Source organism: Brachyhypopomus gauderio, chromosome 2, assembly GCF_052324685.1.
Source record: "Brachyhypopomus gauderio isolate BG-103 chromosome 2, BGAUD_0.2, whole genome shotgun sequence".
Classification (NCBI taxonomy): domain Eukaryota; kingdom Metazoa; phylum Chordata; class Actinopteri; order Gymnotiformes; family Hypopomidae; genus Brachyhypopomus; species Brachyhypopomus gauderio.
The window spans coordinates 7,097,976-7,154,892 of NC_135212.1; the positions used below are offsets into that span (position 1 = coordinate 7,097,976).

The 56,917-nt window shown below is 41.7% G+C and overlaps 3 protein-coding genes across 7 annotated transcripts in view; 2 read left to right on the forward strand and 1 right to left on the reverse strand.

Moving 5' to 3' along the window:
* Positions 1-9,395, forward strand: part of tshz3a (teashirt zinc finger homeobox 3a) — an 11,418-nt gene extending 2,023 nt beyond the window's left edge. For 2 of the 3 annotated variants that reach the window (XM_076985345.1, XM_076985336.1), the window contains exon 2: positions 5,528-9,395. In XM_076985345.1, coding sequence (XP_076841460.1) covers positions 5,560-8,583 — 3,024 coding nt within the window. In that variant the 5' untranslated portion in view covers positions 5,528-5,559 and the 3' untranslated portion in view covers positions 8,584-9,395. The remainder of the gene's footprint in view (positions 1-5,527) is intronic. The other variant, XM_076985325.1, reaches the window with a different exon arrangement.
* A 15,911-nt stretch (positions 9,396-25,306) lies between these two features.
* Positions 25,307-38,367, reverse strand: uri1 (URI1 prefoldin like chaperone). 3 transcript variants are annotated; one of them, XM_076985367.1, is made up of 11 exons: positions 30,936-31,319; positions 29,681-29,715; positions 29,193-29,271; positions 28,832-28,967; positions 28,292-28,383; positions 28,135-28,195; positions 27,831-28,011; positions 27,177-27,435; positions 26,859-27,043; positions 26,492-26,726; positions 25,307-26,117 (listed from the first exon to the last, which is right to left on the reverse strand). In XM_076985367.1, the coding sequence occupies exons 1-11, from the start codon at positions 31,002-31,004 to the stop codon at positions 25,935-25,937; spliced, it is 1,515 nt and encodes a 504-aa protein (XP_076841482.1). In that variant the 5' UTR covers positions 31,005-31,319; the 3' UTR covers positions 25,307-25,934. The 3 variants fall into 3 exon arrangements, 1 of the variants encoding a protein (XP_076841482.1); XR_013123033.1 differs by lacking the exons at positions 25,307-26,117; positions 26,492-26,726; positions 26,859-27,043; ... (4 more) ...; positions 28,832-28,967; positions 29,193-29,271 and adding exons at positions 32,295-37,055; positions 37,309-37,642; positions 38,211-38,367 and having other exon boundaries at positions 29,680-29,715; positions 30,936-31,998; XR_013123034.1 differs by lacking the exons at positions 25,307-26,117; positions 26,492-26,726; positions 26,859-27,043; ... (4 more) ...; positions 28,832-28,967; positions 29,193-29,271 and adding exons at positions 32,295-37,055; positions 37,309-37,642; positions 37,821-38,039 and having other exon boundaries at positions 29,680-29,715; positions 30,936-31,998.
* On the forward strand, positions 33,937-34,769 carry pdf (peptide deformylase, mitochondrial). Its single transcript, XM_076985378.1, has 2 exons — positions 33,937-34,519; positions 34,612-34,769. The coding sequence occupies exons 1-2, from the start codon at positions 33,937-33,939 to the stop codon at positions 34,767-34,769; spliced, it is 741 nt and encodes a 246-aa protein (XP_076841493.1).
* Positions 38,368-56,917: the final 18,550 nt, after the last annotated feature.

Below are 56,917 nucleotides of genomic sequence, written 5' to 3' on the forward strand. Positions count from 1 at the left end.
GAGGGGGGGCTCAACCAGACACGGCGCCCTCAGACATGCGTGAGTGAGTGACGCAGACGTGGCTTCTGATGATGGAGGTGATGACATAGAGGGAAGGTTCTAGCACCCCACCATTTTGTAATCACAAAGCGTGTCAACAAAACCAGACATGCCTGTAATCATAGCAACCAGCCCCCACAACACTGGAGACCTATTTATTTACACAGCCGCTCAGCTAAACTATTTTAAAGCCAGAATTAAAATGATATACCTGCACACGCTCGCAGTCAGACATTAACATTGATGACGACTGTTTGGGTGTGTCTAGTATTTTGTGAAAGTGTGTGCACAGTGGCTGTTCATAAAGAATCAAACAGAAGTGATTGTGTCGATTCTTAGTAGTAATGTAATAAATATTCCTCAGACGCATTCATGCAGTGTTGAGTGATGTACTAAATCGGTGCTTCACATTGAATCTGTAATGAACCTCCATAATCATCTGGCTTCCTGTGGTGATTGACGTGTGCTTTTGAGCTCTGTCACACAGGACTGACGTCTACCCTGAACAGACTCCTCCTACCTGAACAGACTCCTCCAACCTGATTAGACTCCTCCTACCTGATTAGACTCCTCCTACCTAATTAGACTCCACCTACCTCCTATCTGACTTATACTCTCACTCACCAGATGTCATTATGAAACAATGAAACAGCAATAACAGAAAAACTAAATAGAAAAACTATCACAACATCTATATATATATATATATATATATATATATATATATATATATATATATATATATATATATATATATATATATATATTGTATAACACACAATTAAACACTTATTGTCTCATATGAACTAGCCTTCTACATGTCAAATATAGAAAAGCTTAAAAGCTTCACAATTGTGGAAGCAGACGGCGATTGTCTTCATTTTGATGACAATGGAGACATCAGTCTTTTGTTTTTTTGGAGAAGAGGAATGTGCCTCCTTTCTCCAGGGAGGTGCTTTTTCGTTTGGTCTCCATTTTTAGGAAAGTGAGTCAGTGTATCCCTTCGGGGTCCAGAAACCAAACCCTACTGGAGAAGATCAGCACCATGCCAAACCGTCAATTACCCTTTCAACAGAGTCGTTAATCATGCCTCCACCCTGTACTTCTGACACTCTGACACTTGTCATCTATCACAAGCTTTCCCAGACACACAGGGCGGAGAGGAAGCGGATGAGAAGTGCTGTGTCGACCAGTCACAAAAGGACGTTGTGCAGTGAGGAGGGAGAGATGGTGAAAGAGGGGCAGTGCGGAGGTTGTTGAACAGAAAGATGGAAATGGTGCTGAGTAACGCGGTCGGTTTGGTTTAGAGTGGAGCGAAAGCGGTTCTGAAAAACAAGAAGAGAGCCCTCAGTCGGTCGTCCTGCACCGAGACACAGGAGACCCTGCAGAAAGTCAGGCCTTCATAAACTGTAGATAGGTATATATTACATGTTGATAGAATGAGAGCGCAAGTGTGTGTGTGTGTGTGTGTGTGCGTGCGTGCGTGTGCGTGTTTGTGAGAGAATGCATACTTGTGTACGTGTGTGTGTGTGTGTGTGTTCAAGCCCATAGAAGCATGTGCTCATGTCTATGCATTCCTGGCTCAGAATGACACGCATCACTCCAGCTTGGCTGGCCTCGGTGTGAACCCGCCTGTGCTCTCCCACAGCTCTGACGGATGCTCCTCTAAAGAAGGAGATTAATGAGAGGTAGGAGGCTTGCAGGGTCATTCATCACAGTGAATATTATTTAGACGGGCCATGTAAGCCTGTAACATGAGAGTTAGAGGGGCAGGGACTGAGCCTTAGATGTGTGCTCTATGATGGATGACCTTGCTTTCTCGCTGTTTGTTACTAGACACCAGCTGTCTACCGGGTGGTCATTGCAGAGTTGTTTCTGGAGCTCTGTGTTTTAGCCTAAACGAAGTCCCTGCTGACTCCGTGTCAGCGTGTGAACTCCGTTTGGAGTTTGTGTGCTCATTAACAGAGTGTTACTTGGGGCCAAGGCTCTGCTTGACAGAAGGAGAGAGAGCCTGTTCTGTTTATGTTCATTTCCCCCACTCCCCACCACTCACCTTTTCCCTGTAGAGAGGAATTATGATTGAAATCCATCTCACAGAGCTCTTTGTTGCTAGGCCATCATTTTAGCAGCTGCTGGCTTTGACTTACACAGAAACGCTGCCAGTCAGTCTTGGCAGCTAAGGCAGATCAGACACACCTTTGTCAGGGGGAAAACCAGAATCAAAGGCATGCAGAGTGATAATTAGAGATACGTCCCCCAAAAGGGCATTTTGTGACGTGGAACTTCAGTGCAGATGGAACTTAACCATGAATGGTCAGGTTGGAATATCCCTTACTGAGCTAGACAGATGTTGTGAAATAGAGCGGCAGCATGCTGTGGCTACTATCTACCAGTTGTTTTTCTTTTTCCTTTGAATTGACATGTTGTCAGTTGACACCTTGATTACAGTTTAGTTTCTCAAGGTGATGGGAGACTTGGAGATGCGTTTTGCATTTTTAGAGAATATGCACTTTGCCACATTTTTATTTCTTTTTCCACTGTAATCTCATTGTCTCAAGAGAAGAGGGGTTAAAGTTATATATGCAGCACCATGAAGCCAAGGCTCAGTGGAGGAGTTTTATATGTTACACCTGTGAAAACAGAAGCCCAAGGCGGGTATGGCGAGTGGGATTCGGACACGCCCGTCATCCAGGGAAGACTCAAAAGAGGGATCTGACGTGATACTCCACGTGGATAAATCCCTCTATTAGCATCACCTCGGGCACAAACAGTTTTCCATCTCATTCCCGGCCTGACTTATCATGCCAACTGCAGGGGTGAGAAATCTCTTTATCTTTATAGCAGAATCATATGTAAAGTGGGTCTGGCTACCACTGGAGTGAATTAAGAGTGCAGTAGTTCATTTGAGTAGATGGATTCTACATGTTTGTAGAGTGTTACCTTAACACCGGTGTGGCTGCAGTTCTGAAGTGGAGCATGTCTGTCAAATGGAACACTTCCTGTGGTGTTTCTGTCCTTGTGTGCCTTTTCTTTATTATATATACACCTGTCTGTCAGTACAACGGCAGCAATATTGTAGAGGTATCGTGCCCTCAATTTTCTGTGGGTGGAAATGAGTAGAAAGAAGGGGAGATTAGTGACTGTATTAAAATGATTTCATGCTTATTTATTATCCTAATCCTTCGTAGTGTTTCAGGGGATAAACATTTCTGTCTGCAGCAGTAATTAGCCACTACTCTGTGAATTCTTACTCTTGGGTTTAAGTGTAATGCTTTCAGGGGTCTAATGACTTGGTGTATACAACCACACATAATGGTTACATAAATCAAAAGAAGAGGATGTCTGTAAATTCTCCCTGTTCAGAGCTCATCGCACATGTCATATTTTATTAACTAAATAAATTAACTTGGTTGTCAATCAAGCCTATGAGAATAATTGCTTATGGTAGTTGCCTCTTGAGATGTATTACGGTTTGGTTGAGGTTGCATTTAAGATCATAACAGACCCTTGTTCTTATTGCATTATTTAGTAATTTTGAAGATTTTTCAACAGAATTTTTTTTTCTTTTACAAAAACTTACAAAGTCAAAAAAGTCTACCTTTGATATCATGCAAGGAAGAATAAGCAAAAAATGCAAAGAATATTTATTAAAAATGTCTAATTGTATTCCGTGTTGTTTTTGAGTTTTGGGTGGTTGTTTTCGATCAAGGTAAAAAATAAATAAAATTGTGGGATGAAATACATTTGTTGGAGAAAGAAGCAATTTGCTGTTTCGAGTCCTCTGGATGTCACTGTAATTGTCTTTGGGGTATGAGCAGGCAGGAAAATGATGATGTCGTTGTATTTACACCTGGTTCACCCACTATATGCGCGGTGCTGGAATCCATGCCAAGGCAGGCAGTTCAAATGACATCTTTTGATCAGGGCTGTCGGAAATGATCAGAGAAGATTGGCAGGTAATGGATACCTAGTGACAATCCAAATCTAGAGGGGGAATAAGAGTGGCCTGCACCTGCCAGTTATCCTTTATGGCTGTGCTTCTGTGGGCCTCCTGGCTGACATCTAGTGAGGCACTAAATGGGAGAAGTGCAGCTTGGCTAGATTGTGTATTATCATGTGGAACGAGGGGGCTATTTGTGCTTTAACACTCCCTGTCCTGTTAGATCTTGTGTGTACAATCGGGACATGAAAGAGAGAGGGATTACGGGGACGTTTTGACACATTTGAATTGGCCGCACATTAGAACCAAAATGTCTGGCACGCCTAACGCTTTCCAATAGAAAACAATCTGACGTAGGCAACTTGACCACAGCTGTGCATGCAAATCGACACTTGGATGGAGGGGACGGATAAGGGCGAGTTTGGAGAGGCTTCCAAAGGAGCATTTATCCCATGTACAGAGTCAAAGTGGCAGTGTTGTAGGGGACAGGTTGTCAGGCGGGAGGACCATCAGTCCCAGGGGACATTTGGTTGATGGGGGCTCCGGAGCCGAGGGCAGTATGCAGCCTGAGGGAGGCCAGCCGCGTCCTCTTAGATCCGTCATGTGGAGGTGCTCGGCCAGACACCTCTCTCCTCATGCGTCACCTGTCCAAGGTGAATAGGCGTCAAGAGAGATTCAAAGTGATGGATGACTTATGCATTGCTGTCCCATGTCTTTCCTTGTAACCTCTCAATACATCTGCCCACGTTTTCCTTTCCAGTCTTTTCACCTGGGCGCAGGTGTGTTGGACTGCAGACATGTGATGTAGAATGAATGAAAACAGCCTCATGTGTTTTACAAAATCTCTTTTCCCCTTTAAAAAACCAAGATGTTTAATGTGATAGATTATTCCATAATTACGTTATTCTCTGTGCATAGGCAGTCATCATAAACACGTAGTACGGCTTTGTATAGTTTGATTCAATGATTCTTTGAATTGTTCAGAAATTGACTCCACTTAATAACAAATACAAGCTTTAGAGAACACTGAATAGGTATTAGGTATAATTGACAAGAACAGTCACAACTATAATACAATGTGAGTAGTTCAGACAAAAACAGCGAATCAGTCATTTTCATATAGTTTTCCAGCCCTTCTTCATTCTGCATGTGAAAGAATGCCCAGTCCATCCTTCAGAAATGGTGGAATTATAATATAACTGAAGAATATAACGATTGAGAAAACTGTCTTTTGTTATTTTTCAGTGAATATTAAATGAATACATTCATTACTATTAATCAATAGAGTCCTTGCAACATATGTGACATGATGCTGACTGAACATGGTGATGTCTGTATGACGTCAACAATGCATAATGGCACCGTCTATCAGCCCAGCCCTAATTAGGATGTGACTATTACATTAACGTTTAAATGATGATTGTGAAGCAGTTAGAAGTATTCCCTCAGCATTCTCTACATATTAACTGCATAAAGACATTACAAAAACTGTGCTTAAAAATGTGGTTATGTGAACTTCTCTGACGTTGTTCTTTTTCCATCTTTTAGCCTATGATCCAGAGGATGTTAAAGAGACTGCTATGCAAAACCATGACATGGAAAGAGAATGCACAACAACCAAGAAAAAAACATCCATTAATGACGATTACTTCAGGAGGGATGACGTCTTCCAAAACTCAAAGAACAAGCAGTGCTCCTCTACTGAGTTTCCTGAGACTGGCAGCGAATCACACACTTGTGAGCTGAATGAACAAACACCAGACCAAAGCACTTCAGACAAAAATAAAGATGAACCTACAGAAGGCCAATCTGCTACCTTAGCATTTGGCTCAGATAGCCTGCAACAGATAAAGGCCATTTCTAAAAGTTTGCTTTCAAACACTTATTGGTCCTCACTGAGTTTGAATCCTCAGTCATGTGTGGAGAAGACCTCTGAGAACAGTGGCAGGAGTAGCAGTAGTAGTCCTGGCAACAGTAGCAGTCCTGGAGACAGTTGCTATGACTGGCACCAGTCTGCAATTGCAAAAACATTGCAGCAGGTTTCTGAAAAACCCCACCCAGCAATAGAGCCAAATCTTTTTAGCAGTGTTCAGCTTTACCGCCAAAGCACTAGACTCTACGGGTCCATTTTCACCGGCGCAAGCAAGTTCCACTGCAAAAGTTGTAGTGCGTCTTATGACACTTTGGTTGATCTTACAGTTCACATGAACGATACGGGCCACTATCGCGATAACAACCAAGAGAAAGCAGGACGAGGAACGAAGAACTGGTCCAAGCCTCGCAAACGCTCCCTGCTGGAAATGGAGGGTAAGGAGGACGCTCAGAAGGTCCTGCGCTGCATGTACTGTGGACACTCTTTTGAGTCCTTGCAGGATCTCAGCGTTCACATGATCAAGACCAAACACTACCAAAAGGTGCCTCTGAAAGAACCCGGGACAACCATTGCTGCTGCTAAGGTTATTTCCTCCTTTAGGAAGAGAGTACCTGTACAAGTACAGTTCAGTAAACTTAATGCCGTAGATCAGAAAAAACCCTCTAAAGGCACTCAGGTAAAGGGTAATTTTCCTCAGATTTCTGGTATTACCAAAAGGGACAGTCTCCCAGACCAAAATGTTGTGGCCAAGTCTCATATTTTGAGATGTATGGAGTGTGGAAGCTCCTGTGAGTCTTTACAACACTTGACGGCCCACATTATGTTGACAGGTCACATTGTCAGAGCCAAACATTCTCTTCAAATAGCAGGTGAATGTACAACTAAAGCAATTGATGAGAAGGCCCAAACAGATACTGATGGTCCATGTAAACCCAATGGAGCTATAGAGTTACCATTAATCCCTTCTTCAATTCAGATCAGTACTAAGAAAGAAATTCAAGAGGTCTCACTGAAAGAGCAAATTTGCAGAGAACCAACAAATAAAAATAAAAATGACGCAGAGGAGAGATTCAATATATCTTCAAAATTTGATTACCTTACTGAGGACGATCTAGAGGAGAGTCCGAGAGTAAACCTTAACATCCTTAAGTCACTGGAAAAGACCGTTACTTCTGCCATTACAAAAGCACAGAAAGGTACTCCGAGCTGGGGGGGATACACGAGCATTCATGCGGCCTACCAGATAGGAAACAACACAAAGTCCTTCCTCTACAATTCAGGACATGTTTCCTCTTCAAAAGAAGTGGCACCTGGTATAGAAATTCAGTCCTCAGATCAAATGTTAATCTCTCCAAATCCTCCGCTGCGAGCTCCTTCACCCAGAGGGAACCTGTCTACAGTGGAGGCCATGGTTAAGAAAGTGACAGAGGAGGAGGAGGAGATGCAGGATACTGATGAGCAAGTTTCCCTTCGGAGGCCATTGATAAACTCTTCCTCAGCAAGTGCTGATATGAAGTCATCAACATCCAGTTCCCCCAGTTTAGAGAGATATGTAGCATTAGTTAGCAGAGATATCAAGGATACTGCTAATGGCAAAAACATAACTGTGAAGGGTTCAAAAAAACGCACTGAACATTTCACAAAGGCCTCAACATCTGCTTTAGCATTGTATGACAATAATGTTGCGATTACTGCCCACACAGAACCAAAACAAAGCTTTGTCAGTCCTATAAATGCCCTCCAGTCAGTAATGAATCTTCATCTAGGAGAAGTGGCTAAACCCGTGAAGCCGGTCCAGGACCCAATGAGCATGCTCATGAAGATGAGCAACAGCATCAGAGAGAGTGCCGCTGGGATGTCTCCTCCTCCAGACTCAGGACCAGAGCCATCGCAACCAGATTTCCATCACACTGACAAAGACCAACCAATAGATTTATCGAAAGGCAAAAAAGGGCGGTGTTTTGCCTCTCCATCTCACCAACCACAAGGAAAGGTGTTAAACTCTTCTGTGCTTGGTACGACTAGGACTGATTTAACGGATACAATAATGTGCCATCCAGTCAGTCCAACATTTGAGAGTGCCCTCTCGGATATATCAGACATGTTACGGAATTTGTCAGACCCTCTCGGAGCCAATGTCCAAGAGGTCCGATGTCCAAAGTCCAAACCAGAAGCACCTTCCTATAATGTTGAGCGCTCAGAGGTTGATGGTGTCCGTACTCCCAATGAGGGAGATGACGCATCTATGGTGCACAAGCGCAAAGGTAGGCAGTCTCACTGGAACCCCCAGCACCTGCTGATCCTGCAGGCCCAGTTCACATCCTGCCTAAGGCAGATATCGGATGGAAAGTACGTTATATCAGACTTGAGCCCTCAGGAGAGGATGGTCATTTCTCGTGTCACTGGGCTTTCAATGACGACCATCAGCCACTGGCTAGCCAATGTTAAATATCAGCTGAGGCGGACGGGCAGAACCAAGTTTCTCAAAAATGTCGACTCGGGCCAAGCTGTTTTCTTCTGTAGTGAATGTGCCGTGCAAATGCAGTCACGTTCTACGTACCTCTGCCACCTCGAGACACATCTTGGGTTTAGAATGCGGGACTTGGCAAAGCTGTCTTACAAAAACCTTAATAAGAAGATTGTGAGGGATTCAAAAATTTTAGCCCAAAAAACTGTCCTGTCTCCGTCCTCACCTGGAGCAGATCCTGAACAGGTGAAGTCAGCACAGTAACATTAGTTCTGAGATCCACCACTGACTGTGCATGACAGAATGCATTTCATGTAGTCAGTAGTTTATAAAAACTGAAATATATGAAATATCTGTGTAATTTACACAGGATGCGTATTGTAGTTTGATTTTTTTTAAATATATCTCATTAATATAATAATCTGCTAAGATTCTCTCTGACAATGCCTCTTTATGATGAGATATTTCACTCTGCTTCCATTAACATTATTAGAGTATTCTCAAAATATGTGACATATTGTCTTAAAATAATGTAAGTTCTTTTTTTGTATTAATCTCTAATTGCTTTTCTTGGCATTGATGGGGTTACACAGTTAAGTTAGGTATGTACATTTGTACAGGGCAACTTTCACCGCTTTAAAAGTCGTCAAATGTGTCAGAATTGTATTTATTTATTTAATGGAGTGTTTTGTCTGTTGCTAAACTTGTTGTTGTCTGTCATTGTTTTGCAGTCTTCAGAAGGGCTGTGTAGGGCAATACAGTTTTTAGAGACATTCGCAAGACCTTTGCTGTTGATGTTTTTGATTTTGCAGTACAAAGGTTCTACAATCTGTCAGTAGTTTATAAGCTTATCATTATATTATAAGCTTATTATTATATTAAATTATAAACTTATTTCCCATGGTGGTGTATCTGCATCTGTATATCCATAACTGAATATGGTTTACCACATTTGTATCCAATATTCATAAAGAAAAACATTCATAATTTCCTTTATCTGATTTTTTGCAGACTGTAAATCCACTAAACAGCATGAAAATTATTTCTATAATGTAAAATGCAAAAAATGGTTAATTTTAGTAAAGTTGCTGTAACAAAACGTATGCATTTTTACTTTTTTCTATTATTTTTTTCTGATATCATAAAAATATTTTTAAGTTTAAAGCATGATTATTTGTATCAGTGTGGTTTCATATAAACCTGCTCCTCTACAGAGAGATAAATGCAGAAATGCATAATCATTATTTTTAGGTCAGCATGTTATGCATATTATTTTACATTATGCATAATTCAATATGCATGCAGTTTTTCTGCAGGAAGGTTTTTTTTGCACATAAGATTGACTTAGGTTTGAATAAAGATACAGATTTAAGAACTGCATGTTATTTAACTGCAATTTAAAGACTCAAGGCATTAGAATGTGAGTAATTTAGGATCAGATTAATTGAGATTGTGGTAGAGCATTCTGCTGTGTGATACAGATTTGTTTGAGATCAAGCATTTATTCACTCAAAAATATAATTTCTGAATATTGAATTAAAACATAAAGAAATTTATAAGTACTAGGTAATAATGCCAGTGTATCATTTTGATGAGAATAATAATTATCTTAATTATTAGTCATTATTACAACACCTCTGTCTCATTTATGGCATTTTGTCAATACAAGAATTAGATACAATTGGACAATATTTCAAAATGAGCTGCAACATAGCACCCTTAGTAAGAATAGATGCTCTAGCCAACCAAATATCTATAGTCTTTTTGAATACTGTAGCTCATGTCTACAATCGCTTATGTCACTTAAATTGAACTATTTATTGTTCTTTTCTATTGATTATAAAAGGTTCATTCATATAGATGAACATATATATCATTCTATAGATGCAGTCATGCTTCTACACTTGTGGAAGAGAGGTGCTGTCAGACTGTTCCATCACTCTAATGAATATTTCCTAAATTGGCTTGTATATTTGATGAGTTTAGATGTCAATATAATTTGAGAGTGTGCACTGATGACAGGGACTCTGATTAGTGAGAAGCAAGCTGGGTTTGACAGTGTGATTAGCTTCAGTCTGATCAGACCAGTTTAAACAAGAATTCTGACAAAGATGCAAATCAAAAAGTTTTAGTAGAAAGAAATTATAGAAACAGAACAAATGCTGAAATGTCATATAGATCCTACATTTATGGTTGATGGCTTCTGTCATTTCCTACCATGACGTTTCTGATGAAGAATGGATGATGTTGTACTAACGTCTCCTTCTCTGTGCCTCCTGACATCTCCCATACATGCTGTTGTTTGTCTTTATTGTACATATCAGTATGAACAAGCAAAATGTTCAGTTTCACATCAGCAGTCATTCATGTCCAGTTGGTAATGATTTAAGGCTGGAGATTTGTAGACATCAAGATACATTTGCAGGGACAAAAAATGCCTAAGTTAAAGACTTCATAGACTTTAAAGCCTCTCAATGGACTTCCCTTTATCAAAAACATTGCACAAACTTTACACTAGAACAAAGTTAAAATAGATGGATCATCTATTCCCACTATTTGAAATCACGTTCTCGCTCTCCTCTGGGGTCAGTACACATTTTGGCCCGAGTTGAAATGGCGTGCCGTTGTGTGGTGTCTGTGGAGAGGCGGAGGGACGGGGAGGAAGAGGAGGAGGAGGAAGAGGAGACAGCGTGTCTGCTGAGCTGTACCAGGGCCAGCCGGTACAGAGTCACTCTCACACCCTGCATGGGTCCATTTGCTCACTCACAAGTCATTTTTGAGCATCTTTGTAATGATTTCCTGAGCCTAGAGGACCTCTTCATGTGGTCGAGAGCAAGGCAAGCTGTCAGAGCAAGCTGTCTCACATATTGTTCACTGTGGTACATTGCAAGGCGTTTCCTGTATGTGCAAGCTGTGCTGGAACTGGGATCAGTTGGACCAGTTAAGGATTCATAAATGCCTTTGGTGCTTCAGCTGTGAATAAAACACACCAGTGGAGGGGTTCAAGGAAACCAAACCAACACAACATAAAGCAAGAGCTCAACTGTAAGTGCACAGGGCACCGAGGCACAGGGTAATGCCCACATGGGGCCCCGGGGCACAGGGATTACGCTCACACAACTACTCCTCTGTTCACTGCCTTTTACCAGGAGAGCTGCCAGGAACATTAGAGCCCAATATATGACAGTTGTGCTAAAGACACTCATTACAGGGTATGGCTGCATGTGTCGCTAATTTAATGCTTGATGACACGAGCAATTAGAGGGAACTGCACTCTCCAATAGCATGTCAAACACTGTATATGAATCCATTATGTTCTGCCTTCTGAAACATGTAGCACTTTAAGCCATATCTCCAAACTGAGAAAACGGTGATTGTGTGAAAATCACGTGTGTGTGCTGTATTTAGCTTTCAGCGTGAGTATCCCATGACAATACCCCTGTGAAAAGCAGTGTGAGCTAGAAAAGAGGGAATGATGTCGTTGGGTGGTTGTAGTAGTAGGCCTACTTATCACTTTAGAATAGGTGTCGCTTCAGGATAAGTGCACTTACGATTGTGCTCTACCTAGTGGGTTGACAAACATTTTACAGTCCATTACAGGTTGAATCTCACCACTCCCACCACCACTACCATTCACCAACAACCAACCATTCTCAGGTAGTTCTCAGTGATCTACTTACAAACGTCCTCATTGAACTCATTGTGCTCTTCTGCTATTAAAGCACTGTGTGGAGATGAAGACGGTGAGAGAGGTTGTGGGGTTGTGGTGTTGGGATGCTGAGGTGTTGTGGTGTTGGGGTGCTGAGGTGTTGGGGTGTTGTGGTGTTGGGGTGCTGAGGTGTTGGGGTGTTGTGGTGTTGGGGTGCGGAGGTGTTGGGGTGTTGTGGTGCTGATGTGTTGTAGTGCTGTGGTGTTGTGGTGCTGATGTGTTGTGGTGCTGTGGTGTTGAGGTGTTGTGGTGTTGGGATGTTGTGGTGCTGAGATGTTGTGGTGTTGTGTGCTGTGGTGTTGTGGTGCTGATGTGTTGTGGTGTTGGGATGTTGTCGTGCTGAGATGTTGTGGTGTTGTGGTGCTGATGTGTTGTGGTGTTGGGATGTTGTGGTGCTGAGATGTTGTGGTGTTGTGTGCTGTGGTGTTGTGGTGCTGATGTGTTGTGGTGTTGGGATGTTGTGGTGCTGAGATGTTGTGGTGTTGTGGTGCTGATGTGTTGTGGTGTTGTGTGCTGAGGTGCTGTGGTGTTGTGGTGCTAAGGTGTTGTGGTGTTGGGGTGTTGTGGTGTTGGGATGTTATGGTGCTGAGGTGTTGTGGTGTTGGGATGTTATGGTGCTGTGGTGCTGTGGTGTTGGGGTGCTGAGGTGTTGTGGTGTTGGGGTGCTGAGGTGTTGTGGTGATGGAATGTTGTGGTTTTGTGGTGTTGTGGCGCTGTGGTGTTGGGGTGTTGTGGTGCTGAGGTGTTGTGGTGATGGAATGTTGTGGTTTTGTGGTGTTGGGGTGCTGTGGTGTTGGGGTGCTGTGGTGTTGGGGTGTTGTGGTGTTGGGGTGCTGTGGTGTTGGGGTGTTGTGGTGTTGGCGTTCAGGCATGCCCAGCTGCACTCATTCACACGCCACGACTTTTGACACTGTAGAGTAGGAGGATGATCTGACAAGACATGTACTCCTGTTCTATCAGCACTCATGCAGTGGGCCATCAGTCTCATAACTGTCCTCCGCTTGTCTCTGCCTGTCCTCTGACCGTGTGCACAGGAGCTTTTAAATGCGACATCTCAGATATACCTGCGCCGCACGCTGCTCCCGACCTCCTGGGCTGTTCTGTTCATCTGCAGCTGACAGGGGACACAATTCAGTATGACACTCCTGTTGGAGCCGCCCATCTGCCTCTTCCTGTGTCACTTATTCCTGCGCCAACATTTTAGGAGTTGAAATGCAGCATTCTGACGATCACAGAGCAAACGTCTGTTCACCTGTCAGCTGATTACACATCACTAGTGGAGGACAGAGGTGGCAAACGCGAACAAACCCAGTATGCAGGCAGCCTACACACACACACAAGCAGTTTGCTTACAAGCTTGAAAATGGATCACTATTGAACATTCAACTATTAAAGCCAAGATATCATATTTTACATCATTAAAACACATGTACATTATGTTGCCTAAATAAATTAAACATTTGTATTGTTTTAATTGCTTATCTAAATATTTTAATGTCAAGATTTAATGGAAGAAAACTCAAAACGAATGTACACATGAAAACAAAACAATCCTGTTGACAAGTGACATCATTAACTAACCACATAAACATGGTTCCCAACACAAAACAGGTTTTTAAAAGGAAGAAAATGGAAGAAGAAGAATAGGGGGGACATTATTTCAGTGAGAGAAATAACAGCGAATCGCAGCTGCAAACTGGAGGTTTGGAGGGACAGGAACTTGAGAGTGTCCATGTCCAGGTGTACTGGAGAGTTCAGCTGACCATGTGTGCAAAGAATGACTGAAGGATTTCAGTTGTTGGACTGTCTGGTAGACAGTAGACAATACTAGGCACATCAGTGCATCAGCAAAGACTTTTGTTAAAGAGGGGAAACAACAACTTATATACCATACTTTTATGTGAATTATCTGTATACACTACCTGTATCAGTAAACCACTATTTCAAAAGTTGCATTATTGGTATTCTGTTCTGTTGTGTCTGTAACATACAAATAGATACATCAAAATAAAAGTCTGCGGTCTCACTGACTCAGACTGCCCAGGACATGCCTTCAAAGTGTCAGGTCTTGACTGAAGAATAACTGTGAAATGTTTTGATGACGGTCCCTTAAAATGTTCACATGTCAAAGAGGTGTGGAATCTTGTCTAATCTGTGAACATCAGAGTGCTGGCAGCGTGGCATGTTTCCTTAGATAAAAATGTCCTAGTAATGTCAGCTGCTGTGAGACAGCGATGTCATCTGGTGACACATCTGTGCTGGGTCTAACGTGAGGTTCACAAAGGGACAGCAACAACTGGGCTGAGTTGAAAGTAAACTGGAAATCAGATTTAAAAATACCATCATGGATGAACAATGACCACTTTAAAATCTGTACAGAATCAGTCAATCATCAGTGTTAGCTCTGTTGGAAAAACAAACTCATGAAGAGCTTGATGATTAGTTGATGAGACACAGGTGTGTTAGAGGATGGAAAACTAGACAGTGCTCTGTCCCCATGTCAAGGAGCAAAGAGACACTGTTTGTTTGAATTTCTGTGTGTCTCTAATGGTCTCCCGCTCCCTCTCTCTCTCCCCCTCCCTCTTTCTCTCTATCTCTTTCCCTCCCTCTCTCTCTCCCTCAGTCCCCCTCTCTGTCCCTCAATCTGCTTTCTCTCTCTCTCTCTCTCTCTCTCTCTGTCTCTCTTTCCTTCACTCCCCCTTCTCTATTTATCAAAAGACAGACACTCTATTCTTGGCTTATCTCCCCACTTTAAGGAAGGAGCAGTGGGATGTGTTCATTACCCTGTTGGATGTGCAGGTTGGTCTTGATCACTGACATCCTGTCTGTTGTTGGATGTGCAGGTTGGTCTTGATCACTGACATCCTGTCTGTTGTTGGAAGTGGTCCACCACACTGCTTTTCCACAAACATCCATGAAAATCTTTGTTGTTTTTTAACATCTTCCGATCTGCTCTGCCTTTTCATATTCCGTTCAGTATACTAAGTTATATTCAGTAATATTCAGAAATATTCAGTAATATTCAGTTATATTAAGAAATATATAAGTTCATCATTCCTATTGATCACCCATGAAGACTTTTCTAAGTTCATCAAAAAGACCTTTCCTTAAATAACGTAGTTGTCAGTTATTATATCTGCTAAAACTGAGTGATCTTGGATGCCATTCCCTGCTCCCTGACTGCACTTGTGTCCCTGAGACAGACAGCACCAACATTTTTGTAGTCTGCTCTGGAAAAGAGTCTCTGCTAAATCCTGTGAATTTAAAATCTCCTCATCTGAATTATCTGTGAATGTAAAATCTCCTCATCTGAATTATCTGTGAATGTAAAATCTCCTCATCTGAATTATATGTGAATGTAAAATCTCCCCATCTGAATTATCTGTGAATGTAAAATCTCCTCATCTGAATTATATGTGAATGTAAAATCTCCTCATCTGAATTATCTGTGAATGTAAAATCTCCCCATCTGAATTATCTGTGAATGTAAAATCTCCTCATCTGAATTATATGTGAATGTAAAATCTCCTCATCTGAATTATCTGTGAATGTAAAATCTCCCCATCTGAATTATCTGTGAATGTAAAATCTCCTCATCTGAATTATCTGTGAATTCCAGTGCTTCCTCTTCTTCATTTCCTTTGAGCATTACTTTGGTTCTATTAATAATCTAGTTATAATCCATTAATAATCTCTGATGTGCTAAGCATACTGTCAAGTCCTCTTCTTGCACAAGAACTTACATGATCTCACTGTGTGTTTTGCCACAAACCTTAAATCTTTAATTTCTTGACATATTCTAAACCTGCCTGTCATTTATATTTAACCCTCTGGAAGACTTCACTCATTTGCTTTTTTGCTTTGTGATCTGGTAGAACCATGTGTGTTCAGAGCCATGTGTGTTCAGAGCCATGTGTGTTCAGAGCCATGTGTGTTCAGAACCATGTGTGTTCAGAGCCATGTGTGTTCAGAACCATGTGTGTTCAGAACTGTGTGTTCAGAACCATGTGTGTTCAGAACCATGTGTGTTCAGAACTGTGTGTTCAGAACCATGTGTGTTCAGAACTGTGTTCAGAACCATGTGTGTTCAGAGCCATGTGTGTTCAGAACTGAGTGTTCAAAACCATGTGTGTTATAATAAATATACGATACCCATACATACAAAATACATACTATATATATATATATATATATATATATACACATATATAATACAGGTACAAATACAGTTGTGTTAGTGAGATGTAGTAGTACATTGAAGTTGTTCATATAATACGGTAGTGTAGAGTACATGACAGAGGCGCAGTACCATTCTGGGTTGTTTGGAATGTCCTCACTTGTGCCTGTAGTCTTATGAGGTTTCCACAGAACGTAAATCTCCTGGGCTGGTGATCATGGGTTTTATGTTTTTAAATTCCAGCCCTCCATCCAGCCCTGCTCACATCAATCACGGCCAGTGCAGCCACAATAGCAGCTATTGACAGGTGTGACGGCACTTTGATTAGGCAGTCAGGCCTGAAGCCGGTGCCGGCAGTAGAAGCTCGTCATCTGTCAGGCGGGAGCTGAGCTGTGCTCAGATGACAGCAGACGCAAACACGACGCGGGCAGGCAGGGAACAGAGATGGGAATCAGAAAATCATTCAGCTCTTCTCTGCATTGCAGTGTCCTAAACTCACGATAATGAGGGAACAGAACGGAACTGCACAGAATGCAATTAGCAAACCGAATCGTCTCCCCATTTGAAAGCCCTCTCAACGTTTTTAAATGCACATAGTAAAAGACTTCAACTTGTGCTTTTCTTTCCTTAAGAGTTCAGCCAAAGGTGCAGGACAGCAGGCTTGTTTTCAGTGTAAAGTTCAATCATTTATCATTTGGGCCACAGCAGAATCCCATTCTGTCTCAGCTTTGCATAACAGAAGGCTGTGTTTGGTTCTGACTCTAGTTCTACCTACTAACTGACAAGTCCCTGTTGATCTAACAGGTTTACTGGGTTCTTTGAGCACGTGTTCTTTGATGTTTGCAGGTCCTAATCCATATAATGAGTTATTGACAAGCAGTGACACTTAATAATATGTCTTGTTGCAAACTGGAATTTTGGAGTAAGGACGTGAGAGTTCTGGAGTAAGGACGTGAGAATTCTAGAATAAGGATGTGAGAATTCTAGAGTAAGGACGTGAGAGTTCTGGAGTAAGGATGTGAGAATTCTGCTCACTTCTCTTTGTTCTGGTTAGTGTTCTTGCAGCAACATTCTGAATCAGCAACAGTGTTTCTAATGGTCCATTTGTGAAGGTTGGTAAGGAGATCATGAGCAATCCAATCTGCTGGAAATTAAGACATGGAAAATGAAAGCTTTAAATTTAGCAGTATTTTATTGACTTATTTTTTTAATGGAGGAAGGCTAATTTTTATTGCATAAACATGGCCACTAAAGCTAAGATCTGACCCTGAAATCATGCGGGGCTATTCAGGTCCTTGGATTTGGTGTAAGGACCAAGTTGGTGTAAGGACCAAGAATTTAGCTATGCTCTGTTGTTCCTTGTATAATTGAAAGGAAGAGGACCATTATGGACAGTCCTACCAGTGTTGATGTCTTTCTTAAATCAACATCATGACCACCAGCATCACAGGCAGCAGTAATGGTTCTGTTGCACTGGTGCTGAAGTTTTAAATCAATATTTAGTTGACTGTGGCCTGGAATCCTTACAAGAGCTGTTGTGTCAGTGATGTGGCCAAGAAACAGGCAATCAAAATGGCCATTTGCATTTAAAATGTTGACTTGTGTGAACATCTTTTTCAATAGTCTTACCTATAAAAGGAGCATTTATGTTAGGCTGGTTTATGGTTTAGGGCTTCTAGCAATTCCAGTTGTTCTTTTTAAAGAGGATCTCATCTCAGTAACTGCACTTTTCGGTGATTTGGTGGTAAAGTGAACCATTTACTGTTTGTTCATTGTTAATTAGAAGCGTATTTACAATGCCAGCGTGCATGGAGGGAAGGAGCAGCTGGATGTCTTTAAAGGTTGATTTATCCAGGGTTGATTTATCCAGGGTTGGTTTATCCTGGGTTTGTTTCTCCAGGGTTTATTTCTCCAGGGTTTGTTTCTCCAGGGTTTATTTCTCCAGGGTTTATTTCTCCAGGGTTTGTTTCTCCAGGGTTGATTTATCCAGGATGGTTTCGCCAGGGTTGGTTTCTCCAGGGTTGATTTATCCAGGGTTGGTTTCTCCAGGGTTGGTTTATCCAGGGTTGGTTTCTCAAGGATTGATCTATCCAGGGTTGGTTTATCCAGGGTTGGTTTCTCTAGGGTTGGTTTATCCAGGGTTGGTTTCTCCAGGGTTGGTTTATCTAGGGTTGATTTATCCAGGGTTGGTTTATCCGGGGTTGGTTTCTCCAGGGTTGGTTTATCTAGGGTTGGTTTATCCAGGGTTGGTTTATCCAGGGTTGGTTTATCTAGGGTTGATTTATCCAGGGTTGGTTTATCCGGGATTGGTTTCTCCAGGGTTGATTTCTCAAGGGCTTTCTTCTGTTTGGTTTGACTTCAGGTGTGTTCCACCCATCCCATTCATTCCGTAGGTTGATTTCATTGTTTCTGAAGTGTTCGAAAATTTAGGATCTTGTTATTTTTGTTTGTGTTTTATGTCTCTCTTAAAATGTCTCACATCTAGGACACTAGAATAAACACATTTAGGACACTAGAACATTCATGTGTTGAATATACTTTGGTCTGTACTGAATACAGCATTTCCCCACAACAGACTGCATAGTTTGTGACAGGATATCTATTACACGTATGAGAGTTGTATACATTAACTTATTTGATGATTATGAGTTCATTTAACACTAAACAGCAGCCATTACACACACTTGAACATTTGAGATCATACCTTCAAGAATTGAAAACAACAGTAACACCCAATGCGTATCTCCATTGTGGTCCTCTTTACAGAAAACACACAGACAAAACGAACAACCAAAGACAATATAGCAAAATAGCAGGATGCAGATCCAGATGGCAGATGACAGGCTGGCTGTCCTGATCATATTGGTACTCTCAAAACATAATTAAATCTGTGTTTCACTTGCTTACATATCTTTTAAAACCAGGTTTAAATATTCTTTTTTTCATTGACTATTCAAATTCAAAGGTGTGGGGTATAGAAACACATTCTTTAAAAAATATGTAAACACAGAGAGTCCTAATCATGCCAGTCATGGTCATAATAGCTGATGCCATCTTGTGTAGTTGTAGAAGTGTAGCTGAAGAATCCACTGAAAGAGGAATCTACTGTGGATGGATACATATGGAACATAGAAACACTCATCCAGTCACTGAACCTTCATGACATTGAATCTGTGGGAAAATTCATGCAGATAATTCATACTGACAGCACTAATACAAGGTAAGAAAAAACAGGATGTATATCCATTCTGCCAAATTATACAAAAGTAAATATAGGAAATAGTTGCACTACACATAGTACGTATGGTGAGCATATATCATTATGCCATAAAGTAAAGACATTTACTAAAACGTCTAAAATCAGACCAAAAATCTGAAAAGCACGGCCTGCTCACTTTCCATTGCTGGAATCAAGTAGGAGTGAACTGGAAGAGTGAAGAAAAACAGGAGAAAAGTTACCACGCCCGGTAAAGCAAGGAGAGGCTTTGGCAGACACATCTCATGCAGGGTGACAGCTCTGTCAATAGCCCCAGGATGGCAGGCTTGATTGACAGCAAACAGGTGGTGGCTGAATGGAGTTGTCAGGCCAACTGTCAATCAGCGGCGTTGCTGGGAAACCAAGGGTGGCAGCACAACTGTCCAAGGTGATCTGTTGTTTTCTGAGTTAAAAACATGCATACCAAAACTCTGTCTTGTAGTAGCAAACATCAGTTGGAAACATTAATATATACATTACATAATATATAATATATACACACATATATTTATTTATTTATTTATTTCAGACAGAGGTGCTTTTGAATTTCTATGTGGAACCAGTTTATATTATATAAAAACACAGATGTTTAAATCATAAAATCCATTTCATGGGATTGTAAAGTTTCCAGAGTGTACGTAGATCAGCTCTCTGAGTTTTCTAACTCCATTGCTGCCATAGCAACAATTGGCAATGCAAACAGATATGTCATTAATGTAAAAACCATTAGCATTAAAATACCTTGCCACTGGAAATGGCATATCCTTAATTCTGATGGATTATGGGAGTATGCCAACCCAGTTAATGTGTGCTTTGTGGACTACTTAGGGAAAAATACATATGACATGACCAAGTTGTTTGTTTATATATATATATATATATATATATATATATATATATATATATATATATACTGCTCAAAAAAATAAAGGGAACACTCAAATACCACATCATAGATCTGAATGAATTAAATATTCTCGTGACGTTGGTGGATGGAGCGAGACATGATGTCCCAGATGTGCTCAATCAGATTCAGGTCTAGGGAACGGGCGGGCCAGTCCATAGCTTCAATGCCTTCATCTTGCAGGAACTGCTGACACACTCCAGCCACATGAGGTCTAGCATTGTCCTGCATTAGGAGGAACCCAGGGCCAACCGCACCAGCATATGGTCTCACAAGGGGTCTGAAGATCTCATCTCGGTACCTAATGGCAGTCAGGCTACCTCTGGTGTGCACATGGAGGGCTGTGCGGCCCTCCAAAGAAATGCCACCCCACACCATTACTGACCCACTGCCAAACCGGTCATGCTGAAGGATGTTGCAGGCAGCAGATCGCACTCCACGGCGTCTCCAGACTCTGTCATGTCTGTCACATGTGCTCAGTGTGAACCTGCTTTCATCTGTGAAGAGCACAAGGCGCTAGTGGCAAATTTGCCAATCCTGGTGTTCTCTGGCAAATGCCAAGCATCCTGCACGGTGTTGGGCTGTGAGCACAACCCCCATCTGTGGACGTCGGGCCCTCATACCATCCTCATGGAGTCGGTTTCTAACCGTTTGTGTAGACACATGCACATTTGTGGCCTGCTGGAGGTCATTTTGCAGGGCTCTGGCAGTGCTCCTCCTGTTCCTTCTTGCACAAAGGTGGAGGTAGCGGTCCTGCTGCTGGGTTGTTGCCCTCCTACGGCCTCCTCCACGTCTCCTGGTGTACTGGCCTGTCTCCTGGTAGCGCCTCCAGCCTCTGGACACTACGCTGACAGACACAGCAAACCTTCTCGTATTGATGTGCCATCCTGGATGAGCTGCGATTATTTTAACTACCAAGCTGACCTCATCTACTGAGATGGAATCTGACTCACCACTGGTTTCAAGCCCTTCCTCCTGATATAAGGACATGTCCACTGGGATGAAAGGTTCCTAATACTAGTCATTCCACCACTCAATGATGTCACTAGAGGGCAGCACTACCCCTACTGAGACATTGAACAGTTTGTTAGAACATCTTTGGACCCCTCAAAAGTCTTTCTCCATCTCTAGACTGCCAAAGTGCCCTGGTTCTCCTGGTTCTCTCAGAACTGCTCCCAATTCTTAGTTTCTACCTCAGCGACTGCCTTAGACTACCTCCATCTTCAGCTTAACGGCTTCTCTCATCAATGGTGACCAGCAGCACCTAAGTTCTAAGATTACTACCATGATTGGCCACAGCTTCTAGCCTTTGCCACTACGATCGAGCATTTGAACATGGTACATTCAAGTCCTGTCAGATGTGAAATCATCTCTCACAGTGATCCACTATATGTAGCCAGGATACAGGATACTGTCATGAGCTTAGCAGACTGAAACTCCCTGGCTGAAACTCCTTCTGACAAACCAGTCAGAACTAGTCAGGGTACCGTCTATTACGATCTTTTGGACCAAGCTTTTTCTGACCTGTTCACCAAGGTTTGATGTCCTCTTAACAGCCTGTGAGGTGGACCTGGAGTGCTTAGCAGCCAAACGTGTGACCAAATGTGCGGCCAAAGTCTGAGCAGGGATGAAAATTAGCACCTGCAAGTCTGAGGTCATAGGAGAACACCCTCCCCATTATGGAGCATCATTTTGTTGGTGAGTAACAGAAAGGAGAAAAGGAGCATGAGATGTATTGGAAATATTTGGAATTTGGAATTCTGTTCATTAACAGACTGAAATGCTGAACATTTCTAGAGTACTAAAACTGTTATATCAGAATGTCTCCTCTTTAAGAAGAAAGAACAGATGGACAAGAACAAGACAACACAGCCAGCAACAAAATATTTTTTAAGAATGTATGTGTTGTGTGTCTGAAAATGAACATCTGGGTGCCAGAAACAGATCACGGCATGTTCACACTGTATTAGACCTGCTAACCACTTTACTAATTAGTTTGTAATTGCCTTTAACGGTTGCTTTAAGATGAAGTATCAGATTTTTTAAATGACAGTTGCTTTAAGATGGAGTATCATATGTTTTAATTAAATGGAAAAAAATATTGACTCAGAGCCTAATAATAGTCTTGGCTGCTGAAATAACCTGCCTGAGGTTGAAATTAGGCACACACAGAGAGAGAGAGAGAGAGAGAGAGAGAGAGAGAGAGAGAGAGAGAGAGATACACAGAGCGAGGGAGAATACACTTCATCTGCACAGTGGTTTGAAGGGGAAATACACACACTTCCAACTGAAGCTGGCAACTGGCAGATAATCAGGAGATCAATCTTTGAGATAAAGAGATATATATGATTTTATTTTAAGCAAATAACCAACATTTTGAACATAACCAGCGGGAGGAGATCTGACCCCTATTCCTCCCTGCAGTGGTCTTCTAATACAGTCCCCTCCAAAAGTACTGGAACTTCAAGGCAAATTACTTTGTGTTTGTTGTTCACTGAAGACATTTGGGTATAAGATCAAAAGATGAGTACAAGTGGTATTTACATCGAAATGTGTTAAACATCTTAGAACACAACTCCCTTTGTTTAAACCCACCCATTTTTCAAGTGAGCAAAAGTGACTGAAATGTGTTTCTTGTTGACCAGGTGTTGCCTTTTAGGTTGATACTTCAAACATTAAACAGCTCTGCATGACTTGTCTAAGTTTTTAGCCTGCGTTTAAACCTATAAAGACTGTATTTCTTATTAAAGAGGATAAACTAACACCAAGACCAGAGAGCTGTCTATGGGAGAAAAGCAAATCATTTTGAAGCTGAGAAAAGAAGAAAAATCAATCAGAGCCATTGGACAAACATTGGACATGGAAACTACAACAATTTAGAACGTCCTGAAAAAGAAACCACTGGTGTTATGAGCAACAGACGTCGCACAGGTTGGCCAAGGAGAACAGCAGGAGGACATCACCAACGGCATCTTCAGGGGGGAAAGTGGCAGGTTTTAGACTGGCCAAGTGGATCACCTGACTTTAACCCAACAGAGCATGCATTTCACCTCCTGGAGTGGAGACTGAAGGGGGAAACCTCCCAAAACAAACAGGAACCGAGTGGAGTTGCTGTAAAACCCTGGAGCAGCATCACAAATGAAGAATACAGCAGTTTGGTGATGTCAACGGGTCGTAGGCTTGAGACAGTTACCGCAAGCAAGGGTTATGCCACCAAATATGAAATGCTATTTACTTTGTTCCAATAGTCTACTTTTGCTCACCTAAAAATGCTGTGGTTTAATACAAACAGTAATATTTCCTAAGTTGTTTAACAGATCTAGATGTAAATACCAGGAGATAAAAGATGAAATTCTGAACTCCTTGTCCTGTAGCCTACTCATCTTTTGATCTTAAACCCAAATGTCTTCAGTGAACAACAAAAAGAAAGAAATTTGCCATGCTGTTCCAGTGCTTTTAGAGGGGACTGCATATTATCACAGGATTACAAATCACTTCTGTAAGTCGCTCAAGACAAAGGCATATTCTGAATTTTGTAAATGTAACATTAGAAGAAGCTGAATATATTTGAAAGAAACGAGGGAAACACATTAACATAAGTTATGAAAGTTATACAGTAGCTATTTTTATAAAACACTTGAAATACAATGTCTGAGAAGATTAGTCTGAATAATTTATAGTGAAGAATAACTCCAGTGAAGACAACAAACACTCGTTAGCTCGCTCGCTCTCCAGTTATCAAATAACACATCAGAAACCCAGACTGAAGAACATTTTGGATCAAATATGGTCCATGTACGAAACGAACCGGTTGCAGGCGCATCTACAATACTGTAGATGTTCCTGGAAATCCTGTCATTAGCATCGAAAGGTGAGAACGATTTTAGTTGTTAGTCCGTTTCAGTTATTTTGATTTACGGTGTGAACTGAAGGCCTAGGTAATGTTAGAGTACACCTGTGTTCTGGTACCGCTGCTCCAGTTCACATGACACAGTTCATCGGCTAATAGACCGTACTGGCTTCCCTGAGGTTTAATTGAGTGTGTCAGGGCAGAGAGAAGTCCAGGCCCCCACAGAAATTGAAGATGTTTGAAACTGCGGTCAATTGTCTTTTTATTCTCGTTGCTTGATGTAGTTGAGAGGGAATTCAATGCATTACGGGTGTCGTCTTCAGTCTAGCCGCTGACTCAACCTCGTATGAAACGTACGAGGTTAAGAAGTACTTAGCGTTACGAACGTTTCGGGAAACCCACCCCTGATTTGTAATGCTATACAAACAAATAAATGTAAAAATAATTATGTACACTCCCTCCGCGAAATAAAAAATAGCCTTCTCTGATTATCCTTTTGCGAGTTAACAAATCAAGGCGTCCGTGGAACTTTAAGCGAAACAAATCACCATTTTCCTATTTCTGATTTATGATGGAGTTCGCTGGAACGAGACCAGGGTCACAACAAAATGCTGTAGATGGTTATTGTAATAGCGGAGAACAGACGAGATGGTGTGAGCTCATACACTGACCTTTATCGCCCTCTAGTGTCAGGTAGCGCCACAAAATCACTTGAGTTGACAAAGAAAGCCAATTAAATCGGTCATTGTTTTACATTTGATGTTTTTTCTAAGCTGTACGGTTTTTAAGTGACATGGTAATTAGGTATTTTATGACATATATACCACTCATTCTTAAATGAGGCTGTTACACTTAAAAACATGCACAAATGCAGATTGTATGTTTTGCCTCAGGAACATCCCTCTCCCATATCCAGCAGTCTGCCACCACAGGGGACTTCGTCATGGGATGATGAGAAAACCCTGCAGTAAAATACACGCAGTACAGCTGCATTTAAGTCCTAGTGTGATGAACGGATACTTGCAAGACTGCATTCGGCTTGTATTCTGATCAACTCCATTAACTAAAACAAACTTCAGTCAGAGAGAAACTATATAGGCAAAATCCTTTATTTATTTTTTCTTCCAGTTAACATGTCGCAAAAAGCTGAACTACATTAAAAAACTGGAAACAGCAAAACATTCAGTACAGTACAGAGAGTGTAGGGAGAATAAAGAAACCTTGTGTAAAGAGAGAACATATCACACCGCTCAGAGATGGGCTGGCTCGTTAAATGAGCAGGTGGATCATTCACACGATGACCCTTCCATACAGACATGAACTTTCCATTGTCACCATTTGATTTTTACTTTGATCATTTGCATACAGTCTAGAGGAACACCGAGAAGCCAGACATGGATGTGATGGAGACCCCTGGGGGCCCCCGAATCCTCACAAAACAAAATACAGATGTGTCAGTTTAGCAGAGGATCGATGCCAAACAGGGTTACGCAGACCATAGACGCCGACTCCCATGACCTTCCCACACAGAAGAACGTGCATGGTACAGAGATGCGTAGCACGTAGAGCATGTAGTAGGAAGGGTCAGGCTGAAGAACGTGTGGACTGGTTCTGGCTGGTGAGGGACCACACAGGTGGGGCGTCCAGACTGAAGGTGCTACTGCCATACAAAACAGAGTAAACAAAACTAAAGACCCTTCAACCTTCCGGGACGAGGCTTCATTTCTGCTGCAAACGGGCGGCTTTGAACTTAGACACCCGCCTAACCGCTTCCTGGGGCGCCTCTGACCCCACCTCTTCTTGTTTTCTTTCAGGGATTGTGGGTAGGAGAGGGGGGGTAATGGTCAAGTGAGGAATCGAGGAGGGCAGTGGATCTTTCTCGATCACAGTCCCAGAGAAAGCCTGAAAACCGCAAAAATGAGAAGCACCGACTTCAGGACAAAAGAGACACTTACATTAAAATACAAGCACCCTCTAGTGGATGTATTAAGGAATTACCTCCACCCCCTTCATTACTGTACTGCAGTGTGACCCCCACCCCCTTCATTACTGTACTGCAGTACGACCCCCACCCCCTTCATTACTGTACTGCAGTACGACCCCCACCCCCTTCATTACTGTACTGCAGTACGACCCCACCCCCTTCATTACTGTACTGCAGTACGACCCCACCTTTACCACCACCCCCCTGTACTGCAGTACGACCCCCACCCCCTTCATTACTGTACTGCAGTACGACTCCACCTTTACCACCACCCCCCAGTGGCGTTCACTACCTCGAAGCGTCCGTTGGGGTAGAGGCTGATGGCAGCGTGGCCGTCGTCCTCGGGAACGGCGTCGCTGGGGTTGCCCTCCTCGTGGCTGTGGGCGCGGCCTATGAAGCCCCTCCTCTCCTCCAGCTCCGCCGCACTGCTCTCACTCGTGTCACTGCAGACGCTGTTCTCACGGCTGCGGGACTTCAGGATGGACTTCCTCGGGACGGGCTCACCGTTCACCACGTCCACAAATACCCTACACACACACACACACACAATATCAAAAATCCCCAGATTTTCAAGCTTGAAGTAACATTAAACCATGCAAAAATCTCTAAGAGTCAGTTTTGCATGTTCTGCCTGCAGCCCGTGGGGGAGACGTCCCTACCTGTAGACGTCAGCCGGAGTGGTGATCCGGTGGTGACCGTGGTGCTCGTGGGGGGCGTGGCCGTGGTGATCGTGGGGGGCGTGGCCATTGCACTTGGCGGTCTTCTTCTTCCGCTTGGCTTGTTCCTTCTGCTCTTTCCTCTCACTAAACTTCAGAGTCGTGTTCTTGCCCGTGTTGATTCGCACCTGTTCCATAGATAAAGGAAGAACGCTCACATTCACTCTCCTCACCACTGACACACTCCCTCTGTACACTCCATACTGTTTAAACAACAAACAAACAACAAACCAAACCAGAGCGTTCTGAACACTAACTTACTTTCTTTGGCTCTATAGTGTGACTGAAGTATATAGTTGGCAGTGCGCTGCGTTCTGCCTCGTCTTCTTCCTCGTCCTTATCCTGCCCGTCAACCGCTTGCCCTGTCAGGCCGTTGCCATGGCCCCCGTAGGAGACCGGATGCCCCGGCTGGACCCGCCCGTGCCCGTTGCCCTCGGCCACTGACCTCGCTTCAGCCTCCTTCTCTTCCTCTGATGAAGAGGAAGTGGTCTCCTCTCCGTTGGTATCTGTGCTGTCCAAACTGACAGAGAAAGACAACACGGACAAATCACTGCAAGGTCCCCCTCAGCTGCTGTGTGTAAGCGTTAGTGAGAGGCCAGACTCAGGGCTGTGTCTACGCCCAGCAGAGCTCCAAGCTCCAACCAGGATCACGTGTCTGGAGGTCAAGGGTACAGTTAGTCAAGAGTTCCACAAGTATGAGTAACTGTAGGGAATTAAACTAGTGAAAGGTAAGCAGTGCTGGTCAGGAACAGGGTGCTGTCTGTCTGACTGAGGAGAACTGGGAAACAAGGACTGTCCAGCAAGCCTGCAAAGACAGTGACAAAAGCTACAGACATAGGATTTCTCTCACACACACACACACACACACACACACACACACACACACACACACACACACACGTGAGTTAATCTCACCGGTCTCTCTCATCCTGCTCCTCCTCCAGACGCTCCAGTTCATCGAGCCGAGCCCACAGCGCCTCCTCAGACAGCTCTCCTCCACTCCCTCCACCCTTCCCATCTCCACACGCCTCCTCCACCTGCCCTACATACTCCTCCTTCGGCTTGGAGTTGGGCTTATGGGCCACGCGAGGCCTGCCTGACATTCACAGCAAAACAGGAACAAGTGTGTGAGGAGTCCACGTTCTGCAGATGTAACATCTCAAAAGAATTTTTGTTGGTACATGGTGATACTGTACACCACTCCTGTGTGTGGAGATACCTTTGGTGACCATTTCCTCTTGGTCTACCACCTCTCTAATGTCAATAAAGTCTCCTGCCATCTGGGGAAAGAGCAGATGTTTGCACACAGTGAGCCTTTATTCCCTTCTAAGGAAAACATGACAATTTCTGCTGAGTATGTGGGCTGAAAAACTTACATCTGTAACCTTTTCTAAATTGTCTGTGAAGTCAGCTCTGTCCTTAAAGGTCTTCATTACTTTGTGCAAATCATCAAGCTTTTTCTTTACAACTGGATAAACATGAAAAGTTGCAAATGTTGGTTAAAATGTGACATTCATAATTTTTTTATTGTGATACTTTCTGAAGCATAGTGTCATTTGGAGGTCAATCTATAGACCAGGGGTACTCAACTGGCGGACCGCGGTCCGGATCCGGACCCGAACGCAGTCCTGTCCGGACCCAATCTCATTCCTGATCAACTGGATATGGACCAAAACAAAACCGTAGCATTTATTTCAGGGCTATTAAAAAAACACTCCGTCACGAGTGTTACGTTCGCCACCCCCGCTCAACAACTTACGTTCGCCCCCCCGCTCAACAACTTACGTTTGCCACCCCCGCCACACTGGACCTCAGGTCACAGGTATCTGCCAAAACTGGACCGCGGACAAATTTAGTTGAGTACGCCTGCTATAGACCTTCAAAATGTCCAAACGCAGAATCCACATGGAACTCACGTGTCTGTCTGTGATGTACAAGTGTCTGGGCCTGCTTAGCCGAACACTTGGCAAACCAGTTATCTCCCAGGAGCACCGTGACCTCGTTGGTGTGCACCAGCGTCCCTGGGGCAAAGGCCAGAGGGCCAAACGGTACCTGTTATTTTCGAGGACAGAAAGTGTATATTCAGTGTATATTTGTATGTTTTTGCTTGACAGTTCACTGCAGCACTGCTCCTGTTAAACAGGACTTACACACCGCAGTGAAGAACCATGTAAATTAGAAAAGGTCACCAAGGTGGTGCTGTTAAACACTGAGCTATGCAGTTACGAGATCCCGTCAAGACAGACAATGAAACATATATGAAAACCTTTTATATACCATTACATCGTAGGTCAACTTATCAGGCAACGTGAAAAGACGCTCTTGCAGACTTTCGTAGTCTTTTTCCACTTTTTTCCTAACACACACACACACACACACGCACACACACAAATTAGGTCTGCTATAATATGACATGTAACTATTTCAATGCTCCCCTCCCACTTTAATAATTATTGAGTGTCATTATATAAATAAAATGCTTGGCTTTGTTTTGAGAAAAAAATGCAGGATACATTTTATGCTCAAACCACCCGGCTGACACTGTGAGGCAGGGCCGGAGTGGGACACTTTTTCAGCCCGGGATTTTCATGCCCAAATCCGGCCCAAAATTATTTTTCCCTCCCAATCGGCCCAAACTAGAGATTGACATGAGCCGGCCCATCGGGAATCATCCCGAATCTCCCGATTAGCCACTCCGGCTCTGCTGTGAGGCTAAACAGTATAATGAAAGGTTTCCTGAGGCTTGTTGCTATAAAAACACTCACCAATGTACCAGCTGATCTTTGCAATCTTTCACGACCTGTTGGCATAGTGACAGACACTTGTTATTTTATAACATCTGGGGTTTGGTTACACATGCACACACAAATATTTACATTTAAATTTTTTAATGTGAAAAAAACACAAACTTACAACCACAGCGTGCTGATGTTTTTTCGTGAGGTCAGTTCATTAACGGTTAGAAAAACCCAACAGAACTTCAATGTTCCAGTGGCGTGGTAAAACCCAAGTTAATATTACTTACAGCATCAGTTAATATTAGGCCTATTCACAGCTTTAGTTACAAACATCAACAATACATTTCTCCTCAAGTTAATCTGTTTTATTATATGGAATAAAGTAACATCGTGTAATTTATTAAATTGATATTCATAAAGATATTTCATAGAGTATAATGATATTTTTTTATAAAGTACATTATACAGATAAAAAAATGTAATTACTTTGTAGGTATCAAATGAACCTTTAGAGAAGGTACCCCACATGGAGGCGGCCATATTTAAAACAGATGTAGTACCGACTATCCGAAACATCCAGGCCACTAGGTGTCAGTATGATGTCTGTCTAATGTCGAAAAATTACACATTACGCCTTTAACTTATTTGAAGACCAACAGAACTTTATTTTAGGTTCTAGGGGTGGACATTCCAGGTTCAGAAAGTAAAACTCCTTCCCAGGCTTTTACTCAAGCTTGCTGGATTCTCTAATTAGTGCAAGCCGGGTTAAGTAGTGCAATCAACACAATCCAGGAAGCCTGAGCAAAATCTTGGTGAGGACTTTTACTTTCTGAACCTGGACTGTCCACCTCCGATAACCAAACATAGGTAGTCAGCAAACCCCTTGATTGTGGCCTTTAACGATTAGTTTACAACGTGTATCAAAGCAAAATCGACGAACTAGAGAGAGACAACAGGCAACAAAGTTTGGCCATCCAGGTGAAGCGTTTGCTGACCAAAAAATCAGCGTTCAATGTGGCGACCAGCTGGCCGACTACGGTCTAACTGCTGCTACGCAACACGTGACCATACGGAACTTTCTAGAAAACCTTAGCTGCGACGTCACCTTTCATGCTGTCTACGTTCAATATTGTGATGAAGACTCAATTTAACTTTACAAAAGTATTGGCCGACAATGAATGAGCTAAACGTATAGTATAAATAAATCACAGTTGTGGCAGAGCTGGCTAGCTACGGTAGCCTTGAGAGGAATATCTGTCGCTCTGCACGGTCATTTTTTTACCTTTCTGTTTTCCTCCTTTAACCTCTCCACGTCTTTCGAATCATTGCTCGTTTTCAATTTTCCAGCCATTTATATTCCACAGGCCACCCACGAGAGAGTAGAAACGATAGATATCCAGAACAACACTCAAGGGTTTGAAGTCCTATAGAAATGTTTATGAATGCCACTAAATATATTCCACCGGCCTGATCGTTTTTCAGTCATCAATAAAGCAGCAGAAACGATCCAATTCGAGATGAGGACCATTTCACCCTTGCATCCTACAAAGTCGACCTCTTCCAAAATTTCCTGTACTTGCTTTCTTTCGAATCTCCAGCAATGTCGCTCTGAACTTACGCCATGTTTCTCCGCCAACAACAACACCGTAGCGAACACGTGATGATACGCCAGACGGTACGCATTTGACGGTACGTTCAGTGCGAGCGTCAAATGGGGCACGCAAAGAGCGTACTGCACGCAATTATGGCGCATTTCCACTAGGGCCTGCTTGGCGCGGTACGGTTCGGTACGGGTCGATTCGCAACGGAACGGTACGGTCGCGTTGTGTTTCCATTACAATGGTGAACCACCCCAATGTGGGTGGAGTCGCTGTTGGCGCGCGGGTTGTAGTGTCGTGACATCATTTGTATACGACCACAACACCGGTCGACGCCCCTTAACACATAGCATTATTGTATCTTATTTATCTTTATCTTCATTATTGTATGTGGTTGCTCTAATTATTGATAATAATTTGGTATTACTCAAACAGGCTGAACACACCCTGCATAAAAAGCATCAGTCATACAATCAAATGAAATCAAACTTTATTATGAAATATAGATATTTAAAGTACAACATATGTAAATAATATAGTTATAGTTTTAAAAAAGTGCAAAAAGCAAATATATACGTATAGCTTTATATGAAATAAATATTTATAGTACTACAAGCAACATTTTGTGTGCTTTTACTGGCGTCTGTCTCGCATGGTGTTCACAAGTTCGCCAAGCACCCCGAGGAAAGCCCGGTTGAAGGAAACATTTTCCGCCAACTCCGCTCGCCTCGTCAGTGGAAGGGGAATCTTGAACGTAAAAAATAACAAATATTAAACACAAGCATTCCCGTGAAAGCAACAACAATATAGCGTAACTGCACAAAATGTGTAGCACGTCATCGCTGCTCATGCTGTGTTTATGGCTACAGCTAACTAGCAACTAGCAAGGCTAAGAGCTAGCTATTGTACAGTAGTGACTGTGGTGGTAACATTAACTACAAACACAGCTCTAAATTCCTGCGTTCACAATAGATGCGTTCATATTACGTTCATATTACATCTTTTACGAGCCTAGTAAAACTGTGAAATCACAATACACTCACCATTCTCCGTGGCCTCCAGCACCGACAATGTCCAGCACGTTTTCTCTTCCGTTACTGGCTGGCCGGTGACCGTATACGACATCCATTTGCTGGAACCATTTCCAGTCTTTGCGGTTTGCTCCGCTGCGTCCGTTATGGTCCTTCACCGCCCGGTAATCGCGTTAAGCTTTTTTAGCTTGGACCGACCGGCACTGCTGAACGGACCGCTGGTAGCCATGAGTGGCCATTAGCGCGGAAACCTCGCTAAAAACCTTTACATTTCTAGTGGCCCCGTCCAGTTCGCCCTGGATTTTTTGATCGCTGATTATTAACAGAAAGGTTTGTACCTCGGCGTTTAACCAGGGAACAGACTTCGCTCCTTGGGTTTTAAAAATGGCTGAGGAGTCCATAGCATAGCGGAGGAGTCGCTCTCCTTACACAACCTGTGACGACACTCCCTGGCCAATCAGTGTCATGCTGTTCCTCCACGTCACAGAACTGTACCGCTTCGGAACGGTTAGAACCTCGAGCGAGTCGGTACGAAAAAAGTACCCAAAGGGGCCGGCTCACAGGGTACTGGTACTAATGGAAACACTCACAAACCGTCGCGAATCGAACCGTACCGCGCCAAGCAGGCCCTAGTGGAAATGCGCCATTAGAGGAAGATCAGTGAAACTGCAGGACGTTATCTAAGTCATTCTCAATAATCCAACCTCGTTATTCTTCTTATATATTTAGTGAATGCACGAACAGACGACGACTAAAAAATACTCCTGCCTATGTACATAACAGTATGTGTTTATTTACCTAAAAAATTAAAAAGGTAAAACGCAAAGATCAATAAATCACTAAAACACAGATGAGACGAGTAACACAAACACGAATAAGCAAATTGACTACAAATAGCGCCAAAAGCAATTTCCTTGTCTGAACTATTTTTGGCAACAGCAAAAGGTTCACGTGTTCAATTCAATTCACAACGTGTAAAGAAGAGAAAAAAAACATGGGTAAAAACTCCTTCCTCAACAGTGACAAGTAGGCTACCTATGTATGATAATGTCATGGTAATGGACAATTTGCAGCATGGCGCTGTAACCACTAAATGTAATAAAAGTATAACAAAAGAAACGATTATTTGTATCCTAAGTTAACATTCTGATAACTAAAAATATGTTTTATAAGTGCATGTAACGTACTTATTACATACATGCTATACACAAGCTTTTATTTTGAAAAGTTGCTCAGCATACGCGGCTGTCATGTAGGTAGGGCAAGTAAGGTAAGGTAGCCAGGGTTAGCTAGCTAAAGTCATTTATTTGATATTTCAGTTAAATTATGAACTAATAAAGTCTGAACGTCAGCTTGGTACTTTTACCAAAGTTCTTAAAAACCCGTGTAGTGACTGGCAGCATAACAAATGTTTCTCACACAACCGTGAATAAGATTCAGTTGTTTTGTATGTAGAAATTTAGCCAAGTTAGCTAGGTTAAGTAGATAGTTCGCTAGATTCAATTGACTGATAAGTGTTCAAATTTCGGACACTCAGGCGGGAACTAAGATCGTGATTTCTAGCTAAATATGTCGCTTCAAAATTGAGTTTATTTTCAAAGAACCTCTTTTGCACGTTTCCTAAGCACAGCTGCGGTCTACACCGTTGCTGGCCATGAGTTGGCGCCTGAAGACGCTGTTGCCAAGGCTCTCGAGAGTCCGTACTAACGGTCTCGCGCTCGCCTCCACGTGCGCTCCCGGTCCACGTCTGCTCACGTGCGCGTCACCGTCGCGTGGGCACTCTACGAACGTGAAAACGCGCTCCTACGTTCAGTATCTCAAAAGGAAACTCAAAGGTCCACCAGCTCCTCCGTATGAGCACGTCTGTCAGGTTGGAGATCCCGTGTTGCGTTCGCAGGCGGCGGCTGTGGACCCGCAAGATATTTTGGGACCGGATGTGCAAAAAGTAATTAAAACCATGATCAGGGTAATGCGCACACTGGAGTGTGTGGGACTCAGCGCGCCGCAGATCGGTGTGCCTCTGCAGATCATGGCTTTGGAGTATCCAGAGAAGATGCTGGCGGAGAGCACGCCTGCTTCCATTGAGGCACGTGGCCTAGTTTCATTGCCCCTGAGGATATTTATTAATCCTCAGTTACGCATCCTAAACGGGCAGGTTATCACCTTCCAGGAGGCTTGTGAGAGCATCTCGGGATATTCAGCCTGTGTGCCACGCTACACTTCTGTAGAAGTCTCAGGTAAAGTCAGGATTAATTGACAGCAACATGCATTACATCTAAAATGTACTGTACTGTATAGCGATCTGACCCTATATTGCTTCTCTCTAAAGGACTGAATGAGAATGCGGAGCCTGTTTGCTGGGAAGCGAGTGGCTGGCCAGCGAGGATTGTACAGCACGAAATGGACCACCTCAATGGAATTCTTTACGTCGATCGCATGGACAGCAAAACCTTCAGTAATGTAAATTGGGAAGAATACAATGAATAGCAGTTCTAGTGCACTCCACTTAAACGTTTGATCACATTTGCTAGATACCATTGAGTTTATTAGAGGGTAATCATAAAGACATCTTGGGCATGGATGTGCAAACTGGAGTTCATTTTCAAGGATGTGATGCCCTAAATCCAGAGGCTTTCATCTCAGTCTGTGAAGGTGTACGCCATCCTGCGAGTAATTTAACATCTCATTTTTGGCTGTGAAAATAAAGGATGTTTTGTGGATAAAAATATTGCAGTACTGCTATGTAAATACATGAAAATTAAATATTATGTAAATTACCACCACTTTTGGGGAAAAATGTTTTTGTACTGCAAATATTTTCACTGCTCTAGTGTTATACAGATATACAAGTACTAAATGCATGGTGTAAACATGACTTCCTGAGATATTTTCTGCTCCCAGATCTCCCAAAGGTCATGTTCACATGTACAATGATTGAGCAGTCTCGCCCCATATTATCAGACAGGGTTGGTCAGCATTACAACAAACTATGATACCAAATGAAAACTTTAAAAAACAAACAAACAAAAAACAATACATTGTCAAGAGTTTAAAACTTGCTCCAAGGTTATTTTGGAAATTCATACTATTGTCACCAGACTCACACAACTTTTAAATTCTCCAAATCTCACCCATAACCAGAACCTTTGTAGGCACAGACCGGGTCTGGTTCCAGCGTGTGGAAGCGTTTGACCTGTGCTGGGTAATGTAGAGCTTCTGACACAAATATGATCTTTCAGTAAGTTCATGAATACATCCTGTTTCATTTCAGACATAGGAGTCAAAAAACATACCACACTTGCAGTTTATTGGGCTTTTAAACCAGCAGGCCTTGCAGTACTGGAGACAGCAGTACTTGCACAGGGTGTACACCTCAGCACCTGCACATTTTGTGCAAACGTGTGAGAGCCCCTGTATTTTATGGTTAATGAGGCACTGCTCATCACAAGAACGAGCGTGGAAGACCTTGCAGGAAAGGCAAGCAAAGTCCGGTTTGCTAGAGCCACAGCAGGCGTGTAGAGGCATGGGTGTGGGCGTGGTCGTGGGGGCACTGGGAGGCTCTTTGTTCAGTTCCACCAGGTATTTGACAACATGGTCAGCTCTCTGACAAACCTGTGTCTCTTTACATAGATAATCATGAGATTTGTTACAGGTGTGGCAGACCACGTAAACTGGAGCTTCCGTAGAAAGACACAAGTGTCTCTCTGGTGATGGAGTCGCTGTTCCTTCTCCCTGAGGTGTCTGCAACATTCCTGTAGACTGTACATTGTGTCTCAGACCTTGGCACCTTCTGAAATCGTCACACAGGAAGTCGTGGATGATGTGACAGTTGTGGCACACCACGAAGACATTTGCTCTGGAGTTGCTCACGCATCCGTGTGTCTTTAGTGCATCTTTTGGGGGCTTCTCCGAGCTCTGGCTGCTGTCGTGTGAGAGCTCGTCACCTCTGCGCTGCTGCACATCATATACGTCATGGCCTTGTCCTCTGCAGATCCTAATTTCAGGACAATCCACACTATGAACGTCTTTGCATTGCAAGCTCCGATGGGCAGACAAGTCATATGATTTAGAACAGCTACACACTCCTTTTTCCCTTCTTGAAACATTTGGTTGGGAATCTAAAGCCATCTTTTCTTTATCAGATGTTTTTGTAGGCTTCTGGCCTGACTCTGTCTTCTGAGTGGGCGACACCTGGGGCTTTGGGCTGATCCGATAGGTCATTGTTGAAGCACAGACAGTCTGAGCTTTACCTGAACTTTCATCACTCACTCTCTCTGACTGAGAACAGTTACCATGGGACATTCTGGGTGAAGGAATTTCTTCAGGAGGAATGTAAGGATAGTTGGGTGGTGCGGTCATGTGATCATTCTCGGGCTTCCACACAGACTTTGGATCTTCATCCGTGTAAATATCTAGATCAGACGTCTCGTGTTTTGAGGTCTGCAGTGCGGCCTCTAGCTCTCTCCTCGCCCTCTCCAGCGCCACCTCCAGGCAGTGGCCGTGCCTTCTCTCTTGGACTAGCCGGAGCTCCCCCTCTACGCCGGAGCCCAGAGAAGGCGCTGCACTGAGCAGCAGTCTGCACTCCACGGCAGCAGTGAAGAAGGCACAGGCCAGCTGCAGGAGGGCACCTGCAGGGGGCGCTGTGGAGCTCAGCTTCAGCTGCTCCTCCTCACCTGCTCCACCCGGCACGTATCCCAGCAACCCAAACAGCTCTTTAGCTTGCAGTGATGTCAGAGCAGGCTTGATGCAGTGTGTGAACATGCCTGAAAACATCTGAAGAAGATATCCAATAAGTTCATCCTTAAGAACAGACGCTACAGACTTCATCACAAAGCACTAAAATACTTGGTAAAACGTTCAAGGACAGCACATCAATACGAGGCTTTCAGGCACTAACCACACTTGATACAAATGACCTTTTTACATGATCAATATTCTCTCAATCACAACAAGCAGACATAAAGGGCAAGAGAAATTGCTCATGTGACATTCCAAACAGTCTTATAAAGGACAAAAACTGGCATACCTTCACAACCCTGTACTCCTTGCGCCATGGGAACAGGTAGAGATTAATAGCCGCAAGCTCCAACACCTCAAAGGCCTTAGCCAGTCTCCCCAGTCCAGCCTGCCCCGAGATGACTGGCAGAGCCTGCAGTGAGGTTTCCATCACTGATAGCGGGTCTAAGCCACGCTGGGAGTGGGTGTCATAACTGCCTTTGGAGAGAAGCCCCTCCACCTCCGAGCTCAGCTCTTCGTCTCTGCACACTGGGCTCCAATAACCTTGTTGAATCTTTCGTTCCAGTGTGTCCCGATACATCTCTAAGAGACGACCGCTCATTTCACCAGTTGCAGTGCTCATCCTAAAAGTAGGACACAGGTGATTTTAAAAAACATGTTAGGGTATAGGCAGTAAATTGTTACTGATGATTAAAATAGTGTAACAAATCAGTTTATGACTAGAAACATTACTTCACTACATTGAAAAACTATTGTCTGTATAGCTAGATCATCAACTATCCATCAACTCCCGCCGCCTACCTGATATATAACTGTATTTTCGATTAATGTAGTCAGATAAATAGATCAGCGTTCACTACTTCACCGTTTGAACTGCCCAGTCTAGCCAAGCAGCTTCTGGCCAAACGAAAACGGAAGCGGCATTAAACTAATGCAGAAAGTTGGGATAACTAAACGGCCTAAATACGTGAAGCCAACGCACACACCATAAAAGTATCTAGATAAATGTGTGGCTAGTTACCTACACACATTTGCCTGGTTGAGTTATTTTCACTAACGTTACCGTTAGCTGGCTGTTCGCTAACTTAGTCGATTAATCGACATGGTCAAATCTCGACAGCCGACAGATAGTGAAAATCAGTGAAATCATACACATTTAAACAACATAAATACATTAAACAGATTAACAACCTGCCGACAAGTAGACTTTATTTAACGTTGTCGATCCAACTTGACCTCTGTTAATTATCTAAATGGTTTCACGAAAAATACGTCCAAGATGACTAACGTAATGTTAAAAACTAAAGCGAAATCAAAAACTTTTTTGACACAACTTCCGCAATAGACGTCAGAGCAGCGCTCACGCTCATTTTCTGTGAGAAAGCTTACAAAATAAAAGCTGAAAACAAATTGACGAATAAATTGTTTCTTTTAATATATTTTTATTTTGATGTATTTACAATTAAGTCAATTATTATATATATAAAATAAAAATGTCTCATCCTTCCAGCTAGTGGTTTCACTCACTCAGAGACTGTCTAGCAGAGGCTGAAATGATGGTTGAAAATACCAGAGCCTGAAAGAAAGACTGAAACACCAGGGTTGTTCCAATGGTGATATACCTGGAGGACATATATATATATATATATATATATATATATATATATATATATATATATATATATATATATATATATAGCTGATAACCTTATTACGATAATCTTAAGTAAATCTAATATATGTCAATAATAATAATTTTTTTTAACTTTACATACAAATAAGCCATATGACACCCACCCAACCACCCACAAACTCTTAGAAAACAAAAATAAATAAACAAATTAGTAACAATAATAATAATAATAAATTGTAGTAATAAATAAAAACATATTTAATAATTAAATAAATAAATAATAATTAAAAAGGGCAGCACACTTGTTAACTGTTTATCATTGTTTATCCTTTAGGCATTGCTAGTTTGGTCTTTTTGGTCATCTATGTACGCGAGAAGGGGATTCGAGATTTTTCCACATTTTTCAAGTTTCTCCTCACGTTCATATCTGATCTTCTCTGTGTACTAAATAACTCACTAAGCCAAGTTTGATATTTAGGTAGAGTTTCTTTATTCCAAACCAGTAAAATTGTCTTCCTGGCTATCACCATACCATATTGGATTGCTTGTATAGTCATACAGCTCTATATCTGATGACCAGCCTAAGATGGCAACAACTTTATCCAGAGAGAGGGGGATTTTATATGCTTTGGCATAGCAATAAAACACTTGTAACCAAAAATGATCTAATTTAGAACAGGACCAATATAGATGAGCTAGGGTACCTTCTTGCGTCTTGCATTTAGTACATAGAGGAGACACATCTGAATATATAGAATGTAATTTTGTTTGGGAGTAGTGTAATCTATGCAGTACTTTGTACTGAATTAACTGATAACTTGAATTTATATAATATGATTTAATACTCTGCAATGATTTTGTCCAAAGGTCCTCTGATAGCCCTATTCCCAAATGTTCTTCCCACCGCTCTTTCAAGGTTTGGGTGGATGGAGTGTCCATTTTTTGAAAATGGTCAACAAACCCCTACTGTCTGGGTTTAATGTCAAAAGTGAATAAAAACTATTCTGAGGGCAATATATTTCAAAACCGTCAATGTTGGCTCTGACAAAACTACGTAGTTGTAAATATCGAAAAAAATTAGATGCAGGCACGTCAAACTTGAGTTTAAGTTGAGAAAATGAGACAAAAGTACCATCAACATACAATTTTTCTAAAGTAATAATCTCTCTTGCTTTCCATATTTGAAAAACTTTATTTGTTAGCAATGGGAGGAAAGCATGGTTATAAGCAACAGAGCAATAATACAGGTTTCAGGAAGAGCAAGTACTTTTTTGATTTGATATCAAATCTTTACTGTATTTGCTACTAAGGGATTCTCCTTCATAATAGGCCCAAATGGTTTTCTACCTGCAAATAACAAAGATGGAAAAGAAGCACCTGTAATATTCTGCTCTACCACGCTGGGGTATCAGCATGGGTTTCATCCGGGTAAGCATTATTCCAGTAAGTTAGTACCCTAGCATTTGCTGCCCAGTAATAATACTGAAAACAGGGTAAGGCTAGTCCCCCTACATCTCTCTGCATAGATGTTTTTTGGAAATGCTATGTACTTTGTATCCCCAAATAAAAGGCATAATCATGGAATCCAAATTCTTAAGCATGTTTTTTTTGTGTAATGTTACTAATTTTTGATAGTAACAATGACTGACAAGCTGAACAGGATCGTGCAAGAACAGTACTTTTTAAGCAGATCAGCATTTAAGTTCATGTTTAATGGGATTATTTGATAATGCAAACCATAGAAATTCACCCACACATTTTTATTTGATTTTCATTTAACACATTTGTCACTTTTAAAAAAATGATTGTTGGTTTGTTTTGTCTCAATCTCTAGACCCATGACATTGTAGCAATGCAGACTGCTGTCCATCCTTATCGCCCGGTTTTTCTTGGGGATGATGGCAGTGATTTCTTCAAAGTCTGCTTTGTAAGTATTAGATAAATTGTACAATTGGTACAATATATATATTTTTTCAACCTTCTTCCTTCAGGGAGGAGACTGCAAAGTCTACGTGCCAGGACCAGCAGACTGAGGGACAGTTATATCCACCAGGCCATCAGAGCTCTGAACTCTCTCCCTGCTCTCCCTCATTTCCCCACATTTACACACACATAAACTGTAGACCCTGCCTTCAGCCACAATCCAAACTTTCCTCTATCATACAAATGCACTCCGGATTACACAGGTTTTAACTTGATTCATTCATATTTCTCCTTATAAAAAGCTACGGACAAACCACTGTGATTAGCACTCGCCACTTTATTGCTCTAAAAGCGATGCCATACACGGTATCAATCACTCACCACTATTATTATTTTTGTACCTAGTATTAGCATTATATATCTTATATTTTAAATCTTGTGTTTTTATATTAAACCAGTGCCTGTCCAGTCTTTTGTTACTGTAAAATCTCGGGGTATAAGAGAAATGCAATTTCAAAACTTTGTATGTCTTGTACATTTGAAGCTTTGACAATAAAGTTGACTTTGACTTTGACTTTAGGTTCACATTGAAGACATTATTTGCAAGGATATATTTTACATTATATTTATAACCTTTTTTTCAGAACTCAGATGCCGTTGCAGAGTTCACCAAGTATTGGCTGTTCTACCTGAAGACCAGGAACCAGGTTCAAATGTCCTGCACCTAGACCCATCCAGCATTGGTATCACTCTGGAAGGAAACATCCTTATGAAGAAGACTGCAACCATGCTCAAGCTTTTTGCTTTTGGACTAATCTACAACCTTCATTCGGACTATCCAAAAACAATGAAGAACACTTGGGTTCATTCAGAGGGCGATGCTGAATCTGTGAGTAGGTCTCCTGAGCCCAAGTCTTCAGAGTTTGAAAAATGCATTTTTGCAGTAGGTGTATGCTACAGGCATGTTCAGATGTTGTTGGATATTTGATTGCATTGTAACTTTTGTGCATATTTGCAATGTGAACAAGCATCTTACCAATATTTAGTCAGTTAAATATTTAAATGCAGTTAAATACTTTTATTTGTGGGATACACATACATTTATTTGTGGGATACACATTTGTGGGTCACTTATTATCCAAAACCACCATGTATACAACCTTTTATGTTCTAATGATTTTTTAAAAGATTTGTTCAAAATCATTTCCAAAACTGGATGGTCTCAGTTTTGTCCCTTTATAGTTCAAGGATAGGTACTTGGATTGCACATGCAAAATGTTCATTCCAATGTATTTAAACATCAGAACTCAGTCATCCATGTTGTGTTCAAAAGCTTTTAAAGCACTAAAAGCTATGTTGGACACTTGAAACCTGTGTGTGTTAAGAACATGAAACATTAATGGACATTGTATTTTGTTAGTAAAGTTCGTAACAAAAAATAGTACTACAGATTTGTTTTAAGTCTTATTTTAAATGTGGATGTTTGCTTTGTAACACTTAATGTACAAATGTTTTAGTAGGGCTGAGGTGGTCTGAATTTTATTTATAATTGTTTTTTCTTAAAATAAAAAAAATATTGTGGACTAACAAATTATAAGGATTTGTGTTATAACAGCAACAAGCAAACATTTTTATATCTATGCAAATATATATGTAATATTTGTAACTTGAATAAGTAATAAATTCAGAGTTATTTACCGTTAAGGAGTGGTTACATTTATAAGTTACATATGGCCCTCTGTGGGCAACGATTATTCTGATGTGGCCCGCGGTGAAAATGAGTTTGACACCCCAGATTTAAACCCTCAGATCCTCCAGTGCTGCACGCGCAGCCTCGCGGCGTGAAGCACTGTTCGTCTGCACTACTGTGGCGCTGCAGAAAAAGAGACTGTGGATTGCGCTCATTTGATCTCGCACGCTACGAGACTGTTATTCAGTTATTAAGTCTATTGTATCCATCTTCACTATGGAGAGTAAAAATGTTTCTCTGCCAGACTGCCACTGCATCTTCCGGTATGACGCCTCCGGCGCTATAATAAATGTTTTCTTCATTTTTTTACTTTTATACTAAACGTGCACTTACCAAGACAAAATATGGCATTATAATAAAGCATTATAATTTGTCTTGAATAAATGATCAGGACACAGTCAGGTTTTATCACATTCATCTCAACACGAAGATGTGTGTTGTACCGGGATCTGTGACCCGAGTCAATCAATTTATGTAAACAACTCTAAAATGACGATTATTTGTGACGTAATTTAGAACTATTACCATGACGATTAAGAACTTCATTAGAGACAATTTCACCAGCAACCAGAAAAAACAATTGGTGAAGGATCATGTCGGACTGCAGCAAAAGGCATGATTAACGGACTTTTCTGCGCAAAACTGTTGGAAATGAGGGGTCATGGTAAATCAGGTTGTTTGATATCAGTATATTCATTAATTTCGAACTTGATGCGCGAAAACAGTTTTAATGCAGGCGTCTTAAAACTCATCCCAGTCTGGGGGGTATTCCAAGAAGCGGGGTTAACAAACTCTAAACTTAACCCTGAACTCGGAGTTGTCTTACCCCGATCTGACATACTCAAGAGTTTTCGGTTCCAAAACGGCGGATCGGAGTTAAAGTAATCAGGGTCGCTCAACTCTGAGTAGGTTGACCCAGACAGAAGCGCGTTCACGCATAACTATGAAAGGCATTCTTAATGGAACGCAGATAAATAGGATTTATCATGGACTTAAACGCGAAAATCAGCCGAACATCGTATTTCACACCACTGTAGCGTGAAGTATTAATGACTGCGTATGCAGAATATTTAGATATTATTAAACGTAAATGTAATACTGCAGTAGCTGCTAGAGAAAGGCAGTCAGCATGTCAAAAAATTGCCAACAGAGTTAATGCGTGAGTGAAAATGATATTTTTATATTTAGCAGAAGGGTGCGATTAAATTATTATTTTCTCCACCTTTATAATACTGTATTGAGTTTTTAAATATTTTTTTATTGAACACTTACTAATTCCAGGTCTAATCTGAGTGGTGTGAAACACACATGGCATCAGATAAAAATGAAGTATAAGAATATTGTACAAAGTGGTATGGCTGTACATAACTATATCTTATTCTTAAAATATATTATAAAATATATTTATTTACAGGAAAAATGAAATAATGAAACATAACAGTGAATTTGACTGTAATGTATATTAAAAGGTTACAGGGTGGATGGTGGGGTGGGTGGTGGTGCATGATTTAATGTGGAAAGCAGTGATTGCAGATGGAGTCTCTGACAACTCCACCATCTCTGTTGTCACCCACATGCATGTAAGGTTCCTCGTCTGTGGGCATGTCAGAGATGGTAGGCTGTTGCTCTTCCTGGATGGTTGCAATGTTGTGTAATACCACATATGCCATTATTATGTGGCACGCCCTATCAGGGGTTACTCTGAGCCCCTTCAGGCACTGGAACCTGGCCTCGAGGATTCCTAGGGTCATTTAAATTCTTGCCCTGGTTTTGCTGTGGGCCTGATTGTAGCGGGACTGTGGTTCAGGACAGGTGCAGGATCTGAATAGGGAGTCATAAGGTAGGCCTATAGGACAGGCAGGGATACCCTCTGTCTCCATGAAGGAGGCCATCATGTCCTATAATCACTCTAGGGTTTGCAATGATTTAACTATTACACTGCATGTGAACAACTAGCAAAACTACCGCAGGCCTACTCTGTTCAGATTTGTTGTACAGTGTGGAATCATACACAGATCCTGGACATCTGGCTTCAACATTTGTGATGAGGTGGGAAGCATCACATATGATCTTGATGGGGAGAACGGTCAGTTACAAATAGCTACGTTATTTTTGTTACCATTAAAGATATGTACATTATTCATTAAGGATTATAAAGGTTAGTACCTGTACATTAATCAAATCAAATCAAATCAAAGTTTATTTGTATAGCGCTTTTCACAACACATGTTGTCACAAAGCGCTTTACAGGATTTAAAAGGTTAACAATACTATGGGTCCAGAACCCTAATGAGCAAGCCAAAGGCGACAGTGGCGAGGAAAAACTCCCTATGATGGTGGGGATTAGGAAGAAACCTCGGGAGAACCAAGACTCAAAAGGGAACCCATCCTCCATTGGGCGGCCCGTTAACACACAAATTACACAAAATGCAGACAAATACACAAATCACACACAAATCACACAATCAGACTAAGTAAAGGTAAAAATGAAAGTTCTGGGTTTTGATATTGTCACTGTAAATGTCTGTTGATAAACGCCAGGCTTTCATTCCATGTCGGAGCAGCGATGCTGGTATTGTAGGCTCCGACTGCAATGTTACTCTCCAGGTGAACCTCGGAGAAAAGATACGAGATGTAGTAACTATGTAACAGATTAATCAAAGGCCAAACTAAACAGATGAGTCTTTAATCGAGTTTTAAACAATGAGACTGTGTCTGAGTCCCGAATAGAGGCAGGGAGATTATTCCACAATTGTGGAGCTTTAAAAGAAAAGGCTCTTCCACCTGCTGTGATCTTTTTGATCCTAGGAACAGTTAATAACCCTGCGTCCTGAGAGCGAAGTGAACGCGCTGGGTTATATTGTTCAATAAGTTCACTAAGATAGTCTGGAGCTAAGCCATGCAGCGTTTTATATGTTAATAAAAGTATTTTATAGTCAATACGGAATCTAATTGGCAGCCAGTGTAATGACGATAGTACGGGACTAATGTGATCAAACTTTTTAGTTTTTGTTAAAACTCGTGCTGCTGCGTTCTGAACCAGCTGGAGTTTGTTTATCGATTTACCAGAACATCCAGCTAGGAGACTGTTGCAATAATCTAAACGAGAGGATATGAATGCATGGATTAGTTTTTCTGCATCACTAATATTTAATATGTTTCTAATTTTGGCAATGTTGCGCAAGTGAAAGAACGCTACCCTAGTTATATTATTAATATGTGTATTGAACGAGAGATCTGGGTCTATTGTGATGCCCAAGTTCTTTACCTCTGCGCTGGGGGTTATAGTAAAAGAATGTAGATTCAATGCTACATTATGTATCTTGTCTCTCGCAGCCCTAGACCCAACTATTATTAATTCTGTTTTATCGGGATTTAGTGCTAGAAAGTTACACGCCATCCAATGTTTTATCTCTTCTACACATTTCTCAATCTTACTGTTTGCGCCTAAATCATCGGGTTTTGCCGATAAATATAGCTGAGTGTCGTCTGCGTAGGAATGGAAACTGATGTCATGCTTATGCATAATCTCGCCTAAGGGTAACATGTACAGTGTGAATAGAAGTGGTCCTAGGACTGTCCCTTGTGGGACACCATATTTAACCTGCATAGATTTAGAGGTTTTATTATTAACACTTACACATTGGAAGCGGTCAGTTAAATATGATCTAAACCAGGAGAGTGCGACTCCTTTAATACCTACCGTGTTTTCTAGTCTATCCAGCAGAATGTTGTGGTCTACAGTATCAAAAGCTGCACTAAGATCTAACAGTATAAGGAACGAGACAAGCCCATTATCGGCCGATATTAGTAGATCATTCACTACTCTGAGTAAAGCTGTTTCAGTGCTGTGGTTTGGTCTAAATCCTGATTGGAACTTTTCATGGATACTATTTGATTGGAGATAGTGGTTTAACTGATTGGAAACTGCTTTTTCTAAAATTTTAGAGATAAATGGGAGATTAGAAATAGGTCTATAGTTAGCTAGAATCTGCGGATCGAGATTCTGTTTTTTAATCAAGGGTCTAATTACGGCGCATTTTAATTGTTTGGGCATGTAACCTAGGTTAAGGGAGGAGTTAATCATATTAAGTAAGGGCCCTGCAATGGCTGGGAGTAGGTCTTTAAATAGACGGGTTGGAATTGGGTCAAATATACATGATGTAGGCTTAGACGAATTAATCAGTGTTGTGAGCTCTTTTTGCGATATAGGATCGAAGATATTTAGCTCAGTAATATTTTTGGATGCATAGTTACTAATAACTAAACTACTGGGGTTGGATTGGAGGTTAGGCTGCGATGTGTTATGACTCTGTAGTCGGATATTATCTATTTTATTATTGAAAAAGTTTTAAAATTCATCGCTAGTGTGTGTAAGTGCTGTGTTAGAACTAGTGTCGTTGATATTTCTTGTTAGTTTAGATACCGTCGCGAAGAGAAATCTAGGGTTATTCTTGTTGTTTTCTATTAGTGTTGAATAGTATGCGGCTCTAGCTTTTATTAGGGCATGTTTATATTTGACTATGGCGTCTTTCCATGTGATTCTAAACACTTCTAGTGAGGTGGATTTCCATTTTCGCTCCGCTGCTCGAGCTGCCTGTTTTAGAAGACGAGTGTGTTCGTCATACCATGGTGTAAGCTTTTTCTCCCTAATTAATTTTGTTTTAATTGGCGCTACACTGTCTAAGGTATTGCTGAGTGTGGAATAAAACTGTTGTGTTGCCTGTTCCAATTCATTGGGCTGCAGTGGCATAGTGTTCGGTAGCTCTGGCAGTAAGTTTATAAATGTTGCTGCAGTGTCGGATGTGATAGTGCGCGTGGTTTTTGTATGGCGCATCTGATGTACATTGTATAAAGTCATTTCATATATTAGTAAGGAATGATCTGAAATGGCATCATTTTGGGGGATGACTGCCAAATGTTCTATGTTTAATCCGTAAGTAAGTATTAAGTCTAAGGTGTGTTTACAGCGGTGGGTAGGCCCTGTCACATTTTGGGCTATACCAACTGAATCTAGTATGAAGTCGAACGCAATTTTCAGTGGGTCTGATTCATTTTCATAATGAATGTTGAAATCACCCACAATTACAAATCTCTCGATGGTTAAGACTAGTTCCGAAAGAAACTCAGCAAATTCCTGAATTAATTAATGCTATGGATGAATTTTCATGTTCTAATGGTGCTGGAATAGGTAGCATATGTAGGTTCCATCAATACAGCCAATGACTCTAGGAAATCCTTAAAATGTAAATGGAGTGAAGTTCGTTATATATTGCCTCTCCTTTGCCTAATTTCTTTATTGTCCGTGTGAATTAAAGACAAACCAATGATGCTGTGGAATTCCTCTTTGATGTCCATAACTGGCTTAATCCCAGGAAACGCCACAAAACCGGGCACTAGTCATTTTAATGCCGGACATAGTTTTCGGACAGACCGACATACAGTAGCTTTGCTGACAGATTCCACATCTCCTACACTATAAAGAAAACTTCCACTAGCAAAAAACGAAGACCGATATATAACAATCTGGAGAGAATTTAGGGCTGATCCGCGATGTGTAATATTTGAAATGTTTTTGTAATAATAAAGTTATTGATGTAAGTAATGGATTGTGCTGAAAACGATAACGTTCATAAAAAAAAATCCGAAAATGATAGTAGGCCTATGTCTATTCGGGGTTTTATAAGGCGTTCCCGACGAAGAACTCAGCGAATAAACTGAGTTTCAATATCCACATGATCTTCGAGGAAAGGACACGTCATGATGACGTGTTTGTAACTCTGGGTCAGGTCCAAGTTAACCTGCCAGCGAGCAGGTTAGCTTCAGAGCATAAGTTGCTATAGTAACTGACTCCGGTTCTCTCTAAGCTCGGTTTCTGGAACGGAAAACTTCGAGTTTCCGTGAACTCTGAGTTAACTTACCCGGGTTTTCTCGCTTAACCCGCTTCTTGGAACACCCCCCAGGGCTCCAGACTGCGACTAATTTATTTATTTATTTATTTATTTATTTATTTATTTATGTATTGTCATTGTAAAAATATCCCCCATTTTCTTTTGAGTTTGTATGTTAAAAGTTAATCAATATGCTGTATCTCCACTCACATGTTCGTATCTGCCCATCAACAAATGCGGGAATCCAATCACGTGACTCGCTTGTTAAAAATAGCGGAGACAAAAATATCGGATTATTTCACACGTCTACATCTCTGTGGGAGCGTAAGAGGACACACTCCTTTATAACTATACATAGTTTTAAGTTAATTTTAATGGGATCAAAAGTCACTCATATGCATAGGCTACTAGGAAACTTGGTAAAGTTCATTTCATGTTCGCATATTCGCAATTCTTTCTTCAATAACTAAGTTAAAAGTGCCAAAATATGCACATTTTGTGGACATTTTTGTGTAATAGACCTTGTTTTATGGTCTTGTGATCAACTGTAAGAGGTAGAAATAGGTAGGAGTTTGTTGTTGTTTAGGTTGCACCTAATATATATATACAGTATATAGCTACAACTTGTTTTTATCTTATGAAGGATCGTTTAAAGACGATTAAAATTGTTGCAGAAAAACAGAATGCACAGTGCTCTGGGGCCTTTACGAAGAGGAAACACATGTTGAACGACAGAGATCCTAAATAACAGCTGACCTGATGTGAGTGTTGCAATGCTTATTAGTTTGTATAATAAGTTATTGGTGCCTGATTTTTTACAATAAAACTATAAACGACTGCATGTAAGGTAGGTCTGATGGAGAGGGAAATTAATTTATTAAATGATTCTGATAATATGCACAGGACACTTATCTATCAGCATATAGCATATAGTAATATGATTCTGTGATATGTGAAAAAAGAGAGAGTACGCTGTGCGCAATTGGCTGCCGCTTCTCGCCGGTGTGTGATTGGTTGTGTACGAGTTGTATCCGTGTTAAAATTGTAAAGCGTCCTTGGGTATATAGAAAGGCACTATATAAGTTGAACATTCATTCAAAAGATTAAATAAATTAAGCTAAAAAATTGTTTGTTTTTAAGTCAGCATGCTAAAGAATGTTTTTCTGTGTTATGTTGAGGCTCAAAATGTTGAAGTGTTACAGTCAACCAAAAGTGGGCAGACTTCACATCGTAGTGCCCGGAAAAGCTCAGGAAAAGGAACACTATCAAAAATGCCACTGGACAAGAAATAGTTAAGGCAGTCAACATCAGATTTTAGTGTTTTGTAAAACATCTAAAGACCTTCCTGCAAAAAGTGGGAAAAATCCCTTGAAACGTTGAGAAAAATAGAATATAGTCATATGGTTGATGGTTAACAGCATTTTGCTGAATGCATCAGAATTTGCAAATGATTAATGGATGAAGACCTTCAGCATTTGTGTTATGGAATAGTACAGTAACAGGTCTCCCAGCAAAAGGGCAGAATAATCCCTTGAGACCTGGTGAGGCAAAGGCAGTTTACCCTTTGTTCTCTAGAGTGCTTATTTGGTGTATGGATTTTTCTGCAAATGTTAGAATTTGCAGGCGATGAAAAGATGAAGACCTTCTAAGCTGATTTCACTACTTCACTCAACTTCACACCGTGTTCTGGACTAGTACTAGAACAGGTCTCCCAGCAAAAAGGGCAGAATAATCCCTTGAGACCTGGTGAGGCAAAGGCAGTCTACCCTTTGTTCTCTAGAGTGCTTATTTGGTCTATGGATTTTTCTGAAAATGTCAGAATTTGCAGGTGATGACAGGATGAAGTGCTTGTGAGCTAATTTCACTATTTCACTCAACTTCACACCGTGTTCTGGACTAATACAGGAACAGGTCTCCCAGCAAAAAGGGCAGAATAATCCCTTGAGACCTGATGAGGCAAAGGCAGTCTACCCTTTGTGCTCTAGAGTGCTTATTTGGTGTATGGATTTTTCTGCAAATGTCAGAATTTGCAGGCGATGAAAGGATGAAGACCTTCTAAGCTGATTTCACTACTTCACTCAACTTCACACCGTGTTCTGGACTAGTACTAGAACAGGTCTCCCAGCAAAAAGGGCAGAATAATCCCTTGAGACCTGGTGAGGCAAAGGCAGTCTACCCTTTGTTCTCTAGAGTGCTTATTTGGTGTATGGATTTTTCTGAAAATGTCAGAATTTGCAGGTGATGACAGGATGAAGCGCTTGTGAGCTAATTTCACTATTTCACTCAACTTCACACCGTGTTCTGGACTAATACAGGAACAGGTCTCCCAGCAAAAAGGGCAGAATAATCCCTTGAGACCTGGTGAGGCAAAGGCAGTTTACCCTTTGTTCTCTAGAGTGCTTATTTGGTCTATGGATTTTTCTGAAAATGTCAGAATTTGCAGGTGATGACAGGATGAAGTGCTTGTGAGCTAATTTCACTATTTCACTCAACTTCACACCGTGTTCTGGACTAATACAGGAACAGGTCTCCCAGCAAAAAGGGCAGAATAATCCCTTGAGACCTGATGAGGCAAAGGCAGTCTACCCTTTGTGCTCTAGAGTGCTTATTTGGTGTATGGATTTTTCTAAAAATGTCAGAATTTGCAGGCGATGAAAGGATGAAGACCTTCTAAGCTGATTTCACTACTTCACTCAACTTCACACCGTGTTCTGGACTAGTACTAGAACAGGTCTCCCAGCAAAAAGGGCAGAATAATCCCTTGAGACCTGGTGAGGCAAAGGCAGTCTACCCTTTGTTCTCTAGAGTGCTTATTTGGTCTATGGATTTTTCTGAAAATGTCAGAATTTGCAGGTGATGACAGGATGAAGCGTTTGTGAGCTAATTTTACTATTTCACTCAACTTCAGACCGTGTTCTGGACTAATACAGGAACAGGTCTCCCAGCAAAAAGGGCAGAATAATCCCTTGAGACCTGGTGAGGCAAAGGCAGTTTACCCTTTGTTCTCTAGAGTGCTTATTTGGTCTATGGATTTTTCTGAAAATGTCAGAATTTGCAGGTGATGACAGGATGAAGCGCTTGTGAGCTAATTTCACTATTTCACTCAACTTCACACCGTGTTCTGGACTAATACGGGAACAGGTCTCCCAGCAAAAAGGGCAGAATAATCCCTTGAGACCTGATGAGGCAAAGGCAGTCTACCCTTTGTGCTCTAGAGTGCTTATTTGGTGTATGGATTTTTCAAAAAATGTCAGAATTTGCAGGCGATGAAAGGATAAAGACCTTCTAAGCTGATTTCACTACTTCACTCAACTTCACACCGTGTTCTGGACTAGTACTAGAACAGGTCTCCCAGCAAAAAGGGCAGAATAATCCCTTGAGACCTGGTGAGACAAAGGCAGTCTACCCTTTGTTCTCTAGAGTGCTTATTTGGTCTATGGATTTTTCAGAAAATATCAGAATTTGCAGGTGATGAGAGGATGAAGCCCTTGTGAGCTCATTTCACTATTTCACTCAACTTCACACAGGGTTCTGGACAAATACAGGAACAGGTCTCCCAGCAAAAAGGGCAGAATAGTCGCTTGAGACCTGATGAGACAATTGCAGCCTACCCCTTGTTGTCTACAGAGTGCATGGTTTATGGATTTTTCTGCAAATGTCAGAATTTGCAGGTGATGACAGGATGAAGACCTTCTAAGCTGATTTCACTACTTCACTCAACTTCACACCGTGTTCTGGACTAGTACTAGAACAGGTCTCCCAGCAAAAAGGGCAGAATAATCCCTTGAGACCTGGTGAGGCAAAGGCAGTTTACCCTTTGTTCTCTAGAGTGCTTATTTGGTCTATGGATTTTTCTGAAAATGTCAGAATTTGCAGGTGATGACAGGATGAAGCGCTTGTGAGCTAATTTCACTATTTCACTCAACTTCACACCGTGTTCTGGACTAATACGGGAACAGGTCTCCCAGCAAAAAGGGCAGAATAATCCCTTGAGACCTGATGAGGCAAAGGCAGTCTACCCTTTGTGCTCTAGAGTGCTTATTTGGTGTATGGATTTTTCAAAAAATGTCAGAATTTGCAGGCGATGAAAGGATAAAGACCTTCTAAGCTGATTTCACTACTTCACTCAACTTCACACCGTGTTCTGGACTAGTACTAGAACAGGTCTCCCAGCAAAAAGGGCAGAATAATCCCTTGAGACCTGGTGAGGCAAAGGCAGTCTACCCTTTGTTCTCTAGAGTGCTTATTTGGTGTATGGATTTTTCTGCAAATGTCAGAATTTGCAGGCGATGAAAAGATGAAGACCTTCTAAGCTGATTTCACTACTTCACTCAACTTCACACCGTGTTCTGGACTAGTACTAGAACAGGTCTCCCAGCAAAAAGGGCAGAATAATCCCTTGAGACCTGGTGAGACAAAGGCAGTCTACCCTTTGTTCTCTAGAGTGCTTATTTGGTCTATGGATTTTTCAGAAAATATCAGAATTTGCAGGTGATGAGAGGATGAAGCCCTTGTGAGCTCATTTCACTATTTCACTCAACTTCACACAGGGTTCTGGACAAATACAGGAACAGGTCTCCCAGCAAAAAGGGCAGAATAGTCGCTTGAGACCTGATGAGACAATTGCAGCCTACCCCTTGTTGTCTACAGAGTGCATGGTTTATGGATTTTTCTGCAAATGTCAGAATTTGCAGGTGATGACAGGATGAAGACCTTCTAAGCTGATTTCACTACTTCACTCAACTTCACACCGTGTTCTGGACTAGTACTAGAACAGGTCTCCCAGCAAAAAGGGCAGAATAATCCCTTGAGACCTGGTGAGGCAAAGGCAGTTTACCCTTTGTTCTCTAGAGTGCTTATTTGGTCTATGGATTTTTCTGAAAATGTCAGAATTTGCAGGTGATGACAGGATGAAGCGCTTGTGAGCTAATTTCACTATTTCACTCAACTTCACACCGTGTTCTGGACTAATACGGGAACAGGTCTCCCAGCAAAAAGGGCAGAATAATCCCTTGAGACCTGATGAGGCAAAGGCAGTCTACCCTTTGTGCTCTAGAGTGCTTATTTGGTGTATGGATTTTTCAAAAAATGTCAGAATTTGCAGGCGATGAAAGGATAAAGACCTTCTAAGCTGATTTCACTACTTCACTCAACTTCACACCGTGTTCTGGACTAGTACTAGAACAGGTCTCCCAGCAAAAAGGGCAGAATAATCCCTTGAGACCTGGTGAGGCAAAGGCAGTCTACCCTTTGTTCTCTAGAGTGCTTATTTGGTCTATGGATTTTTCAGAAAATATCAGAATTTGCAGGTGATGAGAGGATGAAGCCCTTGTGAGCTCATTTCACTATTTCACTCAACTTCACACAGGGTTCTGGACAAATACAGGAACAGGTCTCCCAGCAAAAAGGGCAGAATAGTCGCTTGAGACCTGATGAGACAATTGCAGCCTACCCCTTGTTGTCTACAGAGTGCATGGTTTATGGATTTTTCTGCAAATGTCAGAATTTGCAGGTGATGACAGGATGAAGACCTTCTAAGCTGATTTCACTACTTCACTCAACTTCACACCGTGTTCTGGACTAGTACTAGAACAGGTCTCCCAGCAAAAAGGGCAGAATAATCCCTTGAGACCTGGTGAGGCAAAGGCAGTTTACCCTTTGTTCTCTAGAGTGCTTATTTGGTCTATGGATTTTTCTGAAAATGTCAGAATTTGCAGGTGATGACAGGATGAAGCGCTTGTGAGCTAATTTCACTATTTCACTCAACTTCACACCGTGTTCTGGACTAATACGGGAACAGGTCTCCCAGCAAAAAGGGCAGAATAATCCCTTGAGACCTGATGAGGCAAAGGCAGTCTACCCTTTGTGCTCTAGAGTGCTTATTTGGTGTATGGATTTTTCAAAAAATGTCAGAATTTGCAGGCGATGAAAGGATAAAGACCTTCTAAGCTGATTTCACTACTTCACTCAACTTCACACCGTGTTCTAGACTAGTACTAGAACAGGTCTCCCAGCAAAAAGGGCAGAATAATCCCTTGAGACCTGGTGAGGCAAAGGCAGTCTACCCTTTGTTCTCTAGAGTGCTTATTTGGTGTATGGATTTTTCTGCAAATGTCAGAATTTGCAGGCGATGAAAAGATGAAGACCTTCTAAGCTGATTTCACTACTTCACTCAACTTCACACCGTGTTCTGGACTAGTACTAGAACAGGTCTCCCAGCAAAAAGGGCAGAATAATCCCTTGAGACCTGGTGAGACAAAGGCAGTCTACCCTTTGTTCTCTAGAGTGCTTATTTGGTCTATGGATTTTTCAGAAAATATCAGAATTTGCAGGTGATGAGAGGATGAAGCCCTTGTGAGCTCATTTCACTATTTCACTCAACTTCACACAGGGTTCTGGACAAATACAGGAACAGGTCTCCCAGCAAAAAGGGCAGAATAGTCGCTTGAGACCTGATGAGACAATTGCAGCCTACCCCTTGTTGTCTACAGAGTGCATGGTTTATGGATTTTTCTGCAAATGTCAGAATTTGCAGGTGATGACAGGATGAAGACCTTCTAAGCTGATTTCACTACTTCACTCAACTTCACACCGTGTTCTGGACTAGTACTAGAACAGGTCTCCCAGCAAAAAGGGCAGAATAATCCCTTGAGACCTGGTGAGGCAAAGGCAGTTTACCCTTTGTTCTCTAGAGTGCTTATTTGGTCTATGGATTTTTCTGAAAATGTCAGAATTTGCAGGTGATGACAGGATGAAGCGCTTGTGAGCTAATTTCACTATTTCACTCAACTTCACACCGTGTTCTGGACTAATACGGGAACAGGTCTCCCAGCAAAAAGGGCAGAATAATCCCTTGAGACCTGATGAGGCAAAGGCAGTCTACCCTTTGTGCTCTAGAGTGCTTATTTGGTGTATGGATTTTTCAAAAAATGTCAGAATTTGCAGGCGATGAAAGGATAAAGACCTTCTAAGCTGATTTCACTACTTCACTCAACTTCACACCGTGTTCTGGACTAGTACTAGAACAGGTCTCCCAGCAAAAAGGGCAGAATAATCCCTTGAGACCTGGTGAGGCAAAGGCAGTCTACCCTTTGTTCTCTAGAGTGCTTATTTGGTCTATGGATTTTTCAGAAAATATCAGAATTTGCAGGTGATGAGAGGATGAAGCCCTTGTGAGCTCATTTCACTATTTCACTCAACTTCACACAGGGTTCTGGACAAATACAGGAACAGGTCTCCCAGCAAAAAGGGCAGAATAGTCGCTTGAGACCTGATGAGACAATTGCAGCCTACCCCTTGTTGTCTACAGAGTGCATGGTTTATGGATTTTTCTGCAAATGTCAGAATTTGCAGGTGATGACAGGATGAAGACCTTCTAAGCTGATTTCACTACTTCACTCAACTTCACACCGTGTTCTGGACTAGTACTAGAACAGGTCTCCCAGCAAAAAGGGCAGAATAATCCCTTGAGACCTGGTGAGGCAAAGGCAGTTTACCCTTTGTTCTCTAGAGTGCTTATTTGGTCTATGGATTTTTCTGAAAATGTCAGAATTTGCAGGTGATGACAGGATGAAGCGCTTGTGAGCTAATTTCACTATTTCACTCAACTTCACACCGTGTTCTGGACTAATACGGGAACAGGTCTCCCAGCAAAAAGGGCAGAATAATCCCTTGAGACCTGATGAGGCAAAGGCAGTCTACCCTTTGTGCTCTAGAGTGCTTATTTGGTGTATGGATTTTTCAAAAAATGTCAGAATTTGCAGGCGATGAAAGGATAAAGACCTTCTAAGCTGATTTCACTACTTCACTCAACTTCACACCGTGTTCTGGACTAGTACTAGAACAGGTCTCCCAGCAAAAAGGGCAGAATAATCCCTTGAGACCTGGTGAGGCAAAGGCAGTTTACCCTTTGTTCTCTAGAGTGCTTATTTGGTCTATGGATTTTTCTGAAAATGTCAGAATTTGCAGGTGATGACAGGATGAAGCGCTTGTGAGCTAATTTCACTATTTCACTCAACTTCACACCGTGTTCTGGACTAATACAGGAACAGGTCTCCCAGCAAAAAGGGCAGAATAATCCCTTGAGACCTGATGAGGCAAAGGCAGTCTACCCTTTGTGCTCTAGAGTGCTTATTTGGTGTATGGATTTTTCTAAAAATGTCAGAATTTGCAGGCGATGAAAGGATGAAGACCTTCTAAGCTGATTTCACTACTTCACTCAACTTCACATCGTGTTCTGGACTAGTACTAGAACAGGTCTCCCAGCAAAAAGGGCAGAATAATCCCTTGAGACCTGGTGAGGCAAAGGCAGTCTACCCTTTGTTCTCTAGAGTGCTTATTTGGTGTATGGATTTTTCTAAAAATGTCAGAATTTGCAGGTGATGAAAGGATGAAGCCCCTTTCAGCTGATTTCACTACTTCACTCAACTTCACACCGTTTTCTGGACTACTACAGGAACAGGTCTCCCAACAAAAAGGGCAGAATAATCCCTTGAGACCTGGTGAGGCAAAGGCAGTCTACCCTTTGTTCTCTAGAGGGCTTATTTGGTGTATGGATTTTTCTTATTGACATCACTTGATGTCAATAAATTGTTTTAATGTTATATTACTGTGATATTTTACATATATTAACCATTTTAACCTCAGAGACCAACAATAAATATAAAATACACACTTATGTTCTTCTTCTCTGTTACTCCAT

Excerpts from the sequence above, each read along its gene's own strand:
- pdf (XM_076985378.1), top strand. The coding sequence starts at position 33,937 with ATGAGTTGGCGCCTGAAGACGCTGTTGCCAAGGCTCTCGAGAGTCCGT. Across the intron at positions 34,520-34,611 it reads CACTTCTGTAGAAGTCTCAG|GACTGAATGAGAATGCGGAG; the intron begins GTAAAGTCAGGA and ends TTCTCTCTAAAG.
- uri1 (XM_076985367.1), bottom strand. The coding sequence starts at position 31,004 with ATGGCTGGAAAATTGAAAACGAGCAATGATTCGAAAGACGTGGAGAGG. Across the intron at positions 28,196-28,291 it reads ATTTAGAAAAGGTTACAGAT|ATGGCAGGAGACTTTATTGA; the intron begins GTAAGTTTTTCA and ends CTCTTTCCCCAG. Across the intron at positions 27,044-27,176 it reads ACACTATAGAGCCAAAGAAA|GTGCGAATCAACACGGGCAA; the intron begins GTAAGTTAGTGT and ends TCTATGGAACAG.